Source organism: Bactrocera neohumeralis, chromosome 4 (genome assembly GCF_024586455.1).
Source record: "Bactrocera neohumeralis isolate Rockhampton chromosome 4, APGP_CSIRO_Bneo_wtdbg2-racon-allhic-juicebox.fasta_v2, whole genome shotgun sequence".
Classification (NCBI taxonomy): Eukaryota; Metazoa; Arthropoda; class Insecta; order Diptera; family Tephritidae; genus Bactrocera; species Bactrocera neohumeralis.
The window spans coordinates 49993463-50065551 of NC_065921.1; the positions used below are offsets into that span (position 1 = coordinate 49993463).

The following is a 72089-nucleotide window of genomic DNA, read 5'->3' on the forward strand; positions in this document are numbered from 1 at the left end:
CAATCAGATCCGTAACTGAAAGTGCTAAATTTGAAGCAACGCGCCTTGATAGAGGACTTGAAGTAGATGCTGCATTAAACTCCATCTGTGATACATATGTAAGATTGATGCTTTCTTCGCGGCTTATCCTCCAAGCAAAGGCATCGAATATGATAGATACACTACTTGTAACGTTCCGAAATCGAAGAGAAAAAGCTGAAGAACATTTATTCAGACACGAAAAAAATGGGAGAAGAACTAAAAGTTGACAAAGGATAGCCAAGAATCTGCCGAAAAACAAAACGCGAAAATGTCTGCGTGAGAACATGCGAAGAATACTAAAGGGTCTCAGCGTACATCTCTCTGTTGAATACAATCGGCGAAGATTTGAATACGAGCTTTATTGGATGGATTTCAACTGAGTTTGCTGCTTCCAGAGAAAGTATGTGCTTTGAAAAGCAAAGATATGGAAAATCTTATTGACTGCTTGTTAGATAGATTCAAAGACCTTTTGGACTACCGACTACTGCATTAAAAACGTTGAAGAACTGCGATGTATAGTAGACTTACACCCCATAATTCATAGTTTTCTTCGCATATTCTGCACACGACCTGTGACGAATGCGAGCTTTGAACGCTCTTTTTCGACACTTCGCCGCATGAAAACGTGGCTGCGGACGAACATGCTTCAAGCAGAGAATATGTTGGTAGTCGAAAAGGTCTTTTCGTATTTTGTCATTAGATGTCGTTGCAGTTGTATATGTCCGGTGCTATCAATCAGATTGTGTCATACCATATAGTGCTGGAAACGTGACATTTTAAACTTAAAAAACAAATAAAATTAAATTCGGTAAAGTTGAAAAAAAGTTACAGCTGTTCAAAAATGAGTGGAAATAATGAAGGACTTTACTATATTTTGAAAGTATCAGTTTGTGTAGCGTGGTTCACACGCTTCTGTTCTGAAAATTTCGATTTACACTGATGAAAATTTTACGCGGATGGAATAATATATCTGCGGAAAAATGTAAAAAGTGGTCGACCAAAATGGTACATATTTTTGCACCGTAAAGTTTTCCCTTCGCCCTTGGCCCTTCCTTACTTTTGGTTTTTTTCAATAATGAATATATGCATGTATGGAATATTGTTTATTGAAACATAACGTAGAAACCAACAATTGAATTATATTTTTATATTTTGAGCCTAATTTATGTACAGCATGTTAAGTGGCAAATATGTTTGTCCATCTGTGTATATTCTAGTTTAATGCCGAAAAAATGTGAAATTATATTATACCACATAAAGCAATTTCCGTTATTCTGACCCCTTATTATATTGATGGCTTATGGATATTTTCTTTAGAAGTAAATTGAAGAAGTCGGACGATTAGAAGTCGACTTTTATGAGACCTGGTTTGGTACCGAACGGTTCGGAAATGTCCTTCCTGATCCTGATGAAACTTTTGGTATTGCTCAGCGTCAGTTTACAGAGCCGTATTAATCTTGCGGATATACCACATTTATACATCGCGGCATAAAGGCAGCTACTTTTTGTGCGGTCAAAAGCAGCTTTGAAATCGACGAAAGAGTGGTATCTTGGCAGTTGGCGCAGTTTTTCGGGTACAATTTTTTGTGTGGATTGGGCAGAGCATACTTGAATTCCAATCATGGTGCATGCTTTCGTCCAACGATATTCTACAAAGAAGCTGATTATGCTCCTTATCAGTTCTTTTCTGACGTATTTGAATAGCTCGGCCAACAATCCAATAATCCATCGAACCTCGCCACTTTGTTGTTCTTCATGAGGGGGCAATGGAACGTCCGCTCCATCGTCATCGATTGGGAATCGGGTTTACCATCCTGGTGTTATGATTTCACTGTCTTTCAGCAGTTTGGAGAAGTGTTCCCTCCTTAATTTCAGTATGCTCTGGGCATCGGTCACTAGAGCACCTCTACAAGAGAATGCTCCGGTCTTGAAACCTTCTGTTAGATGCCGCATCTTTCCGTAGAATTTTCAAGCATACCCCTATCGGCCAGTTTATCAAGCTCTTCGTACTCACGCATTTCGACCACTCACTTTTTTTATCTGCAAATGCGTCTCGCTTCCCTCTTCACCTCTCGGTATCTATCCCATCCCGCACGTGTTGTGGTCGATTGTAACGTTGCGAGATAGGCAGTCAGTTTTCTCTCCGCTGCAACACGGTACTCCCATCCGTACCAGCTGTTCTTTTGCATTTTCTGAAAACCATTGGTTTCGTCTGCAGCTGTACGTAAGGATCTTGAAATGCCGTCCCACAGTTCCCTTAGACTTAGACTTGTAGACGAGTGCTCTCTGACAACAGGAGTGCAAGTCGAGTCGAAAATCGTTCGGCCGTCTGTTGTTATTCCAGCTTTTCGACGTCGAACCTTTCTTCTGTTTGTTGGCGTGCGTTTTTTGCTGCAAAAAAGCGGGTATTTTGGCTACAACATGTAACAAGATTGTGGTTCGAGTCGAACCTCGAAGCGTACGCACGTTTAAAACTCTGAGCCAGGTAGCTTGGTGAATTTTTCTATGCTGGAATCTAGTACTACAGATAACCGTACTTCGGGACCCGGCGAAGTCGATTATCCTCAACCCATTTGGGGATGTGGAGCTGAATTTACCGACTGTTGTGCCAAAGATACCTTCTTTGCCCACCCTGGCGTTAAAGTCGCCAAGCATGATTTTGACATAGTGCTGAATCTGTTTTTACTATTCATTGGGTAACTCTCTCCAGGTAGCTTGGTGAAGCCAGCTAGCTTGGTGAATTTTTCTATGCTGGAATCTAGTACTACAGATAACCGTACTTCGGGACCCGGCGAAGTCGATTATCCTCAACCCATTTGGGGATGTTTCCTCGTGGAGCTGAATTTACCGAATGTTGTGCCAAAGATACCTTCTTTGCCCACCCTGGCGTTAAAGTCGCCAAGCATGATTTTGACATAGTGCCGAATCTGCTTTTTACTATTCATTGGGTGGGTTTTTTCCATGGCGGGTTCCGAACCTACCGCACAACCCTGTGGAGGGGATGTTTCGTCTTCTCACTTTAGCTCACCTTTAAACGGATGTTGTTTGGCTACCCAGAAGATACTAGGTCAAAGACTGCTTGAGCCATATGTTAAAGAATCGTTTCTGGATACGCCCAAGTGAATGGCGATCAGAGAGCTTTCCTCACTTGCGTGAACTTCAACAGACTATCTTGTGATAGTCTGCGATATAAAGCCGTATCAGCCGCTTCAGCTGGCTTTACTTTTAATAATTTTAACTAACCATCCCATCTACCGTTCCTAATATGGATATCCACAAAAATTGGATTTTACCTGAAGAACGTATCTACTGATGGTTTTCTTATAAAGCTGGAAGGGCTGGATTATCCATATAGGCAGTTGTCCAGGGTGCAAGAATGTAAAGGCGCCACTTTGACAAATTTTCTTTACATACATATGTATTTGAGTTATTTTTTTTTTATTTCATTGAAATCTACATATATAAATAAAAATGAATACCAAAAATGTATGTACGCGCATAACTCAATAACGCCTGGACCAATTTGGCCAATTCTTTTTCTTAAATGTTTGTTGAAGTTCAAGGATGGTTTTTACGGCGAGAAAAATTCGAATAGTTTCCGGAAAACCCCTAAAAACAGCCCTTTTCTTTTCCCCATACAAACGTTACAATAAATATGAATGTTTGTTTGTTAGTAACACTAAGAGAACGGTTGAACCAATCTTAATGAAATGTTTAAAGGTTGTTTGTTGTGGATCGGGAAAGGTTTAGAAACAAAATACCTTATACTTTTCATGAGGAGAAGTCGGAAAATTGGACAATTCCAAAAAGTAACATTTTCCATACACATTTTTTTCAATTTTTGTTTGTTTTGTTTTTCAATATTTTGATATGTAAATTATTTGAATCGTTCAATTGCGGTCGCTTACTTTTTTATTCCGGCTATCCAAAGGAAAAATTATTGAAAATTATTCAGTGGAAACTTTATGTGTGTTTCAGACGATGTGATCAATTACAGATTGAAATTTGTTACGAAGCCACGAAGAGGTGGCGCTAATATTGGTCGGCGTTCTTTTTGCCATCAACGTATGGCAGCCCAAAGAAAGGCAAGAAGTACTCCCAAAATGCGATGACATACGTGCGGAATTATGGATCGCGGTCAATCAGCTAGCGATCGCAACGATATCACAGCACGACTTTTTAAACAATAGCTGCGATGTTTGACGGTCTTTATCTTGAAGCAACCTATGGTATATATGATGCTGTTAGATGCTGAATGTGTTCTGTTGAGTAGCAAAAAAGAGGTTTGCCGCACGCACACATTCTTCTTTGGATGCGGATGGTGATTACACCAGATCAAATTGATGAAATCATTTCAGCGGAAATTCCTGATTCAGAGTTAGATCCAGAATTATACGAAGTATAATCCACTTTGGTTTGTATGTTTGACAATAAATGCACGAAACACTACTCATGTGCTTTTCTTTCGGAAACGGGAATGGGAAATGATGAATATTAACTGTATCGGCGTCACTCACCAGACGACAATGGCAGAACATTTAGCATTTAGAGGCGTGAATATCGACGTTAACAACACATCGAAGTTGAAAACATATGGATCGTACCATATTCGCCACTTTTGTCTAATTCACATTCAAAACTCATGTCAATGTTGAATATTATAGATTGGTGAAATCGATCAAATACGTTTGCAAGTACGTCACCAAAGAAAGCATCATAGCGGTTATTGGCCTTGAACAATATGAGATCAGCAGTATCAAATGGGTCGATATGTGAACCGCAATAAAGCGCTTTGTGTATGCCAGTTGCTGGAACATGCTAATCACTGGAAACAGACGAAGGACAATGCAATAGTTACTTCGCATTCCACTGAAGTTCGCATAGTTTTCGCGAAGATCATTTCGACATTTCAGCCTTCAAATTCGCGTTAATTATGGGATACGAAAAAATGACATTGCCGATGACATTTTGCATTGTATTCGCTAAGAATTGGAAATGGGCAAATTTCGGTTGATACTTCCAGTGGTTTGATATCAATTTCACATCCCTTTTGTCAATTCACTTCAACGGAAGATGAACTCATCACGAATGTTTATCCGCACATTGGCAAAATTATCGTAACTGCAATTGCTTGAGTGCACGCGCAATTTTAGTTGCCAAAAATACCGATGTTAATGACTTAAACTGGAAGATTCAAAGTCAAATTCCGGGAGGTTTGCGCTCATATAAATCGATCGATCGTCTTGACAAGAAAGACGAAACCGTAAATTATCCAGTGGAATTTCCAAATTCTTTGGAGAGCCTTGGTATGCCCCAGCATCATTTGCGTCTCAAAGTTGGATCTGTCATTATTATGTTTCACAATCTTCATGCGCCGAAACTGGGTAATGGAACCCGACTGATTATGACGCAGTTATAGAATACAAGGAACAGCCATTTCCTTTCAAACGTATTCAATTTCCAGGGAAAATTGCCAGATATCTGTGGCGTGTTGACGAGTTGGAAACCAATCTTCTTTGTATATTTACGCACCAGAACAGAAATCAAAAAAATTATGTTTGTTAAGCTGCGCTACATTAAAAAAAATGTAGAAAAATCGAAAATAAATCATTTTCGACACAATATAATTTCAACTTTTTTTTCATTTCAAAGCATATAATTTCACGCAGGACAACGGCTGCGGGGTCAGCTAGTATTATATATTATACATATACATATTATATATGTACATATATTGAAGAGAATGTGAAGGAATTATGGGATTGCGGATTCGTCTACATTAAGGTTCGACCTTTTTGTAAATCGCATAATTTTAAAATTTTAATTCGGTCAGTTTTTTCGCATATTATCTCGTGTTTTCGCAAATTTAATTATTGGACAATATTTTTTTGCGTTAAATTTTCAATTGTGCTTGCTCTTGCTCATTTGCATAACTCATTGGTTTGGCTTTCATATACTTGGGAATCGATATTATTCTTTCTCGTTTTCATAACCGATTCCAAATATATTTGTTGCCAACCTTTATTGCTATTGGTTTGGCTTTCGTATATTTGGGAATCGATATATATACATATATATTTTCGTTTTCGTTATCGATTCTTAATATATCTGTTACCAACTTTTGTAGCCTTTTTTCCGGAAATTCAATTTAAACACGCAAAATGAGCAATCCAAAGCCAACTATCTCCAACCTCTCTCCAAGTAAGTAGTTAATCGACTTAAATTCATTAAAGCGTCAAAGGACGGTGGCAAAAAATAGTATTTTGCGAATAAAGACGGGCCGTTTAGAAAAAACCATGTCTTTAGATCCAATTGAAGTGGAATGTCGGCTCGACATATTAAATTCACATAGCGAAAAGCTAATGAAATGCCAATCTAAAATTGAAGAGATTGATGAAGACGACATGGCCCGAGAGGAGTTAGAGGACATAATTGTTGAAACGAAATCAATAATTAAAAATATTTTAGCCAAAAATAGAACGTCAATTGCCGAAACATCTTTCGTAGCTTCTCACAGCTCAAGACTCCCCAAAATGAATTTGCCGAAATTCAAGGGAGAATATCCAGAATTTAAAAACTTTATGAGTTTGTTTGAAAGCTTGGTTCATAATGATCCAAATATCCCAGATATAGAAAAATTTAACCATTTGGTAAATTGTCTATCTGGAGAGGCTCTGGAAACAGTTAAAGCGTTTCAGATGTCGGATGAAAATTATCCGAAAGCGTTGGCAAGTCTCAAAAAAGTTTACGATAATAAGTGCTTGATATTTTTCAATACAATATCTAAACTTTTTGAGCTGCCAACCATCCCAAAGCCATCCGCGTCTTCATTGCGATCAATGATTGATGAATATGTTAACCACAATTGAACAGGAAATAAAATCAAATCCTGTTTGATGGACATTTAGTAATTTATTATTAATATTCTTAGTAGTTTATTTTAATACCAAAGTAATAACACACATTATATTAAACATTATAATTAAAAAGGCAGGAAGGAAAGAAGAAATGCTGATTATTTTATCAAGACAAATTAATAACCTACAGAATATGTATTCGAAGATAAGACATTTCGATTTAGAGGTCGGGGAGTTAACACCACCAATACCTATCAGTACTTACGTATTAAATAAACAATAATACTCTAATACTGGATTAAAGAAATGTGTCAAATATGTCATTGACACATCGCTAATTAGGAAGCGATCATCAGCTATCACGTATGGTACGCTTTAAGTAGACTTGTACTGCTTAAATCTACTTAAAGCGTGTCATACGCATACATCACCTAACACCTAACATTAAATTATCAAGGAAAATGAGCCAATTCGCGATGATAAGCAAAATTAATTATAATTTTGCTATTACTGTACCGCAATGTCTTTAATCGATAAAAGATGCGATCAGTTGGAAGAAGTTACTAAAATATTGATCAGCTGCAAATTTTTACGTACACAGCCATTTTTGATCACAACATAAATATTTAGAATTGTGTTAACTCACATTAGATTGACGGATAAAAAATAGATATGACAGATTTATGCAACGCAGTACAAGCTATTGGCAGAAAAGTTGCTACTAAAAATCCAACGCTAGACTTTGTAGTTATATTTCTTCAAACGAATTAATATATCATTCTGAATTTACTATTTAATGTGCGAAGAAAGACTAACAGGCTAAACAAATTATCAATTAAAAATGAAGTGGCACGAACTCTTAAAACAGTTGTGTATGATTTGTCCAAATTATACCTATATGAAAATATGTATTTAAATAATAACTTTTTTTATTGGTATATTAATTATAATATTTTTCTAATAATTATGTATGTTAAACTTTTGAAATATGGGTGCTTTATTAAAATGACCTGAATACATGACCAAAACAAGGTATTCATTTTGAGGTTAACGCAAAATAGGCTAGAGGGAGCGCATAATTTTGCATTCGCCTAGGGCGGTAAATTGTCTCGGGCCGGCCCTGTAAACCACTATCTAGACCAATTTTCTTCTTACTTAGCTTTAAACCTAATTATGTTTAACAAAATATTTTCACTTAATTTCATTAAACTATCAGACATTTAGACCAACATAAAGAGATCAAAGTTAGATGGACGATTACGCTGAAGCATTCCAATCGAGTTTTAATAATATCGTAATTGAGTTAATTTTTTGTAAACGGGAACTATAAGAAAATATCGACAGATATGATTATTTTTTTATGAAATTAATACAAAATATTATTTGCTAAGTTTTGTAGTCACAAATCAGATAATGGGAAACATAAAGGTTCCGTGGGAAATAGTTGTGGTCTGAAATTGACTACTTTAAAATGTGGCATTAGCAACATTAGGCTCTTAAACCAATACAAATATCATTTCGAAAAGACAAATCATCAGCACTTATAGTGAAGTTATTGGTTATCCACATATGTACATAATATGTTCCTCGAGCCTATTAGAAGAACAAATCAAAACGTTACTCACCATATGCACTAGGGGCGTTCCAAAGTAAACAGAACTTTAAAAAACAGAACGAATGGTTTTTCGGCAAAATTAATTTATTTTATTAAAAATAGTCTCCCTCTGCTTCAATACAGCTTTTTGCACGGCCCGAAAGCATGTTGAACGAGTGTTGTATTACCAATTTTAAAACAAAATTTAATGTTGGCTCTTTGTTCGAAGCTCATTATCGCACCGATAACACAAACATACTGACACTTAAAACGCAATAATTTCACCTTCAATTTATGAAATTCTCACTGGACAATCGATAAAGATGGCAGATTCTAACGCACCAGTTGACATATAGATGGCGCCACCAGGGGGCGCTAGATGCAAAAAGTTCTGTTTACTTTGGAACGCTCCTTGTATAATACAACATAATAATAAGTTTAACACTTATGAACTTAACACATTAAGCATTTTTGACGAATTTGCTTTGATTGTTTTCATTTTGATTGTTTTGAATTGTGAAAATAGAAGTTACTTATACTGATTAATTTTGAACTGATATTTGGATATTTTCTTGCCAGTTTCTGCAAGTGCTAGTGCTGCTAGCATGCAAAACATCAACACTAAAATCCAGTTATTAAAAATAATCTACCTATGTATGTATATATACATAACTAGCTATACTACCATGCCGCGATGATCATCTTGTCTAATTAAAGCTTTTGATAAAATGTTGTTTTGTTAGACTATGAAACTTTTCCGACAACAATCATATCTGCCGATTTTTTTTTCAAATTTGAATTTTTTTACAAACATAAATTTATTTTCTATTTGTTGAATTGAAATTTAATTCATCGAATGTAATTGCAAAAGCGGCAGTGATTTGCAAAAGCGGCATTCATTAGAACCCTCTGAAGGAATAAACGTATAACTGTACCAATTTGTACGTCTTTCCGTGTTGTGGTTCGGACGTTCTGCGGGTACATAACGAAATAGCGCTTCATTTTTATACACTTGCAACTTGTTGCTACAGAGTATAATACTTCCCAGTTTTTGCTCCTTGTGATTCTTTCTTGCTCCCAAACTGAAATTTCCGTTGTGTGGAACTCGTTTTCAGTCAATCGAAGAGATAAATCAAAATTTGCTGAAGTAGCTGAAGACCGTCCCAAAAAATACATATGAAAAGTGTTTCGAAGACTGGAAAAATCTTTGGTATAAGTGTATTACATCTGGTGGGATTATTTTGAAGGCGACAAAATAAATAATGAAAAATCATTAAATATTTTGCGTTTTACTTACAATTTCCTTTTTTCAATTTATGTACTTTTTTGTCACAGTGTACATATGTATATCGGGAAATACAGGGTGGCTGATGAAAGCCGCTAGCACAAAAATGGATAACTGGGACACTGAAACAAGAATTTGGATTGTCGGCCGCTATCACGCACTGGAGTCCGTAGTTTCGGTTCAAAGAGAGTATAGGCGCACGTTTGGCGACAATCCTCCGAGCAGATGGACCATAATGAGACTTGTAAACAATTTTGCCGAGCATGGGACAGTCAACAGAAGACCTTACCTTCGAAACCCTTCAGTTCGAACGGAGGAAACAATCGCTGCTGTAGCTGCTGCCATACAAAACAATCCACGTGTTTCGACAAGAAGCTTATCTGCTCAAATGGGTGTGAGCAGACAGTCATTACAGTCAATTATGCACAAAGATTTGGACTTATTCCCATATAAAATTCAAATGGCCAACAAACTGAACGCTGCAGACTTGCCGATTCGCTTGGAATTTTGCCAGAAGATGCTTCAAATGGTGGAAGAGGATGGAATCATGTTGAACTGTCTTTTCATGTCTGACGAGGCCCATTTCGATTTAAACGGCAACATAAACAAACAAAATTGTCGAATATGGAGTGCTTCCAACCCACAGATACTCCATGAGACGGAATTGCATCCACTTCGTGTCACAGTGTGGTGTGTAGTTTCATCACGCTGCATTGTCGGGCCCTACTTCTTCGAAGAAAACGGTCACATCGTTACGGTTACTTGAGACCGTTACTTGTACATGTTGAGAGAGTTTTTCTATCCAGAATTGCGCCGAATGAGAATTTTTTTCAACTCTGTGTGGTTTCAGCAAGATGGTGCAGCTTCTCACATAGCCCAACCTGTTATGACAGAATTGCGACGAAAATTTCCCAATAAGCTGATATCCAGAAACTCCACATTCCGTTGGCCACCCAGGTCGCCTGACCTTACTGCACCTGACTTTTTCGTGTGGGGTTATTGCAAACAGGAAGTCTACAAAGCAAAACCAACAAATTTGAATGAACTAAGGCAATCCATTCGAGAAACAATTGCGGCTATTCCTGTCTCAACTCTCCAAGCAGTAATGAACAACTTTTTGGTAAGATGCCGCACATGCATCAACGAGCAGGGGGGCATTTAAATTCCATTATTTTTAAAACTAATCAAGCTATATTTAATAAAATTGAATGAGCTTTAACATGAATAAAAGCAAAATGAATTCCATACACTGAAAAAAAAATTATTTGAGTTTCTTAATGTAGCAAAATTCATTAGCCAAGTTGCACCCGAACTTAGCCCTTCCTTACTTGTTATACATAAGATTGTATTGAACTGTAATTTTGAGTTAGTTTAAGAATATTTCAAATACCTATGATTTTCAAATTTACTTTTTAATTACTTTAAAATATCGAGACCAACAACCCTGCACATAAGAGCTATTTTGTTTCTAAGGTGGAAGCTGTGGTGAATTTTCATTAAAATATAAACAGCAATATTGCTCAAATGAGAACAACAACAACAGCGTTGTCACTACGGAAGGGGACACCTCGGAAATTACGTGAAGCATAACACTACTCTTCGGTAAAAGTGACGAATGTACAAATCTCTTTTAGTTCATTTAATACTACTATACTATGTATAAGGAGGTTCAAAAATACATATGTATGTCGCATAGACGTCAAAGTACGATGGTGCGACTCCAAAGTGATATTGGATTTAAGTTAAATTGGCGTCGTGATTAGGATTCAGCACGGATAAGGCACATTAACGGTTTTCATAAACATTGTTTGAGAAGAAAATTGGTGTTTTTGTTTATTTCACAAACAAAGTATGTATGTAAATCCAAAGTTGGTATAGAATAAATACATTTACAATTTCATTACTCTTCATCTGTGTAATCGTCATAAAGCACTTAATATAATTGAAAACAGTAAGCCAATCAAGGTACAAGGCGACACTAATGAGACGAATAAAAAAAACATCAAAAAAGCAGTAAATTCCTTTAAATATAATTTTTTGTTTCCTATATTCTGAATACTGTTTGTTACTCCTGGTAACAAGAAACCTGATTGAATGTGATGAACCCTAAATTTCCTGAATTTTTTCCTACATCTCGTGTATTTAAAAGACTAATCTATGAACTGGCACGTCCTCCATTGAAATATTAAATATTATTGTTGGCTTCAATATTTTTTATTACTCGTATTGCTTACAGTTTTACTTTAACGTTTTGTAATAATCACGTGTAAACTGATATATAACAATTACTTAGAACTATTTAAATATAAAGGCATTTATATATACTCGATATACATACATACATATGTACTCGTAACATATGTACGTGTTGCTTGCATTTGAGAAATCTGATTGCTGCCCTGCAGATCAAACGATTTTTGTGCCTCTCTCTAATGATTGCAAATGTTTAAAACAATTAGATTATAAATTAAGCGAAAACAATAAAATATTTTTACTATTGACTAGTTAAAATTTGTTTCATTAATAAGTATTTTTCTAAACGATACTCTTAAAATTCGTAGTTTGAAATATTTTTGAGACAACAGAAACTTATTCATTTTGACTCTCAATATTTTTTTTATCGAACCCTTGTACGTGGTGTCCCAAAATTAATGGAAGGTTCAAATTCGATGTCATTTCATTTAATCTTTAAAGTTACCGCAAGTGAAACATATTTGGACTATATTTTGTATGCAATTTTCGAAGTGCGCCCAAGCTTTCATTACTATTGAAATATTGTTCAATAATACAGACGCGTTGTTCTAATGTATAACACAACATTTTATTAAACTTAGAGTGTCAGCTACCCATTTGTAAATGGCGGCAAATTGAAATCTTGCGTAAATTTTGTGACACCCTAAATTTAATTCCAATATTGCCTTAATTTTGAGACACCCTTTTTATTTAATAAAATCATTCATATTTATGTGATAATAAGTCAGTTTATCAAACTTTATTATTGCACACTGGTTATTATTAAAAATTCGTAGTTGTTCCTTGCAATATTTTACATCAGTTCCGATAACAAAGCTCATTCACATTCCACATTAACATCTGGTATAAAGGGGATAAAAACTTTTTACACTCGTCTTTCACAAAGAATCATATATCTGTCCGAAGATTTAAAATTATCCTTCTAAAGATTATGACAACATCATTCCAAACTTCTAGAGTAAGAGGAAGCATTTGCACTTGAACAATATCACTATTTCTGAATCATTTCCGAGAACACCTGACTACAGCCACTGTGAAGTCCTTCGACGAAACCCACAAGTATTGAACAGCTCTAACAAATTTAGTCACCATTTTGTTTTAATATTATCTCCAAATATTCACATGTCTTACTTATAGTTGTACATATGTACATATGTAGCTTTTATTGAAATTTTACTGCTAATAACGTATATGCAATTGTTTTAAATATATGTTTTATAGTAGCTGTTTTCGATTCGCCATTTCTTAGTTTTACCATTGTGAATACTAGAATCGTTGAATAAATTGACAAAAACTAGAGCAATAGTTGGATAGTAATCCAAGGGAGGAGCAGAACGCAGTTGCATTCGTAAGAGACATGTTAGCTATTGCAGCGATTATAACTACTTTGTAACACTTGGGGAATCGTAGACAGCTTTTTTTCAATTAAATTTACGTGCCTGTGTGTGACATAAAGTGATGTTCCTTGGGAAGTTGTCGACAAGAGCGTTATCAGAAATTAAAGTTAAAATTTTACATATTTTAGTATAAGTAATTTAAAAAAAATCTGTAACTTGAAATTTTTACTTTAGCCTAAAGGAATACAAATTCGAGATTCTTTTATTTTGGAACTGAAAATCCAATTAAAGTGGGTTTTGACCAGTTTGTGGGTATTCCTTACTATGTATAAGAGTTTTGTACGTTTTTATTGAATTCCTTATCTATCGTTCTAACGTAGTTAAAAAATTGTTCTAAACTGGCAAGAATTATGAATTTTGCAAGTGATCCCACATTAAACAAATTATTTCATTCAAGTAGAAAGGTAACGCAACCAGGCCTTTTAAGTCTCAACTAATTTTGACAAATCTCATTTTAGTTGCAAAGACCTCAATTTGTGCTCGAAATTCTCGTTAAACCCTCCTCGACTGTGGTTTACAATAGTGAAACCGTAAATTTTCCACCGAAATGCATCAAGCGATATAAAGTTCCATGCAAGAGTTCGATACTATTTCTACATTACTGGCAGTCACATCTCGGACAAAAGAGATTTTGCCAGCGTGTTTAGCGGAAGATGTTGTCATCTTCAGTGAGGATGCTCGATCATTGTGAGTGGTATCGACGGTAAGTAGTGTTGTAGTAGGTAAAACTAATCCTGTCGATACATTCGGCAGGGCACTTAATGTCGCCGGTCGTGTTAGAGTCAAATGTGGCGCGGCTGCAGCTGTTGTAGGCAACGACACCAATGCGGGCTGTGGAGATGCAGTCATTGAGGGCGGAGCGCTATAGTGGTATACACCTGTTTGCTGTTGAGTTATAGTAAGTGGCAGGGTCATTTTGGCATGATATTGCGACAAGCCACCAACATCCTTTCTACTTCCTACATTGCCACCTGTAACTCCATTCGCAATTGGGACCACCGGCGGAGGTATTGTGGAAAATTTCTTTGACGGAATAAATGTAGTTGACGAAGGTATTGTTATACTCTGAGGACTAAGCGCTGATGTTTGGACCGTAGGCAAAAAATCTAGAGGATACTAATTAAGGAATTATATATATTGCAGTAAGGATTGATAGATTCAGACAAACCATAGCTTGATGCTGAGTTGCAGTAATATTTCCAGCTAATGATGTGGTCGTATGAGTCGGTGGTTGTCCATAATATGCGTTTGGCGACACTGGCGGACTAGGATATGGCCAATAGAGAAAAGGTGGCGGAAAAAATGTCGGCTGAGGCGTTGGCTGCTGGTGATGATGATTTGGCAACGGACGATGTGAATGAGGTGACGTAAGTAAAGCTGTTGGTGATCCAAACGGTGGAAAAGGCCCAAATGGTGGGCTCAACACAGGTGCACCTAAACAGACAAAATGTTTCTCTATGAAAAAAATTTAATACTTAAAGTATAATAAATGCAAACATATGAATATGTCTTAATAAACTTTGCTAAATTATTTATGTAAGGTTCCTATATAGTCCGTTTTGGAATAAATTTGTTTAGTGCATAACGTCAATACTTGCCCAATTTGTTTGTTAACAAAAAGTATAGATTCGAAAGCAATTATTGATTGGCATAATGGGTTTTTATTTAAAACATCCATATTCGAAGCAAACGAATTAATGAGCGGCGTAAATATGAACATGACGCTTAGCGATGGATTTACTGCTTTAAAATATTTAGAGATATCGTAAGCTATATTTATGGGCCCGAAGATATTCCCTTTTAATTTTACTAAGATCACATTTGCAATAAAAAAGTATATTAAAATCTTTCTTCCCTAAAGTAATTTAATTGATAAATAATTGCCCATGAATGATTTTATTACGAAAGTGAAACTTCAGAAAATGTAATTCTGGGCAAAATTTTTCGAAAGTCGTTTGTTTTTTTTTTTAATTCTATTTGAATTATTATTAATATGTATGAATGTACATACATATGTATATCAAAATATTTTTAGTGAAGTGATAATTTCTAAAACATTATTTGCAATTATATTATTTCGTTAGGAGCAGTACTAGAGGTACTTATTCTGTCTCTCTGATCTGTTTTATCCTAAATTCTGGTACAAAGCTTACAATGCATACACCGAAAAAAATTTCATAGAAAAAAGTGCTGATATAGATTATAATAACCAATTCAATGGAAAGAAAATAACGTGTGTAAAATTTCACATCGATATCTTAAAAACTGAAGAAAAGTTGACGTATATGCAGACAGACAGACAAACATGTCTAAATCGACTCAGATCGCCACGTTGAAGATATACTTATGTATATTATCAGGGTATAATGAGTGAGACGATTTAATCCTACTAATTTTAATAGATTAATTGAAATCATGATCAGCTTCCAGGAGGCTAAATTACTAATTCCATGCAGATACGTTGATTGAAAATAAATTAAACGAGATTACATGTGGGAACATATGTTTGTCTGTATGTTTGCAGTATATTCTCTACCAAATCTTGTGAAGTTCAACGAGAGCTATCAAATACCTTTTAATGCATATACTGCGACCCGAATAGTAGGTAAATATATAAAAATAATCACCCATTTATCTGTTGCTTATCCCCATACCCTTAAAAATCCCATGTACATACGTATTTACTTGTTTATTTTTGTTGTTTTGGCGTTCACAATCCTTACACGCATGAGTACATGGTTTTCTTGAACGCGAATTTAATATTTACTTTGTATTGATTAATTCGGTATTTTTTCAGCCTTAATTGCACTCAAGTTAGGTTGATTAATATCTTATCGTACAAGTAAGTAGATAGGCATACATAAGAGTTGGTAAAATAAAATATATGAATGATTATAAAGAAATTAAATCGGTATGTGCTAGAAATTACAACTTAAAATACAAGTGGACCCAAAAACGTATATAAAGGAATGTACTTACAGCTCAGATGTGTTATATATAACATTACCGTTACATCACCGTTACATCACCCTCAGCAAATTACACACACACAGAGAGAGACATACAAGATTTGTTTGTTGAATATTTTCAAGTGTTTTTGTTTGCTGCAATAAAAAGCCAAACCCAGCTAAAAATATGATTACGAGTAACACTCCCATAACTGGTATTAGATTCAGTATTTTGGACGTTACATTACACTGAGAGAAAAAGTTAAGCATTATTAAATTTAGCAACAACCCGTTAAATAAGAGAACTATTTTTAGTATATTTCAAAAATAAAACACAATTACACAAAATAAAACTAATGAACTAAATTTCAACCAAAGATAAATTATTCCCATTTAATCGGACACCATCATTTGCCTTCATATTTGATGATATGTTCATATGTATGTTTGTACTACGTAAGTTTCGTTTTTAGCGTGCAAGCTTTAATATTTATACACATGTATCTGAATACATATGTACATATGTTGCACGTATGGAATACTCCTTTTTTTTAACTATCCAAATTTTGAAAACCAAAAAAATGTATATAAAAATCTAGTATTGAAAAACAGTGAAATTCTATAAAATATTTTTATTATATTATTATATAAGTTCGTTTATATAAAATTGAGCAAAGGTAATATCAAAATGTCTAATGTTTATTAATATTAAATATTTCGTAATATTCATACAACTTTTTATTCACAATCTAGCAGTATGATACTTTCATAATTGGAAGGTTGCTTCATTGCCTTCGCCAGCAATTTAGGCTTTGATTAAATGTACGTACATTGGGAATGCTTAAACATTTTCACTTTATTCTCGTTTGGAGCTGTTATTGTTAATTAAGTTATGCAACACAAGTTCGCCATTCGAAATTATGAACAGGTGTAGGAACAAATTACCTAAGTCATATCAAAATTTATTTCTTAGTTGCGGAATGATATATATGAATATATATTATATGAATATATATATGTCGATATATATACATATGTATATAGTTGTCTGTAAGCAGTAACGTTTAACCGATTGGAAAAAATATGCATGTAAGCATGTATCAATGACACACATGAGTAACTGAAAGAAATAATCACCATACATTAAACCAAAACCCAACTTCCTAGCGATTACTAGATGACTGAAACAAACCTAAAACACATAAATGTATATAACTACACATGTATTGTTGTTTATTTAAATTTGCATTGTCATTAAATTATTATGTTTATTACTAAGTTAACGGTGCAATTACTGAGCTACATACAGATTTATTCATTGAAAGCATTTCCTTGAGTAATAGTATATATAACCAATTCACATAAAACTTTTGCTTCGCTTTGTGTCAGATATTTGTTTTGACATAAAAGTTCGATGTACGCTTTTGTATGAGTACGTACAAAGTTTTCGGCGCAAAGCCAAGCAACAGCCGACAATTTTATTAGAGGGAAACACTGAAAGCAAGGCGTTCATTGTGACATACCCTTTGTTTTCGACATTTCGTTGTTTCAGTTGAACTGTCACGCAAAGCGATGAAGGTTGTATGTGAATGGGCCTTAAGTCTTCGTCTGTAACATTAACATAAAAGCTATGGCGAAATATTGTGAATTTATCATATTTTCAAAAGATATAGATCAATAAACACTTTGGTAAGGGTGTGCATATATGGTACATAAGTGAACACAAAATCAATTTCGAGTCGCATATTCGGTTATGTTTATAATGTTAGTTTCTAGGTATATTTAGAAATATTGTAATAAATATTTTGATATATTTAATGCTTTCCTATTTTAGCATGCCATTAAATATTATTGTTAACTATCGAACGAAGTAATAGACATACAATTAGAAGACATGAGAAATTTAAACACTCTTAGGTATAACTTCTCAATGTTACTAGCGACATAGCAACGGAAGTACTTAATATTTCCTTCCTTTACACAGTACAACAGCTAATCTGGGGGGTGAGAAATTCCAAGTCAGGGTGATGGTACTAGGTCAGTATAGTAAAACCCTCAAAGGGTTTGGCGTTCGTATATGTCAGTTTTTTTTTATGACCTTTCAAATTTTTTCTTATGTTATAGTGAACGAAAATTGGGTACCAAATGTAGTGTGTAAAAGCTGCTACAACCATCTAATGGATTGGAAAAATAGTTAATAGTGGTTCGCGAGTTATGTTAAACTACGTTTTTGCCAAAATGTTACAACTAAGCGAAAAAACATCAAGATAAGGAAAAAATTTAAAAGGTCATGAAAAAAAACTGACACATACGAACGCCAAACCCTTTGAGGGTTTTACTATACTGACCTAGTACCATCACCCCGACTTGGAATTTCTCACCCCCCAGACAATAATCCCAAAAATGTTCCACAGTGTTATTAAATAAAATTATTTAAATTTAAGGCGGCTAAGACAAACTGTTGCTTCTATGGATAATAGGACTTAGATATAGTACATATACTACATAAGTATATAAGTACTTTGATTTTCAAAACATACTAACATGAGTAAATGCTGTATTAAAATCAGTTTATTCGTAACCCACGAAACGTACTATTGAAAAGGTATATAGCAATTCACATAGCTAATTATTACCCTTATATCTGAACGAGTATTCTAACATTTCTTCAAAATTTAATTCTTATAAAAATATAAAAGGAATGTCATAGTATTGACACCACTACGAGATGACTACTGTAAATTTGTAAATACCATTTCGCCAGATAAAATATAGACGCATATTTAAAATGGTAGAAGAAGCTCAGTAAAACACTAGTAATGCATGGAACACATACATGGTGGCAAGCGACAAGCATCTGTCAAAAATTAAAACACACTTTTTTATATGAGCAGTTATTTAGACAACAGCACTACTTCACGGCAGCAGGCTTGCAGTTGTCGCTGTCGCTAAATCAAACTTAAAAACCGACGACAATGGGTAAATGTAGTGTTACCGCTAATCTGTGAAACGTAAAATTATTCTAAGCTTTAACAAGTCTAATGTCTTTTTAACAACAAAAGCATAAAATACCTCTGATATATCATTTGCAATGACAATTAATAATTTAAAAAATATTTAAATTTCTTTCAAGTGAACAGTTTTAGTACGACAACCAACGAAGTTGTGTCCATCAGCTGCTCGATAAGTGCGCTGCCGTTTTCAAAATGTTCGACAAAAAAATTCTGCTTCCGTATATTCGTGTCGTGCAGTCGTCATTGTGTTCAAAGCATAAATGTGTAATTATGAAATGTTTCATCATGCAATTCCCAAATAATTGATACCAATTATTTGACATTTTAGCTAGAGTCATTTGGTAATAAAAAATAATCATAGAAATACATAAATAACGCATTTTGGTAAAGTTTTTGCTTGAAAAAAAAGTTTCAAAATATTATTTTCATGTAATTGAATAAGCAAATGGGAAAAATTAGTAATAACAGTAAACATAAATCGATATGCGACTAACACCATATACATATGCACAAATAATGATGAACTCATATTAAATAACCATTAAAGAAAGCGTACTTATAATATTGAACTGACTCTTGAGCAAATCAAGCGAACTTAAAAAAGGAAAATTATTAAACAATTGTGCGCTTTCAAGAACCATGGAAAGTGTAGGTACAATAAATATTGATCAATTCTGAAGTATGAATTTAAAGACAACGGACAAAGGAAAAGTTTTCATTTGTAACTAGTCATTGATTTAAATAGTAGAATGAATATAGAATTTTAGTCTTAATAATAAGTAGTCTAAATTAAAATATCGCTCCATGGAGACAAATCCATTCTGATTTCATAGTTTTTTGTTTAAATTTAATACATATGTAACATGTTCGGTATATAGATATGTGTTTGAATTTACTTAGAAACCATTTGCTCTAAGGAACGATATTTATATTGCCATGTAAAATTAGTAAAACATATATATAATATTTAGTATCGAGAGGTTTTGACCATAGCGATTTTAGAAATCATAAGTTGTTTTCATTTAAATGCTACATTCATTTCCAAACAGATTTTTTCATTCGATCGTTACTAAAAAGTTGAGAACATCCTTAAGATTTAAAAGCCGCTTAATCAGATTTTTAATTGCATTAAACAAATACATACATATAAATAGTGTTCATATATAAAAAAAGCCCAGCAAAATTTGTGAATCTTATTATATTGATAGCAAAACGTTTTGTGTTTAAGGCAAATACAAATCCAACACCTTGCAATATTCATTTACGAAGTAGCCCTTTAATTGCAAAAATAATTAAGGAAAATGTAATTAATTTTAAAGAATGAAATTGCACAAGTCTTACAAAATGTATTTTATTCACAAACATATGAATGGCTCAGCTCTTAAGCCCTTTGTTAATGAATATTGCTAGCCTCTTTCGACTTTTTGAGTCGTTTCGCCTTATTTGTATTTTGTTGATATGTTAAGTTTAAAAAGAATATAAAATTCACGCGTTAGTCGTAATAATTTAATAAAAATTGAGATGCCAAGAATTAATCTATTTTCAGATGCATACAAATTCATATATTACCCAGATAAACTTTACACGTCGAATGTAATTTGTATTTACGATATTCCAGTCTAATATATCCAAACTAAATTGCAGTTAAAAACAACACAATTTTATTCTTAATTCTATGAAATCTTACTGGGTAAGTTGTCGCATATATGGAAGTATGTATGTTTTATAGTGGATATATAGAGTGCCAGTTGTATTTAGATATGTATAACTGGTTATATAAGTATATACCTATGTTCGTTATGGTAAATAGCTTAACGTTAAGAGCTTGAGCGTATAGACTATTATCAATATTTTTTCCCTTAACTCGACTTAAGCTAATCTTCCATATGACCGTATATGCATATTAAACGGAAACAATGTGAATAATTAATTAAATGACAGTGTAATATAATGTGTTTTATTGCAATCATACCATTTAGTCCCCATCATTTTATGAACACTTTTTAAATGTATAAAACGTTATTGAAGGGAATATGTACGTGGCACAGGCACGTTAATCTTTACATTGGCTGATACATACCAAGCTTGAACTAAAATTTTAACGACAAACGACTGTCGGATTGATACGTTATATCAAAGTAAAAAAGCAGCCTATCTTAAAAACTGATATTTATAAGGAAAAAAGTTCATCAAAAATCAGTTCGTCCTTTTAGCAGCATTTTGTGTTTTATGTCAAATCTAAACCTGTCTAAATTCCAGGATTATAGAACTGGTATAGACTACCGGCATTTGGTGGGCGCGTCAGAGCCCGTTTAGCGGCAGTCGCAATATTACTTTCCTGCTGGAAGGCATTCTCATACGAGCGCTTCATTGAGTGGGCCATAGTTGGGCCTGCTGTCATTGTTGCGTTGGGCATGACGCCCGCCACTGGGCCTGATGCACCTGCGCCACTCAAACCCGTTGCAGTTGCTGCATATGGAAAGCCTTGTGGCAAATAACCGATCGGAAATGGTTGAAAGGAGAATGGGCGTGGCATAATCAAAAACTGAGGATGCGTTGGTGGTGTACCCGCAGTAGAAGGGCTAGGCGACGTTACATTAGACGCACCCGTAGCGGACGGGTGTTGGAATAGCAAAGGGTTCATAAAATTTGCATACAGTTGTTGCTGTTGTTGTTGATGTTGTTGTTCCGCAGCCACAGCTGCAGCTTGTTGCCGTGCCAACAAATTTTGCTGCGCGATATATTGAGCCTGCTGTTGCGCAATAAGCACAGAGTTAGCGCCCATAGACAACTGAGAAGAATGTAAAGGGTAATTAAATGGATATGCAGCCATAGGAGATGTTTGTGCATTTGAAGCGCTCGTTGGCATTTGTAAGGTTGAAGTTTGCGCATTTCCTAGCCCACCAAGTGGAACCGCATTTTGTACAGCAGCAGCGACAACAGCGGCAGCATTTGTTTGTGCCGTTATGGTTTGATGCTGAGCAGCATTTGGTGTTGTGCCAACTGAGGCCGTCATAAAGGGAGAAAGGCTACCTGCCGAAGCTGTCATAGCTGCCACCGTTTGTGCATTTGTTGATGGCATCGCAACGTGCTGTTGTTGTGATAGCACAGCTACTGTTGCTGCCATCGATGGTGATGATTGCATTGCATGCGTATGCGCATGCGCATGTGTTATATGGGGACTTTGGACATGAGTGTGAATGTGGGCATTTGAATGACCGTGATTGTGGGCTTGAGCATGCGTATGGGAACTAATTGCCTGTGCGTTGGACGGCGACGGTTGAGGTAACATACCCGGTGAAAGCAGCGATGACTGTTTAGCTGCAGCTGAAAGATGAGGATGCGGTGTTGCGGAAATGGGGGATTGTAGACCGCCATTCAGGACCATGTTCATATCATCGCCAGAGCATTGGAACACTTCAATATAGCGGTACTTTTTACCAAACATCATAAACTGGTTATGCTTGCGTTGGGCACACAAGCGCGCGGACTCCTCTGAGTCCATTTGAATGAAAGCCTCACCACTCGGTTGACCCTATTTGAATAAGAATTAATAAAAAAATTTAGCATTGATAAATAATTATATAAATTTATATGACATTTAAAAAAATAAATTACTTGGGCATTGATAACCATGTGTACTCCTTGGAATATAATATGCTTTGCAAAATCATCCAAAAAATGTAAAATGTGCTCGACTAGAGCCTCATAAGGTAGGCCACGTAGACGAATACAGTTCTTTGTGGTTCCTGAAGTAATTAAGTGCTGCAAATCAACCGTAAAAAAAAATTATATATATAATTACATAAATATTTATACGTGATACATTTAAGGGATCATCTCAGTGTGACCTCACTGATTTTCGGTATTTTTTTTTAATGTTTAAATTAACTAATCGGTCGGGTTTTGTTATATTCAAAATGACTTTTTGATGTTTATTTATTGTATAATATTAAACAATAAATAAATACTTGAAACTACACGTAAAAAACGGTGTACGACGTATATGATTGCAGCAGCAATTGTGATCTAAAACAATAATTTCAAAAAGAATATTAATCTGTAGAAATGTCGCTATCCCGCTATGGAAGCTTTTTTTTTTGAAATTTGACAAAATGGCGGCGGTTTGAACAAAAATAGTATAGAATTTTACCCTTTTTACGACAGTGTTTCGTAGAAAAAAATAAGAAGATTAAAAAAGATTTCAGAGCGAATAAATAACGTTAAAAATCTTTTCTTTAAATTGGAACTAGATATCTTTAAAACTCTTCCTTTGATAGTGGAAACCGTTTTGAAAAACAACATTCTGAGGAAAACCCGTTTAAAGATTGGAGTTGTAGTGTTCACCACTCTGTTCCCTTTCTACAAGAAACGCTGTAGCGACCGTAATAATTTGAATTTCGATTTTAGAAAATGTTAATAATCGATCCCTTAAGAATCGATATTCAACATCTCCTTTATTGAACTATTCATTTTTTAAATAAACCGTCTTTTCACTTTTTATTTATTAAAAATCTTCAGTTAATCTTGGGTAGTTTTCATTTATAAACAGAAGGAAGTTCATTGATTCATGAAAAAAAAATTCGGTCGAGAAAACTGACTCACTAAAATTATGAATTTAGAGTGGCATTTATTAGATAAATATATTTTTAATAGGCCTGCGTACCTGAGGTAACAGCGATAACGGCATTGATGGCAATTGGGCAATAAGTGGCTGTTGATGGTTGGCTTCGTAAGTCCTTGGGTCCATGGAACGATTTAAAACCTGCTGCACTTCTGCTGTTGTCGAGCGAAATAGTTCTATATAACGCTGACCAATTGATTCGCGATGGCGAGAAAGCGCCTTAGGCGCATCCGACTCAATAGCAAATAGCACGAAGGCGTCACCAGTCGCTCGGCCATCTGGTTTTTTGACAAAAAGCACTCCTTCTACACCATCAAGAACAGTACAAGGGTCCTCACCAGTAGTAAAAAAGTCCAACTGTTAAAAAAGGTTAGGTTTTAAGTTCTACGTAAGATACCTTATTGAGAGTAGTTGAAACCTTAAAAACGGTTATGAAAATTTCATGAAATTTCATAGCAGCATAGCATAGGTAGAGTGGATACCGGGTCTAAAACTTAGAGCCGCTTGTTTAAAATGGCCTTTTTAGGTGTATATACTTGTACTAACAGTCAACCGAAACGAGCACGATGGAAAAACTGTTACACAAGCATCATACATATGTACATATTAGGGTGCTTAAAAAAAAATTTAAACTTTTTTTTTCAACGCTAACCCCCTCAAATGTTGGTGATTGACAAACAAAACATCTTCCCTCAAGCCGCTGTAGTTTAACTCTAAGGGGTCGCTATTTTTTTTTTGTTTTAGGTTCCCATTCATTTAACATAGGAATTTTCGTTTTTTCATTCAAACTAAAATTTCACCAACTAATTTTCGTTTCTCAAAACCATCACATATTCAGAAAGTTCTCTTTTCAAGCTTTAAAAATATCTGCGAAAAAGTTTGATTATCTCAATTAGGCGATTAAACATAGTGATTTGAAATTTAGAATTTTTTCAATAATAATAAAAGAAAATTTCTGAGAATAATAATTTTGTTGCGGGAATTTTTAAAGTTTGAAAAGCTAACTTTATGAATATTTGATGGTTATTTTTAAAAAAACGAAAATTAGTTGGTGAAATTTTAGTTTAAATGAAAAAACGAAAATTCCTATGTTAAATGTATGGGAACCTAAAAAAAGAATAGTGACCCCTTAGAGTTAAGCTACAGCGCCTGGTTTAAGGGAGGATTTTTTGTTTGTCAATCACAAACATTTGAGGGGTAAGAGTTGAAAAAAATATTTTAAAAAATTTTTTGAAGCACCCTAGTACATATACATATATGTATATTATTCACGTACTGGGTTATAACTTCTCCTAATAGACATTAAAGTACATTTATATTGATCTCATTGAACTCATCGATTTTTTTAATATTTACATATTCATACTCAAACATTATGGATATTTATTTACTTTATTTTAATTTCACTTACTACTTGTTTGGCGGTGCAATCATATGGTAGGCCTCGCATGCGTATTATGACCTGTGCTCCTTTAGAGAGGAAAGCCTGCGCTTCGTTAGAAGCTCCGCCAGCAATGGCTAAGAAATCTTCACCAGTAGCTCGATAAACCTCAATGTATCGGCTGCCAATATGATGTTTGTGACGCTTTAGTGCCATGTCGCGATGCTCTTGTGATACAAAACGAATAAGAGCCTCACCGTTACGTCGACCGAGAGGCGATAGGCAAAGAGCAACACCACCCCTGCAAATAAGGAACATAAGTAAAGCTTATTACAATCTATGAATGCACATGTTCTTAATCAAACCTTTTGATCTCTTATCAGTAGGGTTAAGCACTATTTTTATTTAAATTTAATATAATAAGTACATACAGTAGGCTTGCATACATAATAGTTTCCTAACTCCGCAAAATAACAATATTAAACTTCGCACACACAAAAAGTTTTAATTTGAAGAAAATTCGAACTTGATATATGATATATGAATACAATATGAGGTCGACTGTGCTTGAACACTGGGTTTTTAGCATGCTTCTAGTTATCTCTTTATTTTACTCATAAAAAAGGTCAAATTACATAAGAGATAAGGTCTTCTAAACATTCTTATTTGCTTGTAAATACAAAAAAAGGGATATCAAAAAACATTAATCTCACCATACTTTACAAAATATTTGAAGAGCAGCAACGGGTTAATCACATATTTTATTTGCTTTACTTACTTGGCAACGTTCAGACCACGAAAAAATTTAGCTATATCCTGATCACTGCTCTGCCAAGGTAAACCTCGAGCACGTACAATACAATTACCGTCTATGTCGTCGTCAATTGAGCTGCAAGTAAAGAAAACTTAAAAAATAAAACTTTGAAAGCTAAATGCGCGTAAGTTTTTCGAGAAAGAGCCAAATTTATGGTACCTCAATCAGGTGACCATAATTTCTATAAAGTCGTGGCAACTGGTATGCTTGATGTAATCACATTACTCCAATTGAGTGTGCGAATGAAACAATAAACAAATTAATGGATTACTTACTTCTACATATACAATGAACATACCATACATATGTATGTATAAATATATATACAAATAGGGCTTACAGAAGAAATAAAATACTCAAAAGTATATTTCTTTAAGCTGATCTCAGCGAAATAATTGTATAGTTATGCACATTCGTATTATTTCAAATTAATAATTTTTCGCTGATTTCCATCAACTATTTATGGGCATGGAGAAGCTCATGACTGTAGTATGCACAGAAAATCATGTTGAAGTTTCCTTTATTTGACACTGCACAACTAAATCCAAAAGTTCGTTCAGCGTGATGCTTGTAAAATATTTAAACTATTCTATAGACAGATTAAATGTTCACTTTTTCGTTTTCATATTATAGTACATAAGAACAAATGTATATAAGTATATGTATGTACATTCTCTGATTTGTTGGGATAACGATCGATGGGTTCCAACCGAATTATTTGAATAAATATTGGAATTGCGTATGCGTATGTAAATCCATATATTTGATTGTTATTACAAAGCGGAATATTGTACCAATGCACGTTCATAAAATATATGTACACAATATTTACATACATTCATATATGCATATGTATCGATGTGTTCGGACTGGTAAGCCTTAGAATGTATTAACAAACAATTTGATCAGATTAAACTATGTGATCACTTTGACTCGAACGTATGCAACGCGCAACCTTATCACAGTTGTATTGAAACGGCGACTACTTTGGAATTTTTAAAGTCTTCGATTTTAAGTTATGCAGTAAGAAGCTTGGGAGCAATATTTGAGAGTTGAGTAAGAATTGAGTCATTTCGGGACAACGTGAGTTGAGCAAAACATGATAAAGGCGATTTGAGCAACATATTTTAGAAAATCAAACTTCTTCCGGATCAAATAATACTCATTCGAAGCCTTTGAATTTCAAATTTGTCACAGGAAGTGAATCTTCAAAAATGTACATATTTTATAAGGTACAAAGTTATACATGTTGTATGTAACTATACATGTGCTGATGAAATGAAATAAAAATAAATAAAAAAATATTTATTGACCGATGTAGACAATATAAAGACAATTGAAATGTACCAACATACAGGTACAACATGCTAGGGGTAGTATTGGGTGTGGAATTTATAATCTTAATTTTGATTTGTCGGATATTTATATTAAATATATCAAAGAGTATTGCTAAGCCTACTTTTTAAAAATTTTCCAGCCGCAAACACTCCTCCCTACTGCGATTCCCTGCACCAAATTACAGTTTTTTTATCATAATTTGGATCTTAGTTACAGCATTTTAGAGGTTTTCAACTTTAATTATGATCTGATTCTCCCTATCTACAGTTTCATCAGAGTTTTTTATTTTTTACTCAAGTCATTGCGGAAGAACGGACAGGCAGTCACCTGCAATTCAACTCAAGTAGTCACGATGATGAATTACATATATGTATATAACTCGATATTTGTCTTAATTAGTGTTAGGTGAACAAAACTATTACATTCCGTTGCAACTTGTTGCAAGAGTAAAAAATTGTGACCCATAACTAGGCCTATTGTGCTTTCCTAAGTCAATATAAAGTGAATATCAAACACTTTTATTATTTAGTTGGGATACATTTTATTAAGTTTAATTAAAATTCAAAAATTTGATATTTGGCAGTGGTAAATGTAAAATTTGCATACGTTTAATTAATATTGCACCAAATCAAAATATTTTTGCTGTGTGGCGTGGTATTGTCCCGGAAAATATAAACATTTATTATAAAAAAAATAAAACATCTGCTATAATATATTGCCGTTTAATATATTCCAAAATAATATATGAAAACAGCCAATATCTCTTGTATCATTTTCCAATAAGTTAGTATATTTTCTTTAATAGTATTTCAATCGGTTCTTTTATACTTTTTGGGTCAATCGGCCGGGTAATATGGCCTATTTTTGACATTTTTTTCAGGCGTTAAAATTTTTGATTTTACAAAACTTACGGGTTTTTCACATATCATGAGGTATATCGTGGAGTATATCGGGATGCATGGGCAGTTGGCCACCAAATGCTTGGAAGACAACATTTCCGAAGAAATTCGGGCTATTCCGGCCGAAAGCTTTTTCGTCAACATTTAAATGAATTTTGTGATGAAATCTGTCGGAGAAATGGCTGGGTGAATGAGATGCGTTTATTCACTGGCGGACACGATTTCTCATGTTTGGATCATCTGAAACACAAAACCCCAATTTATTCGTAAAAAGTACGTGAATGGTTACCGTCCCTTCTAGAATAATGAAAAAATTTTGATAAATCAAAAATTAATTAACGTTTTTTTTAATTTTTCCCCATATTTTTTTATACATATTTTGTCATAACATTGCCAATAAATTATAAAAAATATAGAGACGATAGCCAGGCGTGTTCTGAACATTTAAAAAAAATTAAACAAATCGGTTGAGTAAAAAATATATAAAAAAAAAATATAAAAAAAATAAAAACAAATAAATAAATTTAACAAAATTATTTATCAATTTAAAACATTTTAAACGAACGTCGAGCGATATTATTATGTTTGGGCCTTTTTCGAAACCTTCCAATGGTAAAGTGCGTTTCTATATTAATTCCAAGGGTATAAGGGAACAGAAAATGTAACAAAGAAACACCCTGCTAACCCCTTAAGTCAGTTACTCGAAGAGGAAAACTAAAAACACGTACATTTATAAATATTCTTACCAAATTCCAGGTTCCAGAACTAGGGTCACTATTTCATTTGCTTTAAATTTGTGTCCTACAAAACATACAAAATTATATAAACCAGTAGCAGAAAATAATAAGCATACCTCCTTTTAACATTACTTGTATCACCGAGACCATTTCACGAGATTCTTTAACATAGAACTCCTGTTCTTCACTATTAGTAATATTTAGGTCTAATAAAATAAAATGTTGGCTTTAACAGCTTTCGGTTTTTATATATAATTTCAAACCTTTCATCATCTCTCCAATACTTTGAGGTGCCGCAGCTGTTGGTATTTGGAGTATTTTTTTTATGTCTTTGACGGGAACCAAAGCGCGTGATAAGTCACCTGACTTGTACTTGAGGAATTCTTTGCGCAGATCACAGAAACGGTTGTAATAGTTCGGTAGCTGAATGCTTTTGGCGCAGGCCTCCCGATGAAGACACTGACGCAAGGGAAGTTGCCCGTCAGTAATCAAATTGATACTATCGATATTATCGCCGTATAATGTCAAAGAGCGTAAATATTCATCGAACTGTTGGATAAAAAATAGTTTAGTCAATAGTATATGTTAAATATTGATGTTATTTTTAAAATGCCATTAGTATGTATACAATTATACATATAATAATCCTTAACCATACAAATGCAACTCATAACAAGTAAGGAAGACTAAGTTCGGGTGTCACCGAACATTTTATACTCTCGCATGATAAAGTGATACTCAAGATTTCATTATCCGTCCTTTACATATTTTTTTTATTTTGCTGTCAAATTAATTAGATTAGTAGTTCCTGAGATATGGTTTTTGGTCCATAAGTGGGCGACGCCACGCCCATTTTCAATTTAAAAAAAAAACCTGAGTGCAGCATACATTATATATTGGCAGCCCAAAGCACATGCGCGAGTACTCGCAGGATGCGATCATATATGTACATATGTACCTGTACGTGCGGAATTATGAACGGGCGGATTTGTTTGTTACATTCACTTGCAAGGTAAATGGCCATTGATTACGGAATTATTAAATCGCGATCAATCAGCAAGATCGTCACGATGTCACAGCACGACTCTTCAAACAACAGCTATGATGTTTGATGGACTTTATCTTGAAGCAACGTATGTACAAGGTGCATTCCAAAGTTAACATGACTTAAAAAAGAAACAGAACAAATAGTTTTTTTCGGAAAAATCAATTTATTTTATTCAAAATAATCTCCTTCGGCTTCAATACTGCTTTTTGCACGGCCCAAAAGCATGTCGAGCGGGTGTTTCAGCTTGTTGGCCGGTATGGCCGCCAGTATGCCGGCGCAAGCCTTTTGAATGGCCTCTACGTCTGCATAACGCTTTCCTTTCATGGGCAAATGCATTTCTCCGAAAAGGAAGAAGTCGCACGTAAGGCACCACAGGTGAATACGGGAAGTGGTTAATGGTTAAAATGTGATTTTTGGTCAAATAATCGTCCTTCGAATGTTGAATTCTGAGCAATTCTTTGGTCGTCAGTCAATTTGTGCGGAACAAACCGTGCACAAACCTTTCGTTCAATTAGTGTATATTCTATGCATCATATGGAGATTATTAGATTTGTCTCCTTTGGGTGAGTTTATAACACATATATTTCAGTTGAATTAATTTGGTTAATTTTAATATAAATATTACGTGCAAGCAAAATGAGAGAAGTAACTAAGTGAGTCTATGACTAATAGTACAAGTTAAAAAGACACGTGCATGTTGCTTCAGATTACAATAGTTTTGTTCATATAAAGGTAGTTTGTATCACCTAAAAGTAATCGAAATAGATTATAAACTATATAAATTTCCATAACCCAAAATAAGTTACAAAACTGTAATTTGGTGCAACAGTGACACTGAGGAGGGGCCCGCCCCCCAATAGGTTAAATTTATATATCTGCAAAACAATTCTAGATCTATCAGTCAAAATTGCGCAGCACAAATCCCTTTGACAACTTTTAAGATAGCGTGAAAAGAAATTGAATCGAGTGATAACCCCGCCCACTTAATGGGAACCGGTATCAAAATTAAACAACGGCGTGGCACCGCCCACCTATAGGTGAAACCAACCAAATTTGGTGCACTGCATTATTATGACATTTCTATGTTACAATGTGTACAATATACCTTTATGTCAGAAATGGCCTTGAAACGGTTCAATACTTCCCTAAGCCCCATATACCTAATGTAAATACTTTCGAACTTCCGGTTTTCTTTATACCGCATACGATTAGTTCTGCTTTCTCCAAACTGTATATGGAAGCCAAGGAAATGAGTATGGTAGTGAACGAGGGCAAGACGAAATATCTCTTGTTAACAAACAAACAGTCCTTGCGCATTGACAACGGCGATTACTGCAGTCGATTACACGAAGAACGCCTACTGCGCTGTTGTAAAATTAGCCGGATGTTCGATAATCCTGAGTTATATAGGGGCTAGATCAAATTTTCCCTCGAATTTATCTGTTTTAGGCACAAAGAAACAATTAACAATAAACAAACACGAAAGGTATTATTCGTGCAAAGGTTTATCCGTTATATTAATTGCTTCTTGATTTGTGTACGAGAGCCTGAACGAATCAAGTGAATTTAAAATTGTGCTATATGGGAAGTAGGCGTGGATGTTGTCCGATTTCAACCATTTTCGCATTGTGACATAAGAATGTAAGAAAAATGCCACGTAGTAAATTTTGTCGAAATCGGTTTTTCGGATCCCGAGATATAAGATTTCACCAAAAAGTGAGCGGTGCCACGTCCATCGTTCAATTGTAACACCGGCTCCCATCAAGCTCCCTTATACCATTTCGATGGTAAAATTTAATGTCTCTGACGTATTTAGTTATTGATTTATCGCGCTTTTACTAGTTTTTAACAGTACCGTCATTTTTTACACTGTCGGTTGCACTCATATTTTTTTTTTTTTTTGTACTAAGAAACCGTCATACCAAGTTTCATCGAGATATCTCAATTTTAACTCAAGTTACAGGTTGCATGGACGGGCGGACAAACAGTCACCCGGATTTCAACTTTTCTCCTCACCCTGATCATTTATATATATGACCTGCTATGTGAGATATCTTAATGAAACTCGGTGGTGCTTTATTCTATTAATAGTATGTGGTGTTGGGAACAACGGATAAAATAGGGTTAATACTATACCTACTTGTATATCTCTCATATGCTCAATAAACGATTTTCAAATAAAACATATAAGATAACGAAGTAGGAGGGAGTCGGAAGGAATAGCATGTGCACAATTTATTAACCTGGTCATTCCGTTGAATCAGTTCAATATTAACTTACCTCGTCTATTGCTTCCTGGAGGGGCTTTCCCTGAGAGTGAGCAACTGCTAAAGGAAGCTCAATTGTCTCGGAGAAGGATGCTGTGTTAACTGTTGTTGTAATCGAATCTGCCGGTACAATACTACTACTACATCCATTTGTGATCGAGTTATTATTGCTACTATGAATTACAGTTGTACTTGGATTGTTGTATGCACTTTTCAACAATGTGTTTGAGTTACTAACGCTAGTGTTGTTATTGTTAATGACATCAGCTTGCTGGGAGGCAAGAGCAGGCGATGACGCTCGTACGACTACTGAAGCATCAGATGAGCCGGACACTGTACGATCATTAGCAAAGCTACCGTCAGGTCGCACCAGAAGCTGCTTTGTTCCAATAATCTAAAAGTAAGAAAGTTTAACAATTTATCCACCTCCAATGTGTGTAGATAATTATTTCTTCTATATCTATATATAATTATTATAGGTTAAAAAATAATAGAATTCTTGAACTCACTTTACATAGCACATTTAGGCTCTAAACCTCTTGCACATATGAAGGTGTCTATGAAGATATGTTTACGTACAATGTATGCATGCTTGGTATACAATTGTTTCACTTAGAAATATTCCTCATAAAATATTTATGAGCTTTGGGATGGCATGCAAATTTCTAAATGTCAGACCACTTCTAATGCCTTCAATTGCGTTCGATCTTAATACGCTTATATGTACTTATATGTACGTACATATATGTACATATGCATATTTACTTATATGGAATATAAACCCGTACATAAGAGTGTCCGCTGCTAAGCGATCTATGATGGCAAGGAAAATATTAACTGGTACCTAATTGAGCAGTGAATCGAACGAACACCAACTTAATCAAATATAGATAAAATATCAAGCGGTTATAACACTTTATTGAGGTATCCCCTTATGTTACTCTCTAGGATTGAATTCAACCAAAGAAGACCATTCTGCTAGCTTTCTTTACTTTACAATATATGTCTGTATACCTCAATAACTAATAAGTTTATGGAAGCTCAATCTAAATACTGACCTTAACATGTCCGAACTGCCAATTGAGAGAGAGTCGAGGCGGGAGTATTGTATTCGGTCAAAGTTATCCCTTACATACTTTTATATTTATATAAAAGTTCAAAACATCAACCAATTAACTATTAAAATACATACTGTGTATGTAAAAAACACTGATCACCTTCCAACAGTAACACATTTGCTATGCTCAACTAAAATGGACGATAATCAATAGTTTTAATAAAACGTATTTATGTACATAAATTTGAGTGAGTAAAAAGGAAGTTCTCAACTTCATGTAAATGAAGAAGAAAATGTTTTGCATATTTTAATGAAAAAGTGATATTTCTTACTTTACTTTGACACGTGAGAAGTGCTGAAAAACTCTAAATTGTTGGTTAATAAAAGTAATCATATGGTAAATGATATGAATTTTTGACAAATCCAAATTAAAGGTCAGCATATGTACATATATAGTATATAAATAAATATGAGTAATTTATTTCAGTAAAACACATATTCGAATTGACTTGTCGACACCGACTCGACTTGTCTGCACCGATTGAGATTATCTGATAATAACTAAAATTTTGTAGGTTATAGGATTACTCCATAAAGAGGTAAACGGAAACCAGTTGGAGTTCCCAGTTTCATTGGTATATCCCACAGATTAAGTGATTTTTTCCGATTCCATCCGTTATCAATGCAAACCTTTTCGAGTACCAAGAAATACATTTGCTCAAAATATCGAAATTCAACTATTATCCTGATTTTTTATATACTTGTATACTACTAAGAGCAAATAGTAATACTTTGTTCATAATTTTAAAATTCGTAATTTGGTCTCCAAAAACTATGTCCTCCCCCTCAAAACAATTCCTGTTGGACCCTATACATTTGTGCTAACGGTTTTTCCAATCCTCGAAGCAGTTTTTAAAGTCCAATTCCGGAATAGCTTTCAATACGAGTAGCAATTCAAGTTTAATGTCTTTAATTGACTCAAAACAGTTTCCTCGACGCGGTCGTTTGATTTTTCTGAATATCCAGAGGTTTGACGGAGCTAAGTCAGGTGAATACGGTGGTTGATTGAAAATTTGGCGAAAAACTCACGAAGAACCAATGCAGTATGCGACGGAGCATTTTCGTGCCGCAAAAACCCTTTTTACTTCGCGCAAAATATTAAAATAGTTTTCCTTTGTTGACTCCAAGAATCTCCCCAGTCACCATATAATATTTTTAAATGATAAAAGAACAAAAAACCCCTATTATAAGCCAGCTGTTACAATACAATAAACTTTTTACGAAAATAATTAAAATACGCTTCTCATTTAACACTTATTATTTTATCTTTGAGTCTGAGTAAGCGGGCACAACCATTGTTGTGAGAAAAGAAAACGCTATAATTGTTATCTTCTCGAAACTTCTTCTAATCCAATATAATGTTTTCCGCCTTTCCAACTGATTTTGAACCATTTTTCTAAATCAATATGTATGATATTTTTATAAAATTAAAAGATTATGTTTTCTTAATGTGATTTAGTGCAGAGTATGAAATAAATCAGTCGAGATCAAGTATAAGCCCTTCACCCTTAATATAATGATTTACGCTCCTCTGGTTACTATTTCCTCATCCCAATATATTTGGTTATCTGGTTATTATACTCTTGTAATCAACTCACAATTTCGTCTAACTATGAATATTAAATTCTTATGCAAAATTTTTTTTTGTTTCATAAATTTTTGCCGACATTTGAAAATATTTCCTCGCTTTTGATCATTTCAAATTTCGGGAGTACAAAATACTCGGATACTTAGATACGTACTTAGTCCTTCCCTACTTGTTTACTATTTAATAAATTTTGTTTTCCTCTCAAAATTTTTCCACCAGAGAGAGTGCAAAATTTTTATATTATGAATATGTTTGAATAATTTTAATTACACACATATACATCTGTATATTGCATTTTGCTATAAAAGGTAGGGATAGTAAATATATGATTATACCACTTATCACCAGATATTTAAGCAAGGGCTTCGTAAGTACGTAATCTGAAAAGTAGTCTTGGCTTTCAGTAAGATTCAGAAGTTTACGTGTATACGAGGAATTTATTAGTTTAAATTACTATGTATAGTTATCCTTCATCAGTTCATTACTTTTACCAAAGAATTTAGCGGATCACTAAATATTTTAAGACCCTACTACCACACGCTGTTATAAACAACATTACGCGTTGAAACTCAGATATTTTGTAGTATAGTAAATGTGATTGCATTTCAGCAACCGAAATTCACGATAATTACAAATAATTAATATAACACTAGAGCTCAAGTTATAATTATGTATAATTAAGTGTAAATTATTTGCCATTCTCAAGTCGATGCGAGAAAAGCATTAACAGGGTTATGTTTTAGCGTCGTTCAAATTATATAATTTCCCAGTAAAGTATTAAAAGAATGCGAAATATTTAAATGTGTTTGCAATGCTTTAAATATTAATATTTTAAGGTAATCAAATCTACATATATTGTACATATGTTGAGGTATAAAGTTAACTGAATAGTGGTTAGGAAAAACATGAACTCATTTCATAAGTTTTTTCCATAAAAAAAAATATGATAAGCGTAATATTTATCTAGATTATTGTTAAATGTTAGAAATGGTCTAGAGAAATGTCTGACATGTTTTGTTCATTTATTGAACTATAATTTAATTTAAAATTACCTTTAACAAAACACATAAACAAATTGGTTGCATTTGGGTTATGGCCTGATTGGTCAAGTTATTATGCGCGTACGGTTAAATTTTAAAATATCGTGATTTTACATGGTTTTGCGTAAAAATAATAAAATAAGGAGAACCCAAATACTTCATTATTGTAGAATATATTAACGAAACAGTTCAAGTAAATGAACAACATTTCCAGTTATGAGCTTAAAATTTTCTATTGCACATGCAATTGTGAAATGTGTAATTATGAAAGAAGGTCTCGCATAGGTAAGCAAAGCCTGAGGGCAATTCACAAATAATGTATATTGAATGCGTGTGTGCCGCAAGCAAATATACGGAGCAAGTTTATGCCTAAGTATGTATATAAATATTTGCGATACACGCGCGCACTAAAAGCTTCAGTCCCGGGTTCAAGGGTTATCTTTATGTACAGGATTTTCGGTTTTAGAATGAGTTAAATGCTCTGAAACTGCTCCAAAGTCTTTAGACAAAAAAGTCGAACATTTATTGAAGTTCGAAATCATTGTGAATAAAATTTTACTTAAAAAATCATATGAATCAGTGTGCGATCTTGTAAATATCGACATTTTTGTGAAAAAATTACTCTGATACAATGATTGTTTACATATAAAACAGGTACTATATTAGAGCGGTTTGTTTCATTATCCATATGTAATATATGGGAGTTGGGACTAACATCGACCCGATTTTATCTATTTTCGTCAATACTACATACTATTAATATGCCGCATTCTAATAAAATGTTCCCTAAGGTTCATTAAGTTACTATCATCAATCAAATAGAGTAAAGTCACTCAGATGTTATATGGGGGTTAGGTCAAGTTTTAGCCAAATTTTAACCTTTTTAACAAAGACACACCATTATCAGTAAAATATGATCTATCGTTTTCATAGGTATAACTCTCATGTTCACCGATATATGCGGTATTGAGTCACGTGGAAGTTCGAAAATCATTGTATTAGGTATATGGAACCTACGGAATTATTGACACAATTCAACCCATTTGTCAGGAAAAGATTATCCCTGAATATTAATTATATGTATATCTCACCCCTTGACCGATATGATAAAAAGTCAACTATAAGTACTGGGGTCCAAATATTCGATACCTAGCGCCTAGAATCATTGAATCATTCGTGCAAAATTTTATCCCGTTATATTAATTACTTTTTGATTTGTACACTGGAACGTGAAAAGTGTGGTTGCAGTCCGAATTTGCCCATTTTCGCATTATTAAAAAGGAACTTTAGAAGAATTTGGTTGAAATCGGTTAACAGGTCTGCGATCTGTGATTTATTTTAAAGTGAGCGATGAAGCTCGCATCGTCCATCGTAAAATTTAATGTCGCTTTAAGTAGTTTTAACAGTACAACGGTACTGTTAAATACATAACGATGTGGGGAGTGGGCAAATCATTTTCATTCATTTTCACAACGTGGGTTCTGATAAAAATTATCCTAAGCGAATTTGGCTATTGGTTTCAACAAAATATCTTTTTACTCTAGGGACAGGCAGCCAGATTTCAACATATGTATGTTAGATTTTATCTATATCTATCTCGATTAGTTTTAGGTGATACGTACAACCGTTTAATGAACAAAACTATTATACTCCGGATCAACATGTTGCAATAGTGCAACTCTCTGCTAGACAGAGTATAATAGCTTTGTTGACCTAACCATTTTTTATAACATTTAAAACTTGTCAAGGACGACATATGGTTGGATATATGGTATTATATGAAATTGTCGAGGCGAAAAGTATGTCTATGTCTCCGCATGTCGTTCTAAACGATAACTTAGTTTAAAATAAGAAAAAAATATCTTAAAATTCTTTATAACCATGTTCTTTTGAACCCTAGTACGAATTACGCCCACAAAACGGCGTAGCTCGAAAAATCACTACAAAATAATGACACAGTCAGAAACTAAAAAACTCAAAACAAGTGTTATCCCAGTGTGGAAAAATTATGGTTTAATGTAAATATATCCCATGCCTAACCAAGATCGGTAGGATATATTACGTTCAGCCAACGTATACTGCAGTGTGAAAGTGTGGGAATCCACCGCTCTTATAACGCTTAGGTTCCGAACTACTTATAGCGCTAAAACTGACTAAAATATATATACATAGCCCCGCTCTCTAATAAGTTTAATGTACATATCTCCTAAACTACTTAAACCTACAATAACAAAGTTTCTTGAGTACAAATATTTAAAAACTCCTACCGATAGTGTAAAAATAGATGACTCACTCCCTATAATAAAGTAATAATGGTACTGTTAAAAGAAATTAAAGCGCAATAACTATTTAGTTACGTCAGCGACATTAAATTTTACATCCGAGATGGTATGAAAAGGCTTTATGGAAACAGTATGAAAATCGGACGACGGGCATGACACATATCTCGTGACCAGATAGAATTCGACAAAACTTAATATTATATATGACATTACTTTCACATTCTAATGTCACAGTGCGAAGATGGACGAAGTCGGACAACAAGCACGCCTACTTCTCATATAGCACAATTTTAAATTCCACTTTTTCGTTCAGATTCCAGTAAAAACTGTTCAAGTCCCTAGGTACCGAATATTTAGACCCCGTTACCTATAGTTGATATAACTGAAATTCAAGGATAACCCCTCTCTTATAATGGACTGTCTGTATGTCAAAAATGGGTTGAAACGGACCAATACTTCCCTTAGCCCCCATATACTTAATATAAAGATTTTCGAAATTCCGGGTGACTTTATGTCTAAAAGAGATACATTTGAGCGAAAACTTGGCCTAGCCCCTATATAACTAATATCAGGAATTTCGAACATCCGACTGAATTTACTCTATTTTATTAGTTTTACACCTTAAAGTATTTCCCTGGTCTTGGTTCTTGCTATTTGCAAGAGTATAAAATGTTCAGTTGCACCCAAAATTAGCCCTTCCTTACTTCTTTTAAATAAAGTTTTGCGAAAGAAGAAGGTATTTCCCCGGTTTCGATCCTTGAAAATGGCAAATCGGCAACAACTGAACCTATGATCTTCCTCACTTGTTAACTTTTGAAAATATTCGCCAAACGCTATTTGGAAATGTGTTACAACCACATGTTGTCATGCGTGTTTTTATACATATACATGTATTTTAACAATCGAAATTAACAAATACATGCATAGTTCGGTATATACATATAACTGGTAAATATCCATTTATTTTTAGACAATAGTTCGGGCTTCTTTTCGGAGAAATTCGCTTTAATTCAGATTTATTAATATTGTAGTAATCGCACTGCAGGAAGAAATAAGTAACAGGTCAATTGACAACTCCCCGGCCTACCACAGTAAGTTTTTTTGAAAAGTTCGTTTTTTTATGATACGCTGATTATAGCGACCCTTCAACTTTTCGATACCATTTTTGTAGTACTATTTGTCCTTTGCTTCAGAATATGCCTCAGTTTCGGTGATCTCCTTCATTCCTTTCACACCTTTCTCATACCCAAATATTCTTGAATGATATTTCGACTGGCGCGCTGTTGTTATCTCGGCTATAATCGCGTAAGCGGTGTCTACGCCAATTAAGAAGAAGAAGATATTTCGTACACATTCAGTGGATATCTTTAGAGTGCCTGTTGTTTCGAACAACTTTACTTTAGAGTCATCCAAAACTATTTTGTGGACTTTTTTGATGTGTTCGTCAATAACAACCTCTTTTGGGCGTCCACTGCGTTCACTGCATCGGTGATCATTTTACCACGTCTAAATTTAATATACCAATCCTTGAAAATTGATTCTCCGATACAATTTACAAACTAATGATCCGAAAGCTGTCAAATTTATACACGTGCCTTTTGAATGTTAGGCCTAACTAAAAATCATAATTCTAGTATCGTCATCTAGGGTCAGGCCTGTGACTTTTCAGTAGATCTTTACAGAGCTAATAATAAAGTTAAGAGAAAATGCCAAGATCGCTTTGAAAACGAAGAATCCACATTTAGGTTTGTTAATATATGCATTAATGCACTAATACAAAGAGAGTCCCATCTTAGCTGCATGCGGTTCATAAAATACATTATTATTAATAAAGTAGATTTGTTGTAGGTTAAATTAAAAAAGTTTATGTTTTTCTTTAATTTAACACACAATTTAAGATATAATGGTCAACGTAATATAATGTTTATTTATTTTTAAACCTAAAAAACCTCAGAACCACAGTTCAAATAAACATTGTAAGAGAAATAAATTTAAAAGTTGATTATTACATGTGTTCAGTCATCTATACTTCGTAAACTTATAAAACAGGAGTATTAAATATACAACAATATTAATAACTACAATCAAAAAGTGAATATTATTATGTCATCAAAGTTAATTACCTTTCCGCTACTAGCTTCCAAAATAATGTACACTAGCAATATTATTTCCTTTTCATCCGCTCCAAGTCCTGGCCCATTTTGTCCACATGTTGCGATATATAGCGACACCAAATATTCTGAGACCTGCATATTTCCTTTTTAAGGTTTTGTATATATGGCCGTTTGTTTATTAGAATGTCTTGAATATGATCACAGGAAGTCTTTTTCTTTTATTTGCTTTTGCATTTGTAATATTAGTGGAGTATTTTCTTGGATTTGTTAAAAATATTAACGTGTTGACTAAACAAATTTCTCTGCATAGACATATGTATAAAATTAAAGGATTTTCACATTTGTTGACATGCCTTAACGTTTTCACAGTTTAATGTCTTTCCTGAAAAATTAAAAACACAATTACATTTAAATCCTAGATATTTAATTTTATATGTATCTATATATAATATATGTATATTATATATAAATTACATTCATTAGGAATGAGAGTAATGCTTAAGATATTATCTAGCTATTAGGCCCCAATGCAAACTATAAATTTTAAATGAGATTTTGATTCGTGCCTACCAAAAAATGTATCTCATGCAATATTTTAAGTTAAAGTAACAGGGACATATGTATATTTGAAGATATAAGTATATATCGGGTGATTTTTTAAGAGCTTGATAACTTTTTTAAAAAAAAACGCATAAAATTTGCAAAATCTCATCGGTTCTTTATTTGAAACGTTAGATTGGTTCATGACATTTACTTTTTGAAGATAATTTCATTTAAATGTTGACTCATGTGGTTTCAACAAGATGGCGCTACATGCCACACAGCTCGCGATTCTATGGCCATTTTGAGGGAAAACTTCGGAGAACAATTCATCTCAAGAAATGGACCCGTAAGTTGGCCACCAAGATCATGCGATTTAACGCCTTTAGACTATTTTTTGTGGGGCTACGTCAAGTCTAAAGTCTACAGAAATAAGCCAGCAACTATTCCAGCTTTGGAAGACAACATTTCCGAAGAAATTCGGGCTATTCCGGCCGAAATGCTCGAAAAAGTTGCCCAAAATTGGACTTTCCGAATGGACCACCTAAGACGCAGCCGCGGTCAACATTTAAATGAAATTATCTTCAAAAAGTAAATGTCATGAACCAATCTAACGTTTCAAATAAAGAACCGATATTTTGCAAATTTTATGCGTTTTTTTTTAAAAAAAAGTTATCAAGCTCTTAAAAAATCACCCGATACATGCAGGATAATAGTGCCATAAACTGCTGAAAGCACCCTTTAAAGAGGGTTTCAAAGCAGAGTTTAGCTTATCATTGTGCTAATATGGATACCGCATTTCATATTTAGATATCTAAAGACCGCGAAAAGATGTTCGTAACAGAATAAATAAAAAATAGAGTAAATACACAGAAGTAATTAATAATAACAAAAATAAACTATGCAGCTATCGACTTAAGATTATTCGATTAAACGTTAAATTAAAAGCTAGGAATAGTATAGTATATATTCATACGTATGTAAATTGAGTGTAAACGTTGGTTTCGCCCCATTTCAGTGCACAATTTGACGATATAATTTCTCTTTAATTTTCCTACTTCGCTATATATCCACATATTATTAAAATATGTATGCACATACATACACACATAGATATACTCGATGAAAAGTAAAATACTTTAAAATCAGCATTTACTGTCGCTAAACTTATTCAGTTCGAGTAAAGCCGGTGATTTCTCGGTCTCGGACGTGCAATGTTCAAAGGTCAGAAAGTGTATGGGTTAATCGAGTATACTCACCAATGCCGACTAATTTCGCAATTTAATGCATGACTATTTGCGTACGGACTTAATATATGTATACACACATAAGCATACGTTTAGATGTATGTATTTACATATTTGAATAGTCGTCTAATACATGTAACTATCTACAAGTGAAGTTATTATATTATTTAGACGTATGTATATGTTTATGAGCGCATTTGTATATGTGTGCATCTATGTCAACTCGTTTTTATAGGAATTTATGTCCACAACTATAATATTAAAATAAAATTATAATAAAGTTTTACATACATAAACACATTCGGCAACGTCGCATCGTAAGGTTCTATGTTATCGGCTTGTGTCAGATTGTGTGTTGCTAAATAACTTTTTGACACCTTTTTATATTAACTTATCTTGGCAAACGAATCGTAAGATTTTATATTTCTATTCTTAAACCTTTCTGATACTTCTCTGGCTGATATGTCCACATATGGTACTTACAACAATTCCATATATAATCATTTTATTGAACATCTATATATGTAGATTATATGCCAATGTTTATACAGTTAGTTTTATTGCTATATTTTAGTTCACATCGGCTCAACTTATATTAAAAACATCTTCAAACGAGCGATATGTGGTATTAACTCGACTGAAGAGACTAAATTTAATATTATATATTTAGACCAGAGCATTGAAATTCTTTATATTAGGGAGATGAGGTTTAAAGCAACATATACACCGATTCCATTCTAATTAAGCGCTAAAGCATATAATTAAAAAAAAAACGCTTTTTCATTTAGTTTCATTAAAATATCATATTTTGACCAACTTGAAGGGTTTAAAGTCAGGTGGCCAAAAGGAAATCATTATAGGGGGTGTTTTTGGGCAGAGAAGAGAACGGCTTGCATTAATTTAGACATTGCTCAGGTTGACTTGAAAACGCGTTGTCAAGGATTTTTTAAATGTACAACCCACACTCTGACTGTCTTATTCTCCATAAGGTTCGTTAGAAAAACGAAAATCATTATATGAAGTATATGGAAGTTGGGTGTAGTATCGACACATACCAGTATAATGTCCCCTTGGTTTCATTAAGCTACCTCACATACCATAACCAATCATATGAAGTAAAGTCAGCAGAATGTTTCATGTTAGTTATATGGGCCCTAAATCAATTTTCTCTTGATTTTATCCGTTTTAGGCCCTAGCTCAGCTATTGGCCGATATATGCGGTATAAAGTCATCCAGAAGTTCGAAAATCTTTGTATTATATTATTATTTATTGCTAAGGAAAATATTGACCAGTTTCCACGCATTTTTGACATACAGACATATCATTGTCAGAAAAGAATTACACCTGAATTTCAATTATATATCTTGTTATATTCTGCAACTACGATCCGTTGTGCAAAATTACGGTTCCATATTTTAATTTAGTGCGTAGTTATGGCATTTTATATATTTTGGTTTATTGGTGTTATGTGGGCGTGGCACCCGCCCGATTACGCCCATCTACGAACTCGTCTCATCTTATTGATGTTTTAAATATATTATATAAACATATATCTAAACCTATTTTTTAGGTGATACAAACAACCATTAGGTGAACAAAAAGTAACAGTTACGTAAAACCTTAACAGTCATTAGCTGCCTTCGATTGGTCATTCCTATGCACTATTGTCAAAAAACTGTGAAAGCAACAACAATGTCAGTTGAAGTAGTATAACTTATATCCTCAATCTTGCCAAGTTTTATTTATTATATTTTAACTCACGTTTACTATTGTAACTATTGAAATGAAAATTTTCTTGTTTTTCTTGTATCGTGAGTCGTGTCAAGCTGTCATGTTATTTTTGTTCAGTATTGTTTGGCACTTCATCATGGAAAGCCTTACGCCTGAAGAACGTTTACAAAAGTTTTTTAAGAAAGTTCATGTTCTGTAAAGAATGTGTTTCGCGCGCTTCGCTGAGCTTATGGTCAACATAATCGGCCTACTCAGCGTACTATTCGCAACAATATCTCTCTGTCCATAGTGAGTGTACACGAAGTCCACAGAAAGTCGAACTCGGACTGACGTATGGAATGACTTGGCACACTTTTCGTCGATATCTACTAAATACAGCTTGTTCAAGAACTAAAACCGATCGAACTTTCCAAGCGACATCGCTTCGCTCTATGGGCTCTTGAAATGTTCTAAGAAGATCTGACGTTTGTGAGCTAAATTTTGTTCAGCGATGAGGCCCAAATCTGGCGTAATGGGGGCGAAGAGCAACATGAAGATATCATCCAGAAAAAACAACGGTTTGGTGTGGTTTGTGGATGTATTTCTTCTAAAATGATGCCGGTGAGAACGTAACCGGCAATGGCGACCGTTATAGCGCCATGATAACCGACTATTTGATACCTGAAAATGAAGCTCGTGATCTCAGCGACACTTTGTTTCAACAAGACGGCGCCACTTCCTACACATCACATAAATCAATGGATTTATTGAGAGAACATTTCGGTGAGCAGATAATTTCACGTTTTGGGGCAGTCGATTGGACACCAAGATCATATGATAACATACCGTTAGATTTTTTCCTTTAAGGATATGTAAAGTCTAAAGTCTCGCTTAGAGCAAAACAAAAAATCGAAAATTGAACACAACGGATGGACCATTTGACAATTGAAAGGATAATCTTCAATTTTTTTGCTAAAAAATTAGCAAACCTAAAAATGCATCACCCTTTATATGATATAAACACAAACAAAGGCTATAGACTTATTTTATTCCCATTCAGCCCTTAAGCACATCATGGTAAATAAAACTTGTTTACTAATTTCGTTAAAATCACATACATATATTGACCGCAATAAACTCTTTAAATTCAGATGAATGTCAAAAATAATTGAGAAATCACTATATCACATATAAAGGGGCTAGGGGAAGGCGAGGTTTGATTGCATTAATTTTTTTGCATTACTCAAGTATACTCGAAAACATGTATTCACACAATTTTATCCATTATAATACTACACACTAGTCCGATTAGAAACGTGAAACTTGTAAACTTTTTACAGTACCCTTAATTGTGCCCAAAAGCTCACAAAAAGAGCTTATCATTTTCAAGCTTTTACCAACTAACCATTTTTTGTTCTAATAGCTCTAACATTTACAACTAATCAAAATCCAGTTATATCCTAAAGACATTCCGTAAGGTATGTTCTCGAGACCAATTGATTCTCAATTCTACCTCCTCTGTGAGTGCTCTCTCTCTCTAAACGTCACTCGCGCAAATTTTATCTTGTTATTTTCAGGAAAAGTTCTTATGGCAGTACAATGTATGAAAATTTGGTATAAAGTTTAAGTTACCCATTTTATAACAACAGTATCAACAATTTTGTTCCAATGGACAATTAATTCTGTAGCTCAACTACATAGTATATATGGTATATGAGTCCATACCTACTATTGTGAAGACACATATACGCATACTCAAAGGGTTTGAGGCAAGAAATGGATTTTCAGCTAAACATTTACAACTGAAAGTTAACATTGCGAAACTACTATCGACTTAAAAATCATTTTTTTAGTTACTCCACTTTCTTCGATCTCTTTTTAATGTTTTATCTTGTTATTATTACCTCCTTTCCGTATTGGTCGGTTTTCCAACTATCACTTCTCACTTGTTACTTTGCTGTTTCGGTGGAGACTACCTGTTACACCACAGTTTCCGCCGTACGTATTCACAGATTTGTACGCATTGCAATTTTCTTTAATAACTTTAAAATTTCATTTGATTGGAACTTATGTATGTACATATATACTTCCATACAATACCAACATTACTGCACTTTTCTTTTAACCTGTTCTTCGCAAATTCCCCTTCTCTTTCTTGTCGTGTGTTCCACAAACAATTTTCATGCCATCAATTGGACTTGGTTACAGTCGTTACACATATAGTCACTATTAAGTTGTTACACACATATGTAAGTATGGGCGTTTGTATATTCTACGCATATATTTTTAAAGCCATTTTATTATAAAATACACTTTTATTGTATTTTTAAAAACTGTTAAATTATATTATAATGATATAAATTTATATATGTATGTATGTATAGTTAGCAAATGAAAGTTAAGAGAAGAAAAACGTGTACAAAATTTTATATTTTATTTTCTCCTAGGGGTAAAAGCTGGTATTTATTTCAACAATAACTTATGTATGTACATATACATGAAACAGCATTTACCACAACATTAAACCCACATTGGCAATAATTAAAGATTACTACGTTTAAAAATTTTCAAGTGTTACCGGTATACTCGCGCTCATCTCTCGATGGAATGTCAGCAACTGACTGAGGTTACTACTGATCGACGATGTAGGCATCAGCCTTTAACCAAATTGCTTGTGAACATAGCCGGGAAAATGTTAACAAGTGAAACTACAAACGTATCTTACAAAAAGCAAAAATACGAAAAAGAGAGTCAGTAAACACTTAAAACACATACAATCACATATCTGTATGAGAAGGTATACATATATACATATGTATGTATAGACATCACATAGGTAAGACGCGAACTCCAAAGGTAAACTTGTATACTCATTACACGTAGGTCTTTATATAAAAATTTGGAGAAAAGCAATATTTTTATTTATGTATGTACGTATTCATATACATACATGTGTCCAAATACAATTCATTGCATATATACCCTATGTTAGATATTTAAAACATTGAAGAGTGTAGAGCTGTGCTTTCTTGTGTTTAATTTAACTCTAATTTCACCTCGGTTCTCGTTTTATTTGTTGTTATGAGTCCAATTGCCGATCTCTTCATGCATCTCCACCAGGTATCGTACGTATACAAATACATACATAAGTAAGTCACGCTTGAATGTTTAAGCCCTGCTACCACACTCTGGGCAAATGAGAAGAACAGTTGATCATAGAAGTGTTTTTAAAAACTTAATTCCATTTGTTGGCATATTTTCCATTTCAAATACTCACGCACATGTGCACTAAAAAAATCAGTAATATGTAGTAACTTATATCCACTTATGTATTTAAACTTATATAGTAGATAGTAGGAATGCACTTTTTACATATAGTAAATATAAGTGCGTACCTAGACACTACAGCCGTCGTTCTCTATACCGAAAGTATACTCTAAATTGATCTTATACCAAATCGTAATATGAATAAAAGATTTTTGTTTATTTAATAGTTGATAAATATACTTGTATGTACTCCGAGTGATACGGATACGAATGATTAGGCAAAATTTTTGTAATAGGTACTGTATTTAGGTTTATGATTATTTAAAATAAATGCAATGACGTTTCCAAGAGTATCGGAAGTTTTTGAGACATTATGAAGAGTTGTTTATCAAAAAATATCGATATTATCAGACTGAAAATATTACAACACAGGGAGATTATTGTATATAAATTTTGATTTAGAACTACGCAAAGAACATTTCACATGTGTGCTTGAGTTGCACCATTTAATTGGCAATCACTGTATGTATGTTACAGTGGTATTACTGCTGATATTCCTAACAACACAGCACACCTGAGCAACTCCCATTACCGAGTGAGCAATGATGTTAATTACTCTCTTGCACTCTCATTATTTCCCTCGCTCACCTTTGCTAATTAAGAAACGCAACATTGAGTAAAATCGGTCGATTAAGTATTTTCAGATTTCAGGACACATACTCTCATTTCTAATGATTGAACTGGCAGGTTTAATGCATCCTTAGTTCCCTTTTGTTTAATCTAAATGTGACATATTTTAAATTTATATTTTATTAATGTAATATTCATTTGAACGGATATTACGCTAAACTCCGAATAAAGTTGTCTGTCTTGGTGACAAATTTTAAATCCAAAAACGGCTAACTGAAAATAAACTAGTTTGTACAATTTGTTTAGAAGTGGTGGATGATGATGAGATGACAGTTTTTATCATACTATATCGCATTTTAGAAATTAATACCGATTTCACCACCTTCCAAGGATAAATATTATTACTGAAAATATCCCTTTCTCATAGATATACATATATAATATGTATTTATACCAGATGTATATGTACCTAGGCATATGTGATAAGTGCAACATAAGGAATACTACGATGTACATATGTATGTTAGGTATAATATACAAATATATGAACGTGAAAACTGTTTAAACACCAGTTCGATGGAAGTAGATAAGATATACTCACTTATCAAATTTTTAATATGAGCACATATGTGTATTCGTATATACATACATATGTATATGAATATAAGTAAGTACACATAAATAACTTTAAACAAAAAAATGAATAACATCTAAGTTCACTTAAGTTTTCAGGTCTATTAGGCCTTCATGCACGTAAAACTTTTGCTACGACTCAAGCTAAATTTCTGTCATTTCTCTTATACAATTGGATATTTTCGGAGCATTGACATATAAATATGTATGTATGGTATATATTTGTACAAAATTGACATTTAATGCTTATAAAAATTCTTCATAAAGTATTATAGAGCACTTCAATTTTCCAACCTTTTACATATTATTGGTTTCGAGCAAACATTGAGTACATACAACTCTCCGAAACCTGATCACTCTTCTGATATTATTTTGAAAGAGAGGATCAAAACTCTCACAAATCCGTTGTCACACTCGCCTACATACTTACCTACCTGTTTTCGTAATTGCAGCAATTAACTTTTTGCCTTATTATATCTTATTGCACTTTAGACGAGGGCTTTTAGTCATCTATATACATATATATGTATAACAAATATTAGTCCAATCAGATTTGAACTGGATTTAGTTTTTTTTAAACATGTTGAGAAAAGTAAGTACAACTATTTACTATTGACTGATTTAATTTGGTTAAAAAGCTCAAACAAAGTTAATACGTTTTAGCAGCATATTTAAGGCGCAACGAACACGGTTTTACTGGCATTTCAAGCAGCAACAGCCATCATAGCCCATACTCGTTCAACGTGTATACTAGTATCGTAAGGTAAATTCTTCCAAACACATACAGCAACAGGTTTTTACGCACTCTCTCAATATACTTTTATGTGTAGTTGTAAACACACATTACACTTCATAGTGGAGATTACGCTGGCTTTTCGTTTACCTGTTAAATAATACCATACCTATGAGAAAGAAACCCCTTTTCGTTGAGTTTGTATTCAAGTATAGTGATCTTAAAAATAACCTGTTCAGAGAGATATACAAAAGTTTCTACAAATCAGTGAGGTGAATTTGAGGAGTTAAGTTTTACTAAAAAAAATCCACAGCTTTCAATATTAGACTTTCCAAACGGTAATATTTTTATCTGTGTTTTGTTGGGAATGGAAAACGTTCCTATGGTGTAAACATATTTTACATTTTGCTGTGACAAATGGAAAGTAAAATTTTGACAGTAAAAGTATAAAACAAACACAATTGCATTGTTTGAATGCTTGGTTCGGAAATTAAATTATTAAATATATTCATTAACTGCATTTTTTAAATAAAATAAAATTTTTTTAAGATATTGTATTATTAAATTCGATTTACATGTATACATAAATACATTTGCATTAAGATCTTTTAATCAACTACAAAAATATTATTTTAATTCATATTTTAATATTTGAAATAATGTTTTTACTTAATTCTTTCTTCTTAATTTTAGTTTGCAATATTTCGGATAAATAACAAAAATTCGGCATTGAATGGAACAAATAATAACATAAACAATAATTACGAATAAATAACATATTTAATAACATATAGCTGAGATATAAGTTGATCAGAGTATTATAAGTTCAAAGGTTACGGTTTTCTTGTTTTTATCATTATTCACTATTTTTATACTCTTGCAACCTGTTGATACAGAGTATTATAGTTTTGTTCACCTATTGGTTGTACGTATCACCTAAAACTATTCGAGATAGATATAAGGTAATGTGTATATAAATAAGCAGGATGACGAGAAAAGTTGAAATCTAACTGACTGTCTATCAGTCCGTCCGTCCGTCCGTGCAAGCTGTAACTTGAGTAAAATTGGGATATCTTGGTACGCGGGTTCCTTATTAAAAAAAAATTACGAGTTCGAAGATGGGCTTAATCGAAGCACTGCCACACCCACAAATCGCCATTAAACAAAAATCTCTAACTAAGCACCTAATTAGGAATAAAACTGTAATTTTGTACAGGGAATCGCAGTAGTAAAACGCGTCTGTCTTTTTTAAAAAGTGGGCGTGGCCCCGCTTCTAATAAGTTTATTGTGCATATCTCCTAAGCTACTAAAACTAAAACAACCAAGTTTGCTAGGCGCAAATAACGGGCTCTTCAATAAGAGCTCTACAAAAGGTTTTTTTTTAAATAGAACAAAAACGGTTTGGGATATTAATGAAATTCGTTATACCTGTGAAAGTATATTCGATGCCATTATATATGTACGAAACTCCATTTTTTTACACGGCCATCACAGGTTCGCTTGAAGAGGTCCAGACGCTGAACCCAATTTTCAGCGGTTTTCAAACATAAATCGGCCGATATTGTTGCAATTTCACGTTCAATATTCGTACGAAATTCTTAGACTATATGGCATAGACCATAGACTTAACGTAACCTAACAGAAAATAGTCGAATGATGGTTTCTGTCCCTATCGGTCTACTTTTGTACCGTCCCGTTATAATAAGATCTCCTACCCACAGAGTAAAATGGATGAAATCGGATGATAACCCCGCTCACTCCCCATTTAACGGTACGGTTAAAAACTTCTAAAGCGCAGTAAATCAATAACTAATTACGCCAGAGGCATTAAGTTTTACGAAATGATATGAGAGGGGTTGATTGGAACCGATGGGAAAATTGAATGATGGGCGTGGCCCGCCTACTTTTTGGTGAAATCACATATCTTAAGTACAGCGAAATCGGACTACAACCACGCCTACTTCTCATATAACACAATTTTAAATTCCACTTTATTATTTCTCCTTCATACAAGGCGGGCTCCAAAGTAAACAGACTTTTTGAATCTAGCACCCCCAGGTGGCGCCACCTATATGTCGACTGCTGCGTTAGAATCTGCTATCTTTATCCATTGTCCAGTGAGAATTTCATAACATTTCATCTATTGCGTTTTAAGTGCCAGTACATATGTTTGTGTTATCGGTGCGAAAATGAGCTTTGAACTAAGAGACAACATTAAATTTTGTTTTGAAATTGGTAAAACTTTTGCCGAAACGTTTCAATTGATGAAACAAGTTTATGGCGATGAATGCCTATCCCGTAGCAGAGTGCACGAGTGGTTTCAACATTTCAAAGTGGTCGTGAGGGCATAAACATGTGGGCCCATCAAAATTCGTGATCACCGGAAGTTCCATCGAAACTGTGAGTAAATTCATCAAAAATCAGCCAAAATCATCTTTGAAATTCATGGAAATGGAATTGAACATCTTCAAAACATCGATTTGCACGGTTTGTTCCGCACAAATTGACCGACGACCAAAAATCCGTCTCATCGATCGACGCTTGTATCCGGTTTATTTGACCAAAAATCACATTTTAACCATTAACCACTCCCCGTATTCACTTCATATGGCACCGTGCGACTTCTTCCTTTTCGGAAAAATGCATTTGCCCATGAAAGGAAAGCGTTATGCAGACGTAGAGGCCATTCAAAAGGCTTGCACCGGCATACTGGCGGCCATGACCGGTATAACGAGCTAAAACACTTGTTCGAGATGCTTTTGGACAGTGCAAAAAACTGTATTGAAGCGGAAGAAGACTATTTTGAATAAAAAAATTGATTTTGCCGAAAAAACCATTAGTTCTGTATTTTTTTAAGTCCTGTTTACTTTGGAACGCACCTTGTAAACCAAGTAATAGTTAATATAAAGGGATAAAATTTTGCAAAAATTGTCAAAATCCAACTAAAACTATTCAAGACCCTAGGTACCGAATATGTGGACCCCAGTATCGATAGTTGACTTTTGACCGAAAATGTCGGTCAATGTGTGAGATATACAATTGAAATTCAGACAGAATCCTTTTTTGATAAGGTATTTCCCTGGCTTTGATTCTTGCAAGTTGCAAACGTATAAAGTGTTCGGTTGCACCCGAACTTGTTTTAAATAATTCTTTTATGTTATGTAATATTGTCAAATTTCGAACATATTGTAAATATTAATTTAAAACCGAGCGAAGTTGCAACCATGGTATTTCGAAATGAAAAGGAATATTACAAACAAGACCACAAAACATAAACCGGAACAACTCGGTGCACTTCGTCTTCTCCCGCCGCCAACTCGAAACAAACTACAGGTTCGGGTAACAAAAGCCTTGGTGTGTGAACACACAGCAGGTGGAGGATGGTTGAACGGCCTCCTGATATTATACGAAAGCAGCAGAGATGAGGATATAGCTTAAAATAATATACATATCTACCCGACGAAGCCTCTGTAATGGAGTTAACCGACACCGCCCATAACTAAGTGTCAAACCAAGCTGGGAGCGAAGGAACATAACGACCTACGTCAAACCTTGGGTGACCTCCGTGCATTGCAAACATAACCACGCGGATTATATGAACACCACAACTAAAATAACCAAACCAAACTTGAAAATATAAATGAGCACATGGCCTTTAGACGAAGCTCAAATATGATGAGAGCACCGCCACTATATAACAGCAACAAAAGCAGCAAGCGTTGAAAAAAATAAGCAGGAAAATTTAACTCCTATGGCAAGAAAAACTATTACTGGAGGAAATATGCCAATCTTTTACCAACTTGGTGAGCAGATTGGAAATCTAGTTACTATGTTCTATCGTTCTATCCACCATGAGGACACCATAGGATGGATAACTGTAGGAGTTACTAAACCAAACCCCCGTGAAAGGAGGGAAAATACGTCCCAAAATTCGCCGTGGTTTATGATTACGAATGTATTAAATTTTTAAAAGTAATTCTGGATCCTAGACTTTCATTCAAGTAGCCCCTAATAGCCACACACACCAAAGCGGCGGCGTCTGTGTCGGCAATTGCTAGAATAATGCCCAATATGCGAGGCCCCAGACAACTAGTGAGAAAGCTGCTGACAAGTGTCAGTAGTTCAATTATTCTCTACGCGGCACCAATTGGTTTATGGGGTCAGTAAGGTAACCTGGCCTGTTTTTTTGACTTTTTTTTTTATAGAAATTTTTATTCTACAATAGAACTTTTTCCACTTATCATGAGGTATATCGTGGAGTGTATAAAAAAATTTTTTCGGAATTTTTTGATGACATCTGTCGGAGAAATGGCTGGGTGAATGAGATGCGTTTTTTCACTGGCGGACACGATTTCTCATGTTTGAATCATCTGAAACACAAAAACCCAATTTATTCTTAAAAAGTACGTGAATGGTTATCGTCCCTACTAGAATCATGAAAAAATGTTGATAAATCAAGAAGTAATTAACGTTTTTTTTTAATTTTTCCCCATATTTTTTTACATAAATTTTGTCATAACATTGTCAATAAATTATAAAAAATATAGGGACGATAACCAGGCGTTTTCTGAACATTAAAAAAAAAATTAAGCAAATCGGTTGAGTAGTTCACCGGAATCATGTCCGCCAGTTTAAAAAAGTGTGTTTTAAGAAAAACGCGTTTAAAGTTTGAGGTGTGCTCTCCGAGCACTCCGAGCGCTCCGAACGTCGACTGGTATTATTAATTTTGGGTCTTTTTCGAAACCTTGCAATGGTAAAGTGGGTTTCTACATTAATTCTAAGGGTATAAGGGAACAAAAAATTCAAAAAAAATTCAAAAAAGATAACCCTACTGACCCCTTAACTGCATCTATACATAGCTCGTACATAAGAGGAGCTGCTTCGATACACAGGCTAGCGTCATTAAGAACATGCTGCGCATTCAGAACAGTATTGGTTGATTCAATCAATGTTATATCGGGAAGACTCCCCATAGATCTAGCAGCAGAGCGTTGTTCATCAATCCGAGACATGAGAGCTAACAAAACACCTAGCCAATATAAAAAAAATTGGCAAAAATTGATGAAAAGTACTCCAGCAATGGCAGCAAAGATGGAATAGTTCAAAAAAAGGAGGGTGGACTCACTCTCTGATACCCAAAATTAGAGACTGGGTTACGCGGGATTATGGTGATGTGAACTACCACCTTACGCAGTTTTTACCTGGCCGTGGCTGCTTCAGAAGCTATCGGTATAAATTCAAAAATGTATAATCTCGTTTCTGCATGCACTGCGAAAATTGTATTGGAAATTTGAATAATAGCGTATATTATGCAAAGGGTACGAGAAGACGAAATCGCTGTAAACCGAGAAGTTCGTATTGTGTCTTTGTAGAGGGCCTTTGCCTGAAGTCTTATTTCTTTTGTACGGGGTTTGTCCGGAAAGTAATAAGACTGAGTCGACCAATCATTACAATTCTTTAAAAACTTTCAAAATAGACTCCTTTCTGCATCGAGCTGCCAGCGCGATTTCCAAACATTGCAGGCGTCACGGTAGGCATTCTTCAGAATAGTAATAGAGTTGCATGCTGCTTGAATCCCCTCCCCTCTAAAACTTGACGTTGACAGTTTGTCCAGGAGTAACAAATTCATGGTGAATGATGCCTTTGATGTCAAATAAGGCAATTAGCATCGTTTTCACTTTAGATTTGCTCCTTCATCAGCGTCCTCTTCCCGGCCCTCCAAAAAGGCCTGGTGTCACCGAAACACATCACTTCTTGCTAAAGTATGGGTAAGCCTGCTTGATCATATCAAACGTCTCTGTCGCAGATTTACCGAGTATCACATAGAATTCAATCACGTACCTCTGCTCTAACGAACGCTGCATTTTCTGCTTGCAGCACTCACAGAAAAACGTCGCGCGAAAATATTTGTCCTGACTCTCCAGTTGCTCAGAGACAACTGACCAGCCGCTCGTTTGTTAGCTAGGAACGCCCTCTACCGAATCCAGTCGGTGCGCGCACGCTCCGAAGTACAGTTGCAAAGGAAGAAAATCAGTTTTATTACTATTACCGGACAATATCAGTATTTCTGATGTTCCCGGGCCTTAACAATATGACATAGACCGTTTGGAAGCCTTTTTTGAGCAATTGACAAATTGGGTAGAATCCAACGTGAACAAATTCTTTTTTCAATAAATGTTGTGAATCTGAATGTATGCTCGTCCCAATAATATCTATAGCTTACAGAACTTTACGAAATTAGCTATTATCCAAGGCAACGTTACAATGCCCAAACGGATTATTATTCAGATCGATTGTAACGTGGCTTTTACCACCTTACAATAATTTACGTCAACTTACCTCACTATGATATTGAACGCTGCTAGAGCCTTACATCATGTACCCGCACCATACGCACACAACTTACCTCACTACGATGTTGAAAGCTGCCAGCGCTTTCCACCATACGTCCTAACGCACCATACGCATACTTACCTCGCTACGGTGACGAAAGCTGCGCTGTGCAGCCTCGCGCAGAAAAGGCATCACCGCCGGGTGATGCCAGTGCTCGCGATGGCCCTGCCCGGTAGTTGAGGGAATTCGCGTGCCTTGCGCAGCAAATTACGCAAATAAATTATTAAATTATTAAAACTAACGCGACTAACAGGCGACATGTAATGTAAGGACAGTGCAAGATAGTCAATAGTGGGAGGCCAACGAAGACGGTTGGCTATTAACGAAATCTCTCCTACACAGAGAAGTCCGTTCATTTTCATCAATCCCGTTCGTTTTCATCACCGTGCCAGCTTCAACAAGCGTCAACGCCTGGCTCATCAATTCCTTTCGTTTTCATCACCGTGCCAGCTTCAACAAGCGTCAACGACTGGCTCATCAATCCCGTTCGTTTTCATCACCGTGTCAGCTTCAACAAGCGGCAACGCCTGGCTCGCCAATCTCGCTTGTTTTCATCGCCACTGTATACATCACGCTGGTCTGGCTGTCCACTGAAAGGGGGGTGTGGACACTTCATCTATTGAATTAAATCTTTTATTTGCTAAGGGTTCGTGGGTCCCAAGGCTGACCCTGGAGCGGCTGAGCATACGTCAGCTATGGAAGAAACCCCATTACAAATGGCGCCCGAGCAGGGACCTGACTTTGTGAGTGATAGTGAAAAACATGAAACGGTCACCAACGCTCATGAATCAGGTTCGCCGCGCCCCCCACACAATCATAAGTATCGCAGTACTCCAGCGATGAAGGCTCTAACGCTTGAGACGGACACGACCAGTTGGATTTACTGGCTGAAGAAGGACCGATTAGTCACCGAGTGCAGACGACACCACATCGCTGTCGAAGGGCGCACCGTAGCAGACCTCCGTAGCGAGCTGAGCGCCTGCATCCGTGCAAAGCGCCACCATAAATCCACGGAGGACCCAGTGCAAGCCTTAGAAAGGGAGATGAAGGAGGAAGGTAACGCCACCATACTCGTTCCAACCACCACGGTAAGAATCCCAAGCAAAGCGGTAGCAACACGTGGCGACATAACCTCAGCTGCAAGATTGCCGGATTTGGAGGTTATAAACTCCGTGCGGCGATGGAACATACGCTACAGCGGTCGCGAAAATTTACACGACTTTCTAGAGCGATGCGAAGAACTAGCCGAATGCTACTCTATAGCAAACAACCAGCTTCTTGCTACTATGCCGGAAATTTTGCAGGACAAACCGCTGCAATGGTTTCGTGTAAAACGCAACGCCATCAACACGTGGGACGACTTTCGTTAAAGGCTGAACGGTTCTTTTTACCGAAACGTCACCTCGCACATCTGGAAGAAACCATCCATCAGCGCAAGCAATTTCCCAGAGAGAAGGCAAAGGATTATGTGCTGGCTATCCAAACGCTTATTCGCCAACACCCGAAACTTCGCGATGAAGATCACACCGAGCGTATATACGACGGTCTAAGGGTGGAATATCGCTTATATGTCCGTCGGAGCGATTTCAACAGCGTAGACGAACAACTCGAATTAACGGAAGACTACGAATTGTTAAGAAGCGAGGAGGCCAGGCAAGCAAGAAACACCAATCACTGTTTGACGGCGGTATGTACTAAGTATTGCTGCGAGAAAGTTTGTTGGCGATGTAAGCAGCCGGGACACCGAAGGCACCAATGTCGCAACCAGCAGCGAATATTTTGCTCTCACTGTGGACGCGACGGAATCATGTCTCGAGACTGCAATTGTCCTACACATGCGACGATGCGAGCTACTCCGTCCAAACCCAGTACAATAGCACTCAACGCAACGATTCCGTACCCAGAAGGGAAACAAGATGGCCGTTATTATTTGCCCATTACTGTCGCAGGCATGCAGATAGAAGCTCTGGTGGACACCGGAGCCACGCTCACATATATCGGTAAAGAACTTCAACGTCATCTAGATAAACACCAAATTAAAGCCAGACGCCAGACCTGTCGCATTCAGCTAGCTAACCAGACGTATATACCTAGCACGAAAATGTATCCTGTTACAATAGAGCTGGGTAACAAGTCTATGCGACTACTTGTATCAGCTCTACCGACGCTTTCGGAACATGCCATCTTAGGCATGGATTTCTTAAGGAAGCGAGACCTGACTATCACCATCGATGGTCAACCCCTAGCCGCTACACGCCTGAGCACGCAGGCACCTGCCGACCACCTTGCTATGCTAACCGAAAGGCAACATCTTACGGAGAAGTAGAATCATCGATTGAATACTCTCCTCACTGAAAACGCAACAATAGACGTTGCCAACACTAATCGAAGCGTCCGTTTGCTCATCTCTTTCCAGATAGTCAAAATGAAACCCGTGACCAGCAGAAGGCCGCATGCATCGAGCCGCCGGACGACCCGCAAAGGCCGCCACCTTTCCGGCCACCCCCGGAAGCACGACCGCGGGTGCACCCGAATACAACCGCGTTACATGCGATAAGTACCGATAACACTGGGTCAGCTGCCGGAACTCGTCCTAGGGTACCCAGACAGCACCTGGAGCGCAGCGTCATCAACGCCTCCACCCGAAGTCGGCCGGCCACAGAACCAGCGGCATTGGAAGCATTGCCACGACAGACGCCGCTCAGCACCAACGCCCGGAAGCTCCCGACCACCAGGCGAGCCCCAACGCCACGGGAAGCAGACCGTGAAGATGGTGCTGCGACAGAGCCGCGCGCCGGCCAAACTTCGACGCACCCAGCAGGCCAAGCGAAGGCCCGGGTAACGCTCTCCGCCAAACAAAGCGACCTGCCGACTGCAGCTTCGCTCCAACTCGGCCAGCGAGGCACGGCAAAAAGTACCGCGAGGAAGTAAGCCAGTACCGCGGAGCCACTCGCAGAGAAGGTGCAAGAGGCGCCCGCTACAACAACGCCGGCATGCTCGAACGACGATGGGGCGTCTGCCCCAGCAATTGACAAGACCAACGTCGAGACGACGCCGCCTCACCCAAAAGCGCTCCAAGCGAACGCTGTTCTTCCGGGGCCGACGTCTAGCCCTCCAGAAGCTAGAAGGCGACCGGGTTCTGGTGCGATACGGCGAGGACAGATGCGTGCTTCACTTATACGAGTAACACCTCAGAGCAGCCGTTATAATTAAGTCATTAGCTTTAAGTATGTATTTGCATTACCTTTAACTGTACAATCCATCCCGTAGGCCAGAATTTAAAACTAGTTTTTTTTTACCAGTTACCATAGTTATTCATGCATTTATACGATTACATTAAATGGGTGTCACTAGTTGTAATCTATAAGACCTAAGACGCCTGGTACTATAGGTTAAGAAATACTATTAAATAAAGGTTTCCACACCCGCTCCCCGTTCACGGCACACGCCAACTAGGACATACAGCCAGCCTCCAGCCGAACCATCGTGGGAGATCTCCTTCCACCCGCCGCCAGCGAAGTATCCTCGCGCAGCCGGGTGATGCCAAAGCTCGCGATGGCACTGCCGTAGCCGCGTCGAGAACACGTGACGTCAGTACCGCTGCTTACGGCACCGTTATTAAAACTAACGCGACTAACAGGCGACATGTAATGTAAGGACAATGCAAGATAGTCGATAGTGGGAGGCCAACGAAGACGGTTGGCTATTAACGAAATCTCTCCTACACAGAGGAGTCCGTTCATTTTCATCAATCCCGTTCGTTTTCATCACCGTGCCAGCTTCAACAAGCGTCAACGCCTGGCTCATCAATTCCGTTCGTTTTCATCACCGTGTCAGCTTCAACAAGCGGCAACGCCTGGCTCGCCAATCTCGCTCGTTTTCATCGCCACTGTATACATCACGCTGGTCTGGCTGTCCACTGAAAGGGGGGTGTGGACACTTCATCTATTGAATTAAATCTTTTATTTGCTAAGGGTTCGTGGGTCCCAAGGCTGACCCTGAAGCGGCTGAGCATACCTCAGCTATGGAAGAAACCCCATTACACGATCACTATAGCATATAGCTGCCATACAAACTGACTAATCATAATCGAGCTCTGTTATGAGATTTCTTTTATTTGGCAAAATACATTCACAAAATTTGGCACAGATTACTGTATAAAGCAATATCAGAATAAATTGTTCAAATCGGACCACTACAACATATAGCCGTCATCCAAGAGAAAGATCAGCATTACACCTCTTATACTTGTAAATCACCGTCCAGTAGAGGTCTCAAATGATGATTGACAACGTACTTAGCTAAATCAAATGCATCATTACTGGAGACGAGACGTGGGTTTATGCATTTGACAACAAAACTGTCCTACGATCTTACGAATGCCGCTCCAAAATTTAGTCGAAATCGAAACAGCCAAAATTCATTGAAGACACCAAAAACGGAAAATTTTATTAATAATACAGATTTGTACTAAAATACGTATAAATTTAGTTTTTTTGCTCAGTAAAATTTGATCAGATGATACTATAAATTTTCAAGTAAGAAAGATCTAAATCGGGTGCGACCGAACATTTTATACACTTGCAACTTGCAGGGCTCAAAGCCAGGGAAATGCTTTAAAATGTGAAACGTCAACCAGAGAATAATATCCAAGCAATTTTATGATTTTACAAATACTATAAGATTTGTTATCGAACCGATTTTTTCTATTTTTCCCAATACCACATACATGCCTTAAACTAAAAACCAGTTATATATACAGTAGAGTCAGACGGATGTTCAAAAATCCTGATATTAGCTGTTTATAGAAGCTGGGTCATATTTTCACCCGATTTTATCTATTTTAGACACAAAGTTACACTGTTATGAGTAAAACACGTTCCCTCATTTTCAATGAGATTACTCACATTTTGGCCGATATATGCCGTACAAAGTTACCCGGAAGTTCGAAAATATTTATACTAGAGATATGGGGGCTAAGAGAAGTATTAGCCCGATTCAACCCATTTTTGACATACAGACATGCCGCCATTTATGTAGTAAAGCGTTGGCAACCCTCAAAAAATACACATCGTTAGCTGACAGGTTAGACTCGGTAAAAATGAAGTCTTTATTAGTGAACAAAATATTTCAAGAAATAATTAAAGCTTGTCTGCCACCGTTCGAAACATGTCACCGATTTCGAGGTTAAAATAGGAAGGATCAAGAAAATATATATATATAGTTGCCTCTGACTTATGGTTTTTGAGATATTTGCATTTAAAGTTCAAAAATTCAACTATTTAAAATGCGTGTTTCACTAATTCGTAACTTTTATTCAAGATTTATCTTTTGTTCACACAATAACAAAAAGGTTGCATTCTAACTAATAATCAGTGTATTTCACAGAAGAACCAAAAGAAATAAAGAAAATAAATAATACCCCAATGACAGGAAATAAATAACACATTAGTTTTATATTAGCATATAATTCATTTCTGCATAACACTGGTCGGACCAACATCTGGGCGTGCTCTGTTCTTTTGCGTTGAACTTATTTTCATAATCTCATCCAACGTAAATATAAGTATTCATTTCACTGTCTTTCTAATACATATAAGGTGGTCTGCCAGAATCGATGCCGTCAGGTCATTTGCAGAAAATCTTCCCTAATAAACGCTTTGAAAGACGTTAAAAACTCAACCTTACGGCAGAAACTCGTCGAGACGTTTATAACATTCTGAATTATATTTGAATATATGTATAATATGTATTACCAAATTTCAGTGCGTTTTGATGGCACCCATAGACTTAAAACAGCAAAACAAAAAGCACGAAAACGACCAAAATGGAGAAGTGGATGAAACGTACTGCAAAGGAGAACTTTTATTTAAAAGAAATCGTTATCATTTCTAATGCAGTTTCATTATATGAAATAAGATGAACTCAATGCAGCTGCAAAGAAATTTGTGAAAAAGTATTTGGTTGATGAAATGATAAATGACTGTCATAATTTGTCCAATGAAGCTATTCACCTCAAATTTTGAAACCTATCAATGCTCGAAAATTAAGAAGTCTTAAATAAATAAATAAATAAATATATACATACATCGGTTTGAGATTATTTTGCACTTTACCCGGTACTATTTCAAATAATGATTTCAGATTATTTATTATCAATGCATTCACTGTCGTCTCGAAAAGCTCACTTTTAGCATACATAAGTTATTAGTTAAAAATAATTAAAGATTGGAGGATTTTAAACTCTTTGTTCAAAAACTTATTCATAATAGTCAACAGTTTTCAAAATAACGATTTTTTCATTAGTTAGATGAGGAAATAAATGTTTGAATGAGATGTTTCTTTTCTGTCTTCTTATTAACTGTCAAGTCCCGCTATCCTTATATTCATAGATTCCAGTATAATCTGAAAAAGTATTTATATAACCTTTGTATTTACTATATCAATGTTGGTTGCACAGGTCGTACCCTACAGTTGAATGCCACACATGCCATTCGAATTTTCATACAAAAAAAATTTATTCCTCCCAATATCAACTAGAAAGCAAATTTAATATAGATGTGATGAGGGCATAAAACGCTACGTAGTCTTCATCTTATTCTTCAAAAACATTGAAGGTGTCCCCCACTTTTCATAATAACATAAAAAAATCCAAGAATGTCACGTATCAAATTTGATTGCAATCTGTCAGGCGCGTCGCGAAATATGTGACTTCACCTAAAAGTGAACTGCGCTACGCCCATCGTCCAATTTTGAACTCGGTTCCATTAGAGCCTTCTCTTACCATCTCGGGAGTAAAATTTAATGTCTATGTTGCATTTAGTTATTGATTTATTGCGCTATTAGTAGCTCTTAACAGTACTGTTATATGGGGAGTGAGAGGGGTTATCTTCCGATTTCATCCATTTTCACATTGGCGGTAGGAGTTCTTATAATATTTGCACTAGGCAAATTTGATTGTGGTAGCTAAACTTATTACAGGTCGAGACCACACCCACTTAAAAAAAAAAAATGCAGGTACCCAATGCTACTGTGATCCCAAATAATAATTTTATATCTTGATTTAGTGCTTAGTTATAATACTTAATATGTTTTCGGTTAAAGGCGATAACGCCCATATACAAACTCGTCCTTACTTTTTAGCCAAGGAACGCTCATACCGAGTTTCATCAAGATATCTAAAATCTTACTCAAGCTACAGCTTTTACGGACGGACGGACCGACGGACAGTCACCCTAAATCTATCTCGATTAGTTTTAGGTGGTACATTATTATACTCTGTAGCAACATGCAAAGAGTATAAATATACTATACCCACTAAAAAGTGCAAAACACCAAAAAACGATTTTAAAATTCTTTATGCATTTGCAACATGTTGCACAGGAGATAGTAGTTGTGTTCACTAATGGTTGGTTACCGCGCTTAGCTTACACGGCGCATTTTAAATCATTTATATCCCTACTACAGTTTTCAACTCCACTTGGTTGAATTACAGTTGAAGCCATTCAAGTTCAGATCAACCAACTCTTTGTTGGTATTATGATTATCAAACAGCTGATAATTTTTAAACTAAAATTAAATATTGAAAAGATGAATAATTATTAAAATAGGCATTCTTTATAATATACTTGTATAATATATATTAACGATGATAATTATGCTGCGCATAAGGAAAGCCTTCGAGATTCAAAGTTGCTAACGCCAAGTAAACAATGAAATGGCTCTTAAATAATCTTTATTGCAGATGCATATGACATTTTCGTTTATATGAGGAATCATTTTTTTTAACTAAATGAGTTGAAGGAACTTTACCAAGAACTACCCTTTCCGGTAGTTATCAAGAATCAATTTCAAATATTAGTTAGTTTGACCACCAAAGATTTATATTTATTATTGTGGGAGCAGTTATAGGACAGATGGCGTGATAGGTGATATTACCGAGAAGCTAAGTTTTGCATTCAAAGAAAACACAAAATTTGGCTAATAGCCAATGACACTGCTTATCTCCATGGTGCTATTAGCATGACATTTACTTTTGAAGATAATTTCATTTAAATGTTGACCGCGGCTGCGTCTTAGGTGGTCCATTCGGAAAGTCCAATTTTGGGCAGCTTTTTCGAGCATTTCGGCCGGAATAGCCCGAATTTCTTCGGAAATGTTGTCTTCCAAAGCTGGAATAGTTGCTGGCTTATTTCTGTAGACTTTAGACTTGACGTAGCCCCACAAAAAATAGTCTAAAGGCGTTAAATCGCATGATCTTGGTGGCCAACTTACGGGTCCATTTCTTGAGATGAATTGTTTTCCCTCAAAATGGCCATAGAATCGCGAGCTGTGTGGCATGTAGCGCCATCTTGTTGAAACCACATGAGTCAACATTTAAATGAAATTATGTAAATGTCATGAACCAATCTAACGTTTCAAATAAAGAACCGATGAGATTTTGCAAATTTTATGCGTTTTTTTTTTAAAAAAAGTTATCAAGCTCTTAAAAATCACCCGATACTTGTATAATATATATTAACGATGATAATTATGCTGCGCATAAGGAAAGCCTTCGAGATTCAAAGTTGCTAACGCCAAGTAAACAATGAAATGGCTCTTAAATAATCTTTATTGCAGATGCATATGACATTTTCGTTTATATGAGGAATCATTTTTTTTAACTAAATGAGTTGAAGGAACTTTACCAAGAACTACCCTTTCCGGTAGTTATCAAGAATCAATTTCAAATATTAGTTAGTTTGACCACCAAAGATTTATATTTATTATTGTGGGAGCAGTTATAGGACAGATGGCGTGATAGGTGATATTACCGAGAAGCTAAGTTTTGCATTCAAAGAAAACACAAAATTTGGCTAATAGCCAATGACACTGCTTATCTCCATGGTGCTATTAATGGTAAATTCGGCTTATTACTCACCTCGTATGTTGCATCCAATAATGAGTATTAGATTTGCCATGCGACAGTAGTCGATCCTTTTTAAAACTTATTCCAGTGACCTCTAGGCCGACTCTGCGGAGAAATAGGGCAATCCAAGACCACGGCTGGGCAGGATGAGTAATTTTTTCAGTAGGCCCCTGTTGATCATACAAATCTACGTTCAGCGTTAATCTTGCTTCTACACACTTGCTATTGATGACCTATTGAAGCCCTCATTCTGTACTTTTAGTGCAGTATATTGGACCTTTATACCGCCATGTAACTAGCCAGACTGCTATCTCTTCCCCCAGACGATTAATAGAAAGACAGTCAGTTCTACGTTACTTGAATTGACCCGAATTATATTCCGCCAAAGACTTTTATTTCGGTGATCTAGCCCGGTTAAGATCGGTTAGTTTTATGTTAGGATTGTCATCACCGAAACAACTCCTAGCAGTAGGGTTGAACCGCATTCTCTATCCCGTGCTGGCATTGATTATCCACCACGAATAAATTTTCTGCTGCGTTTACGCAAAAAGGCTCCATCCATCTATCAGGCCTTAAGACACAGGTAGTCAATTCCACGGCAGCCGGTTCTACGCACCGGAATATACGGCCAAGGATCGTTTGGATCGGTGAGTATGAAAAAAACACATAGGTAGTGGACCACAAAATCTGTGGCACCATGCTGTCATCGCGCCGCCACTCTTATCAAGTGTCCAACAAAGGACCTCTACGGCTCCAATGAGATCATACGATCAGTAGTAACGCGATTGCCCAGATAGAATAAACATGCTATTGCTAATGCACCTAGACTCGTCGGGAGTAAGCTTCTAAACCAAGGTCCTCAACCTGTCGCCCTTCACTCTTTAAATACCCGATGTGGGGAAAAACTAAGGAACAGTCCCACTACTAAAACCTGGGAAACCCGTCAACAAAAGGGGACCTTATCTTCCGATAACTCTATTTTCCTTAGTAGTGAAGCCTTCCTACTCACGATGTTCACATTCTAGCAAACCAACTGCATGGCTTCCACAAAGTGCACAACACACCACAGCACTTAACATCATAACCACCCATATAGTTCATGCAATAAATACATAAAAAGCCACCCTGTCAGAGAACAATCCTCGAAGCATTGGCTTTGTCAAAAGCTTTTGACACAAGCAACCACACGACGTTACTCTGCGAATAGTAAGCACCTTGTCGTGGTGCAAGGGCTTAACTGCAATGCATTTTCAGCATCTCCCTATCTTCAAGAGCGATGCTGCTTGGCATCTATCCTGGAGGTTGGCAGAAGCTGCATATGCGTGGCGACCAAGAGCTACCACCTCCTAATCCAGGGTGTTATGTGACTTCCGTGCCTATTGGATGATTTGCAGCCAGGAGGTTGATTCGGCTGTATTCAAACGGAGCCTTTTGACTGGGCCCCTTTTAAAAACGGAGACCCGACAGCTCACCGCGTTGAGACAAGGGTCGTAAGAAAAAGTTGTGCGACAAATCCAATTCAGAACGCACTATTCAAAACACAGCAAGGCAACGGACCAGGACAACGACCATGGACAATGAGATGGATAATGGAATCAGCGCAGCTGTACATAAAGGGGATCCTGGAGCTAAGCGGAAGTTTAGCATCCTTGACGCCCTCTCGCCACAGGAGCGGGCGCTGTTTGAAGAACATTTCAGAAAGGATGACGATGACATGCTCTCATGCTCGGCGCTCTCCAGGCGAAATCGACTGCGGCCGGTGACAAAATTTAATTGAAGGTCGAAGGCGCTGCATGTTATTATAGTCAGAGGATACTCTCTGTGATCTACAACAAAGAGATTTAAACCTGGCAAAAGGGTGGTGTAGTGAGGTTGAGTTGAACATCAACTCCTCTAAGACGAAAATTGTTCCGTTCACGAGACGAGGTCCCTAGGGCAGAGAGATAGAGATGACCAACATGGTTGATCTCACGCTAGATTCCACTTTGCGTTGGAAGCAGCATGTTGACCTGACCTTGGTCAAGGCGACAAAAGCACTAATGGTGTACAATCGGCCGACAGGAAAGTCCTGGGACTGCAAACCAAAGATTGTTAGGTGGTTGTAAATTATGATGGGGGCCTGGGTCTCAAAAGCTTCTCAGACTTCGGTAGGGCTCCAACTATCAAAGCTGAAACGACTAGCTTGTGTCTGCATGTCGGGTGCAATGCGCAATTGTTTGACGGCAGCACTTGAAGTCATGCTTGAACTCACACCGCTTCATTTAATAATCGGTCAGGTAGCCAAGCACACACTTCTGCAATTGACGGTAGAGGGGTGTAGCAAAGGTAAGGTAATCTCGTGCCAGAGGATGAAAGAGATAAGTGACACTATACCATTGGCCCTTCTCCCAAGGGACAGCATTTCCAAAAGGGTTAACTTCACGAAGAAGTTCAAGGTTATCCTTGGCGGCAAGGATGAGTGAAACGAGCTGCTGCTGAGGAATAGTATGATCAAGTGGTACACTAACGGCTCGAAAACGTCGGAGGGATCGCAGGACCACCCACTAAGCTCTCCGTACTTATGGGAAGTTTTCCCAGTATTTTTCAGGCAGAAGTCTTTGCCATAAGTCGGTGCATAGAGATAAACCTACAACGCAACTATCGCAATGAGCTTATAACCATACTTAGCGTTAGTCAAGCGGCACTAGGAGCAATCTCCTACGAGATCAAATTGCTACTGGTGCAGGAGTGCTGAACGGCTAAACCAGGTGCACCTCACGAACTGGCTGACGAGCTTGCTACCTCCGCAGCTTCCACTAACATGATAGCACCTGAAACCTTCACTTTCCGCAAGAAAGAAGGAGCAGGCAGGGAAGACATTGGCAACAACTGCATGGCATGTGACATTCCAAGTTGCTAATGGGGGAGTACAATCTCAGCAGGTTTAAATATGTAATTAACCTCCTAGGGATAAGCTCAGGCTACTGGACGCATTTTACACTGGCCACTGCAAGCTGAATAAGCATTTACACAACATGGGCTTGTCTTTTTGCACAAAGTGTCGGTTCTGCGACAGGGAGTCTGAAACATCCGAACACCTGCTAATCGACTGCACAGCAATCTGTAGACGCAGGATTAAGACCCTTGGATCCATGTTTCCAAATAGGGATCGCATCGTTTCACTAGCACCCAGCGGAATATTGGACTTTATAAATATGTTGGGGCTTTGTGAGGCTTTGTGATTTAGGAGAGGGACAAGAGATCTAAGGTCGCGATGTAATCCTGATGTAATAATCTACCTAACGCTACTTGACGACATAGAATAATCCATGTTCCCTCCAGGGCCATCATCCGTACCATTCCAAGGTCAAAGCTTCAACACCAGAGGTAATTTTCATCACCTGAAAGATATTGATGTCGCGCAATGAATATACATATGTATATCTGACCTTCCCCGCTTCATCTCTGCAAAGTAGGGAGGTAGGTAGGAGTGCAGCCCTATCGGGCTCAATTAGCACTTGATGTGCCATTTTGATACACTATTCGTAGAACCTCCTGTATCTGCTATTACGTTTCACTTTCTCTCTCAAACCATTTTGAGGTTTCGATGAAACTACTTATGTCCGGATGGATTTTGGTGGATTTCCACCAAAAGCATATCGGACATAAGTAGTTTCATCGAAACCTCAAAATGGTTTGAGAGAGAAGGTGAAACGTAATAGCAGATACAGGTGGTTCTACGAATAGTGTATCAAAATGGCACATCAAGTGCTAATTGAGCCCGATAGGGCTGCACTCCTACCTACCTACCTACTTATGTCCGATATGCTTTTGCTGGAAATCCATTCAAGGTTTGGTGCTTGGTGGATTCCGAGTGTTTTGTGTCGGATCTGTGCTAGAGCTGGGCATTCGCAGAGAAAGTGGAAGATTGTTTCCTTGTTCCCTGCTACTCCGCAGCCACGGCAGATGTCGTTGTAGGGCATACCCATTTTGGACACATGTTCCCCAAATGGCCAGTGCCCTGTTGTAGTAGCTGTTATTCTGTAAATACTTTTTCTTGACCTATTTAATAAGTCGTTGGTTCTTTTCCTGTCATATGTTGGCCATAACTGTTGAGTTATGACGCATTTTGTAATGTTTTTCCACCTGTTGTTTGCAATTTGTTGAAATTGTCTATTGATCTCTCCTTTGATCGATCCTAGCGGGCTTGGTATTAGCTCCGCCTCGGATTCATTGAGGAAAGCTCCTGCCTTTGCCAACTCGTCTGCTTTTTCGTTACCGAAAATGTTCCTGTGGCCGGGAACCCAGATAAAGTTTGATTGGAGCTTGTCTTTTATTGAGCTTAGTGCTCTCTTGCAGTTGTGAACTATACTGGATTTTGTCATGGGTGAAGACAATGCCAGGAGGGCCGCCTGGCTATCGGTAAATATAGTTGCTTTATGTATATTCCCGTGGTTTTCTAATAGAACTTCGCAGGCTTTTTCTATGCCTAGTACTTCTGCTTGGAAGATGCTAGCCGAGTTCGGTAGACGTATAGAGAGAGATATGTCTAGATCAGCGGAGAATACCCCCGTGCCTACTCCGCAGTCCATTTTGGACCCGTCGGTATAGACTGAGGTGGTATCTTCCTCTACTATTGAACCTCTTCTCCATTCTCGTCTAGATGGTATCCTCACCTGGAAGTGTCTACTGAAATCCAGCTTTGGGAGAATGTAGTCTGATTTATTAATGGTGAGCTTGTTTAGAATTACACTATGTCCGTAGTTCTGCTGATTCCAACTTCCCAATTATTTTATTCTTATCGCCGCAATAGCTGCTGTTTTGTGAATAAAAATGTCCATTGGTAGTTGATGCAGGATCACATGGAGCGCATCAGTCGGACATGACCTGATTGCACCCGTAACACCCGCAAATGCTGCTCTTTGTATTCCATTTAATTTTCTAATGTTGTATTGTTTGTTTAGCGCTGTCCACCATACCAGAGCTCGATATGTAAGTATAGGTCTTATGACAGCCGTATACATCCACAAGATTATGTATACTTGGTTTAAGGCCCCAATTCTTGTTGACGATTTTCTTACAAGTACGAGTATAATAGGCCATGTATGCTTTGTTTATTCTTTTTTCTATATTTATTTTCCAGGACAGTTTGGTGTCAATCTCCACCAGTGGGGGATAGAGTGAGTGTTGTACCGTTTAGTACCGGAAGTTGAAACTGAGGTATTTTGGTTCTGCTTATGAATAGCATCAGTTCTGTTTTGTTCGGGTTAACTCCTAGACCATTGTTTTTAGCCCATAGGTTTAACATACGAAGTGATCTTTCCATAATCTCGCTGACTGTTGAAGGAAACATACCTGAAACCAACAACACTATATCGTCTGCATACGCTACTGCTTTCACTCCTCCACCGTTTAGTTGGAGGAGTATTTCGTTCAGCGCTGCAACCCATAGAAGCGGAGAGAGGACCCCCCTTTGAGGCGTCTCTCTACTCACATAGCTTGTTTGTGTTGCAGCGCCGTTTGAAGCTATAATCTTCCTATTCTCAAGCATCGATAGTATCTATCTGCACACAGTGTCGTTTATGCCACCATGTGCCAGAGAATTAATTATCGCATTTACTTCTATGTTGTTGAAGGCGCCCTCTATGTCTAGAAATGCAGCCATATTGTATTGTTTGTGGTGCAGTGATTTTTCAATTACGCTTATCACCTCGTGAAGGGCGGTTTCGGTTGATCGGCCTTCATGTACGCATGTTGGGACTTCGATAACTTCTCCGCCATTATTGTTCTTACGTGTAGATCTATTAGCTTTTCTAGTATCTTCAGCATAAAGGAGGTAAGGCTTATAGGTCTAAAATCCTTGGCATTCTCGTGTGTTTTTCTGCCTGGTTTTGGAAGGAACACAACTTTACTTCTCTTCCAATTTCTTGGGATGTAAGATAGTTGAATGCTAGCTTTGTATATATTTTCAAGCCTTTGAACCATTGGTTCTACCAGTTTTTGCAGCATTATGGGCATAATCCCGTCAGGACCTGCCGCTTTAAATCGTGCAAAACTATTTATGGCATATTTGATTTTTCTTTTGTCTACTATTTGGCTTCGATAGCCAGCTAATATAGGCAGTATTAATATGATCTTTGGATAGCATTTTACTCAGCCTAGCGGCTTCTCTGCAACTTACTATCGATGTGCAGAAAGATCGCCATGAGTCGTTTTTAGCTTTCCTGACTGCTTTTTTATATTCTTTTATAATTATATGGCTGCCAGATTTTAGTTCTAAAACTCTCATTGAAAGCTTTCCTTGGTTGTGTTCTCAAATTCTTGAGTTCACTGTTCCACCAAAAGAGACTTTCTCTTTTTCAAAACTGTTAGCGGAGTAGATTTATTAAAAGTTGTGGTTAAGATTTTTTCCTACTTCTCTACTTCTGAATCTAATTCCTCAGGATTTCTGATACTCTTATTGCCTCCCTTTTCAAGGCATTTTGTTGCTATACTGGTAAATTTTCCCCATGCCGTTCTTCTAGGGTTCCGGTATGTGTGAGGTGCACTGTACTTCTCGCGGATGCTGAAGTGTATCCAGGAGTGATCCGACATGGAAGGTTCATCGGATACCCTCCAGTTATCCACAACGAGACTGTCTGTGTCTGTTGATAGCGTGAGGTCAAGCACTTCCTCCCACCCAGGAAAAATTTCCGAGCTTGGGAAAATAAAAGTTGGCTTATCGCCCTTGTTGCAAATACTTAGATTACTATTCAAAATATACTGCAAGAGTGACTCACCTCTGGTGTTTATACTGGAGCTACCCCATACGGTGTGCCTTGCGTTTGCATCACACCCTATTAGGACATCATCCTTCCTGTTCTCCTCTATTAGTCTGGTGAGCGGGGCCGGTGGTAAGTCTTCGTCATGGGCCAAGTAGGCCGAGACCAAGAAGAAGGGCTTTTCCTTCTATTCCACCTTTACCACTGTGATATCTGCTGTGCTGTAATTAGGACAAAGAAATGCATTTATACTTTTATTGATAAGAATGCATGCCCTAGGTTTACCTCTGTTCCGTGTGTAAAACAGGTTATAGTTGCTGCTCGTCGACCTCTTCCGTGTCGTCTTCGTCAGCCGCTTTGTCGCCTTGGAAGATTTTTAGTCCGGCCTTGCGGATTCCGAAGCTGATTTTGTAGTCAGTCTTCTTCTGAGCCTCAATGGACTCATCACAAATGGCCACTAGTATTGGCTTGCTTGCTTTATTCGGTTTTTCCTCCTTGATTAGCTGCCACTCATCTATACCAGGTATAGATTTGTTCTGCAGCTTAATGCACCTCAGGAGTTTTTCGCCTGGCTCCTCTAGAGGGGGAAACCAAATGCGAGCACGAGGTCTCTTCGGAATTTCCCTGGCGGGTATAAGCCTCAATTGGTGGCCTACAAAGGCGTTGCTA

The 72089-nt window shown here is 36.2% G+C and overlaps 1 protein-coding gene across 7 annotated transcripts; it reads right to left on the reverse strand.

The window, feature by feature from the left end:
* Positions 1–11949: 11949 nt before the first annotated feature.
* On the reverse strand, positions 11950–49349 carry LOC126754504 (RNA-binding protein fusilli). Of its 7 annotated transcripts, none has more exons than XM_050466533.1 (13): positions 46630–46757; positions 40628–41000; positions 32491–32871; positions 29426–29711; positions 29279–29368; positions 29172–29226; positions 26153–26263; positions 25405–25675; positions 24036–24350; positions 22988–23134; positions 22664–22904; positions 14576–14841; positions 11950–14523 (listed from the first exon to the last, which is right to left on the reverse strand). In XM_050466533.1, the coding sequence occupies exons 2-13, from the start codon at positions 40754–40756 to the stop codon at positions 13960–13962; spliced, it is 2856 nt and encodes a 951-aa protein (XP_050322490.1). In that variant the 5' UTR covers positions 40757–41000; positions 46630–46757; the 3' UTR covers positions 11950–13959. The 7 variants fall into 7 exon arrangements, with proteins under 7 accessions (XP_050322490.1, XP_050322491.1, XP_050322488.1 ...); XM_050466534.1 differs by having other exon boundaries at positions 14380–14513; positions 46630–46761; XM_050466531.1 differs by lacking the exons at positions 11950–14523; positions 14576–14841; positions 46630–46757 and adding an exon at positions 49081–49349 and having other exon boundaries at positions 16973–22904.
* Between the last annotated feature and the right edge of the window lie 22740 nt (positions 49350–72089).

Coding starts and splice junctions, on each gene's coding strand:
- LOC126754504 (XM_050466531.1), bottom strand. CDS start 40,756: ATGCAGGTCTCAGAATATTTGGTGTCGCTATATATCGCAACATGTGGA. Junction 29,227..29,278: donor ACAAGTAATGTTAAAAGGAG/GTATGCTTATTA, acceptor TATGTTTTGTAG/GACACAAATTTAAAGCAAAT. Junction 25,676..26,152: donor CGTGGTCTGAACGTTGCCAA/GTAAGTAAAGCA, acceptor CCTTATTTGCAG/GGGTGGTGTTGCTCTTTGCC.